The sequence below is a fragment of the Heterocephalus glaber genome, unplaced genomic scaffold (assembly GCF_053883595.1).
Source record: "Heterocephalus glaber isolate CG9 unplaced genomic scaffold, H.glaber_assembly_v1.0 deba00001461, whole genome shotgun sequence".
In the NCBI taxonomy this organism is placed as follows: Eukaryota; Metazoa; Chordata; class Mammalia; order Rodentia; family Bathyergidae; genus Heterocephalus; species Heterocephalus glaber.
In genome coordinates, this window is record NW_028258308.1 from 48,742,044 (window position 1) to 48,814,132 (window position 72,089).

The window sequence follows — 72,089 nt, forward strand, 5'->3', positions numbered from 1 at the left end:
TGTCCAAATGACTGAAATAGGGTAAATCAGTTTGATATTGAGGGGAAGGAATAAGTAGATTTTAAAAATGTCTTAAAAATGTGTAGTTATGGCACATTCAGAAAAATACAGTGAAGACAATGTTAGAAATTCAAACCAAGGGCTTTTACATGAGGGTGATGATAGCGATTTAAGAATACTATAGTAAGTAAAGCTTGGGGAAAGCATACATTCTCAGACATACAGTGGGTGGAAGAACTCTGTAAACCAAAGTTTTTATGGTCCTGCCTGAATAAACATCAGTGCTTGTGTGTTCCTATGTTGGAGGAGTATAGCTGATTGCTGCTCTGAAAGAGGGAGAGAAGAGGAGGAAAGCTACAGCAGTTTCGGGAGAAGCCTGGGGCTCCCCAGGCCAATTGTGAGATAGCAAAGGAAAGAAAGGAAAGCAGAGCAGTGCCTGGCTTCAGTACCCAGACTTGGAGCTTCTGAGGAGCCCACAGAGTGTTGTGCTTCAGTAGGATCAGTGCTGTGGCGGACAATACAGTTTCTGCAGAGCAAACTTCATGTCTTTGTTCCTCAGACAGTAGATAGCAGGGTTCAAGGTAGGGGTGAGGATGGAGTAAAAAATAGATGCCAGGCAGCCTTGGGTTGGGGAATACTGAGAGGCGGGTCTCAAGTACATGAAGCTTCCAGTTCTGTAAAACAAAATGACTGTGGTCAGGTGTGAGGAGCAGGTGGAGAAGGCTTTCCACCATCCTTCCCCAGTGGGGATCTGCATGATTGCGGAGGTGATGCCCACATAGGAGAGGACCGTGAGGGCAAAGGCGCTCATGATGATGCATCTGCTCACAGCAAAGCCCACCTCCTCATTGAGGCAGTAGTCAGTGCAGGTGAGGCGGATGATGGGGGATGTCACAGAAGTGTTCCACGACGTTGGGTCCGCAGAAGGACAAGGAGAAGGTGTTGAAGGTGTGGAAGTCAGCGTAGATGGCCTGCTCACCCAGGCCATGGCAACCAATTCAGAGGAAAGCCTGTCATTCACGTTGGTCCTGTAGAGCAGGGGCTTGAGGATGGCCAAGCACCGGTCATATGCCATGGCCATGAGCAGAAAGCACTCAGTGGAAGCCAGGGTGATGAACACGTACAGCTGGGCCACACACTCCAAATAGGAAATGAGCCCAGACCCTGTGAGGGAGGTGAACAGTGCCTTGGGGATGGTGACCGAGATGTAGCACATGTCCAGGAAAGAGAGATTCTTCAGGAAGAAGTACATGGGGGAGTGGAGATGGCTTTCTCTAAACACAGATGTGATGATGGAGATGTTTTCCAGGAACCCAAATAAGTAGGCAAACAAGAAAAAAAAGATGGCTACAAATCTCAGTTCCTGGACATCTGAAAAGCCCGAGAATGAACTGAGTCACTCCTGTTTGATTGGACATTGTTCCTTCACTCTGAAGGTCTGTTCTGATGCAGTAGCCGCGTATAGTATGCGTGAGAACAGAAATAGACCAACTTGAAGGGTGGCTGTGAATGTCCCCTTTGTCTACAGCTGCATGAGAATGCCTACCAATGGAAACATAAATCCCATGTAACTCCTTATTTAAATGATTATATTTCAGTGAATGGTGATTATTCTGATGAATCAAATTGCACCATATAATTCAAGTAAACTGGTCTAATGGTGCTAATCTGGATTACTGTGAGGGGGGGAGAGGGAGCCAGAGGGGGGGGGGAGAGGGAGGAGAGAGAGAGAGAGAGAGAGAGAGAGAGGGAGAGAGAGAGAGAGGAAGGGAGAAGTTCATGAGGGGAAGGAGGAGGAAGAGATTAGGGAAAAGAAGAGGAGGAGGAGAGACCTACCAGTTTTCTTACTCTCACATGTTGGATGACTTCAGGTGAGAAATGGCCTCATGTGCTTACTTTTCTACATATTGACACACTTCACCATTAATTCAATTGATTACGTTTCAGAGAATGGTGATGTGCTATTTTTGTTCTCACCCCCCGCCCCGCAATGCTCCAGCTTCCCATAGGCCTCATGGCTCTGCATGATTCTATTGATTACCTTCTCTCCCACTGTTCTGCACTGATGTCAGTTCCTCTGTCCTTTCCTCCAAATATTTTAAGTTCTCTTTATTTTTACTAACCTTAAAGTAACTCTACTAAGATCTATGGAAAATGCTTGTCTTAAACAAATATGCTTAACATTAAAAAAAATCCTATACCAAATCCCTGGACCTAGCGAATGTAATTTTGGTTGTTTTCCTATTTTTTTGCAGGTGTGTTCTTTATGAGCAGGAACAGGGCTTTTCTCTTTATCCCCAGAGATTATCAGGACCTAGTGACCACTGTGTACTCAATAGACAGTGAACAGATGGTTAAAACTGAAAGCAGCCTCTGTGAAGCTTCCCTTTAGACTTTAGTTCACAAAAGATCCTGAGAGAACTCCTGGAACTCCCAGCTGAGGAATGGCCAACCTCCTGCATGTGAGCAGACATGAATCCTCTAAATTCTTGTTTATATTATAGTCTGTAACATGTTGGTAATTTTGGTAAAATGTTATTGAATTTGTGGAAATTTACCTGCTGCTTTAGGCTCTTCCTTGTCCAATTTACCCACAGCATGAGAGAACTTTCCTAATGTATGACAGAACTGAGGAGCCAAGTCTCGTACTCTTACATTCAATTCTCAGATCCCCTAATTATATTAGTGATCAGTATAGAAACCAGAAGAAACATAGCTTAACCTCACACTTTCTCCATGACAACAGCAGGGAAGTGGCCGCGTGTGCTCAGGGGATTAGAAAGAGCATCACATGTAGGGCTGGGGATGAACCAGCAGGCACCCTGGGCAGCTGTCAGGGGCATTGCTAGAGCTTTTCCTACAATAGGCAAATCTGTGTAGGACTTGGAAAGTGGCTAGGTTCACAGAAAGTTTAGCCCCTGCTGTGCCTGTTGTGGGAGTAAAGCCACTGTGGGTCTTTTCTCACCTGCGGTTCCTGGTTTAGCTTGTCCCAAAGTCCCCAGGTCAATGCAGGGAGAAGTATGCAGAGCAGTGAGGAGGTGTGGACATAGAGGTCCTGGTGAAAACCCCGAGTTTCCTGCAGCTTCAGAATATCACAGAAGCACACCCAATGCAGTTGTAATGCCCTGGGGAAGTAAAGGGTGTGGAGTTGAGAAAGACCCTCCAGAGCCGGAAGGGATTAGCTGTCACCTGATCACCACTCATCATCACAGGCCCACCAGGCAGTCATCTCAGCCAATGCCAGAAGGCACAGGTCACCAGCGGCCTAGATGCCCTCTGAGTGACTGAGAACCCTAGCGGAAGATGATCCACAACATCTGTGGGCGGGATGTCTCCTCTCCCTGCCTCCTCCATGCCCCAGGGTTTCCTTGTGCCAGGAAGTCATGAATGTGAACGCTGAGTTTTGGAGAAGACAAATGTGAAATCTTGTATATTTGAAGAGATGGCAAACTTGTTCTTACCAGTTTGGAAGTAACAGAATACAGTTGGTCTCATCAGGTGGAATTGAATTTCAAGATGTTTGCTAACATCACTGGTAGAAATTAAAGAGCATTTATGAAATTTTACAGTTCTGACTTCTGAGAACTTACACCATCTAAACTTTGAAGTATTACTCCTTTAAGAATGTCTCTGTTAACACAAGTAAACATTAACTATCAAAGGAGTAAGTAAAATCAGGAAGAGATGTAGTAAGTTCATAAGCATTTAACTTTGCCTTGATCAGTGCATTTGAAATAAAAGATATGAATATTGACAAGCGAAAGAGAAAGTTCACTGTAGGCATCTCTAAGTCTTAAAATCTATATAGTATGTTATTTATATACTCTGTTTTGCTTAAGATATTTAATCATAAATTTCTTGTCTAAATATAATGTAGATGTTCAAATAGTTGACATTGAAATATATAAATAATAATATTAAAAGCAATAATAATTCATGTAGAACACTATAATGAGAAAAATCCATGGCATTCAAGCACCTATGTCCAACTATGCAGGCTATGTCTGGATTCCTCTTCCCAGTTCAGCCTTACAAGCACAGCCACCCTCCGTATGCTACCTCACTCTGCCTTTCTAAATATCCCCAGGAAGACTGTCCTGACCATGGACTTCACAGAACGGCAATGTCTGTGTGATCCACAGCCAGTTCTTTGTGACTCCAGCCCTCAGGGTGCTAATGTCCACCATGATCATAAATAAATTTCTGTTTAAACACAGGTCCATGCACCCTCACTGTGAGCCTTTGTTTTCTTTTTTCCCCATCCAGTTGGAGGGTAAGAAGACAAGTTCTCATCCACTGCTACAGTCAGCCCTGTCCACAGAGCATCAGTCCGAGATACTCACAGGAAAGTCGGTCCTCCTATTCCTGAGATGCATTTGGCAAAGGAAATATGCAAGCACTCACAGTCCTGCAAACTAGGAAAGCTAACATCTATCATTTGTAAATAAAGTTGGGAACAGAACAGTGAAACACTCCTGATTCTTCATTCTCATCCTTGTAAGGGAAAATAAAGAAAAATCCTCTCAGTTGAACATACCATTCCATTCTGTCAATATTCTGAAATACATTTTGAAGATATCTGGACAGCTGTAGATGTGGGAATTACCAATGATTCCCATTTATGCACATGAATGAGATTGGTAAACATGAAGCAGACACTGTCTTGTGCTTCACTGATGGCAAACAGAGAGATGTGGTGAACTTAAACATCAGGTAATTGTATGGCAAAAATGATCCATTTATCAAAAGCTTTTTCTGATTTTAGGTCTACAAATTTCCTAATGAAAGCTGTGAAATAATGCATCACTAGAAGTCAGACACAGTGAGTCAAGTGAGATCTCACCTAGTGGACCAAGGCTCCCTTTGGCCTCCAAATGTGTCCTGGTGGTCAGATGGGCAGCAAGACCTCCTCAGTGAGCAGGGTCAGGCTGGAGAGGGGCAGAGCTGCATGATTCCTAGCTAGTTCCTCGGCCATCTGTTAAATGCTGGGCACCCAGGAGCGCTCTGGTGCCCCTGGGAATGTGAGGTAATGAGCTTCCAGCTCTCTTCAGAGCTTGTCCTGGGAGTTCACTTGGCACCTAGCCCTGGAAGGTTCTACTTACAGGAAACTTTGATGAAGACTTTCCTGGGCCCCTTTGGATTATTTGAGAGAACTGAAAAAAAAATCCTGAGAGGACATGAAAACTCCAGTTGGGGAAAAAATGAAAATAATATCTGTACATGAGGCTGATAATTCAGGGGAGTTAGACATTTGCAAAAGGAGAGTACATGAGGGGAATGTGAAGCAGCAGTGTTTGGGAGACAGGCAGAATGTTTTGGTTTATACCTATATAAATATAAATATTTATACATATGCATATCCAACTGATTGATGTTTCCTCAGTTTCCCCTACACAATTTGCTTCTTGAGTTTTGCTGAGGAAAATTTTCTTATGACACTATAAATGTACAAGAGGAGCACACAAATCTCAAGTCGAAAGGTCTATGAAATTGTGTTACGTAAGGATGTTCATGTAACCAAAATTCTGAGCAAGAGACAACTATGAACACCAGCTCAGGTGTCTGTCCCACCTCCTTATAATCCATATGCCCACAAGAAAATCTATTTTCCTGATTAAAATATATTATTTATCAATATACTCTCATTTAAAATTTGTATCTGCTGCACTGACTTATATTTTGTGAATAAGGTTCATCCATTTCCATACTTCTAATGTGTTTTATGCATAGAAAACACATTCTTTTTTAATATTGAGGATGAGAATTAAGAATGACCCTTAATTTTTGCATTTACAATTTTTTAATTGACAGGTGAAATTTTATCGAGTGCATTGTGTATGACATTTTGTCTTGAATTCTGCATATGGATACACTGTGCAAAGACTAAATTAGTAATAAACATGTGCATTACATCACAATGTTTTCATGTTGTGGTGAGACCAATTTCTATGCACTCTCTTAGTATTTTAAAGAATACAATACTTTGCAAATTATAGTGATCATGTGGTATAACTGATCCTTTGAACATATTTCTTCTTCCTCTACAACTGTACTTTCACATATTTGACCAAGATCTCCTCAAACCCCTTAACAAACTCAGCCTATGACAAACACCACTCTACTCTACTTCCATAAGATCAACTTTCTGAATTCATCAAAGTTGCTGGAAAAGACAGGATTTCCTCTTTGTGTCTGGGTGTTATTCTGTTGTTGTACACAGAATAGAGTCTTTCCTTATCCATCCATCTCACCACAGATGCATCCTTGGAATGGTTTTCTCTCCTGGCTGTTATGAATAGGGCTGAAATAAACATGGGAGTGCAGACATCTCTTCAACATTGATTTTCCTTTCTTGGATATTGAGATGTGGGATTGGTGGATCATGTGGTAGCTTCATTTTTTTATATTCTGAGGAACCACTGTAGTATTTGCCATGATGACCCTACTAATTTTCATTCCCACAAATAATACACAAGCTTGCTTTCCCCTCCATGACTTCACCAGCATTTCTTATCTTTGTATTGTTCACAATAGCTCTTCTAACACAAGTAGGGTAATATATCACTGTGGTTTTTAATTTACATTGCCTTAATAATTTTGAACAATCTCATGTAGCTATTGGCCACATTTATGTCTTTTGATGAATGTCTACTGAAGTACTTTGCTAATTCTAATTGAGTTATTTATTTTCTTACCATAGTGTTCAGTTCTTCATACATTTTTATATTAACCCTTAATCAGATTGAACATTGAGCTCATTTTTCTTCTTTTTGTGCCTGGTCTCTACACTGGGATTATTGTCCCTTTTACTGTGCACAACATTTGCAGTTTGATATAATATTGTTTACAATTTTTCTTGGAAGTCTGTGCTTTGGGGTCAGATTCAAAAGCTCTTTGCTTCCACCAATGCCACGGAGTTTCCCCTCTATATTTTCTTCCAAGATTTTCATAATTTTGACTCTTTTATTTAAGCCTGCAATCCGTTGGCATTGCATCTTGGATATTCTGTGAGATACTTGTCTGTCCAGTTTCATTCTTCTAAATGTGGATATCCTGCTTTACCAGAAGTATTTATTAGACAGACAGATTCCTCCCCTATTATGTGTTCTTTGCACATCTATTAAAATCCGTTGGCTGTAATGCTTGGATTTATTTCTGGGAAAGTTACTCTGTTCCATGGTACATGTGCCCATTTTTATACCAGTGTCATATTGTTTTAGTTACTACAGCTTTAGATCATATTTGAAATCAAGTAATGTGACATCTCCAGTTTTTTTGTTTCTGATCAAGATTACTTTGTCTACTTAGGGTCTTCTGTGGCTCCACCCAACAGCATCTTTTTATTCCTTGAAAAACGGCATTGGTGTTTGATTGCATTGACTCTGTAGATCACTTTGACAAGTAAGGGCATTTTGGCACCATCGATTCTTCTGACAGAGGATGCCAGCAAGGTGCTGAGAGAGGCAGCCTCCAGCTGTATCATCTCCTACAGATAGGCCCACTGGTCACTGTCCTTGGATCAGAGAATCCTGTTGAAACATCACCTGGGAAACAACCTGGAGGTGTCCACAGGGCCTGCATAACTGAATCAGGATTCAGAATCAGAAAGGCAAGAAAAACAGCTGGATTCTGACTACCTTGGCTGCCTCCCTTCTCCCTCTAGTCAGCCCAACACCAGATAGAATTTCTCTGGACCCATGGTTTCTACAGGCATAGGAGTGAATGGAAGACAGTCACCCAGTGTCCCGAGCTCTCTGGGTCACTTCTCAGGAAGCCCATTTTGATCATATAGTGAAGCACGCTAGGGGGAAACACACACTGGACCACTTGAGAACAAAAGGAAATAATGAGATGAGGCAGAGGTCCTCATGGTCAGCGTGATGGTCTTGGTGCTGTGTCTGCCAGCCAGTGAAAGCTGTAAGCACCCCTCAACCTCACAGCCACATGCAGAGCTGAGCTTCCTTGCTTCACAGCCATGGTGAGTGCTCACTTCGCAGCACATACACTTCATAAGCATGGCGGGAAGTTTGGCTACACTTGAATCACTTAACTCGAGTCTCCCTGCTGATCCTCGAGCCCAGCTCAGGGCCCTGCAGAGGCATGGAGATGCTCATCTCCACACACAGGAGAGACGAGCCAGGCAAGAAGCAGTGGCACTCAGACTGGAAGCCAAGCAGTGATCCCCAGCAGAGACTGCAGAGTCGGCACCCTTCAACAAGTGTGGTGGTCACACTTGTGTAGTGGAGGAATTCAGGCACAGGACCACCAAGGTGGGGGGTGCGGAGGGAGAAGGAAGGAAAGAAACCAAAGGATCCTGCCTGGTCACCAGGTCACCGTGCAGATGAGGAGACTTCCACTTCTGTGCTTTTCAGTGAAGCATGAGGTTTGAAAAGGCTTGGCCCCCAAAAATGCAGCAGCAGCTACACACAGGCACGTGCGCACGCACATGCACAGTTACACACGCTCGCGCGCACACAGCTTAGGCAGGGCAACTCCCACAGCGTGCATTTCAAGAGAAGCACAGCGCTAGGCAGCTCTGCTTGGTGTAGGTCAGGTGTCCGCTCCGTGGATCAGCCTCCCAGGGAAGCCACCCTCAGTGCTGCACTTCTGAGGAACCTGGCCTCTAGTCCCAGCGATCCTAGGATCCGAGCAGCTTCTCCACCTAAAATCCAAGCCCCGCTCGCCCCGCACCCTCGCCCTCCGTGGCCACAGCCAGCGGCCCAGCACGTGGAGGCCGGGCAGCCACGCCCGGGTTAGACGCCGGCCTGGACGGCGGCGAGGCCACTGCTGCCAACGAGCACCTGCAAGAGCCAAGAGGAGGCCTTATCTTCACTAAAGACAGCAAACAGCACGAAAACATGAAGCCATGAGGACTCGGGGCATCTTGACAGCTCCTAAGGAAATGGATATAATACTGGCTCCCAAGGAGATGGAGCCGGAGCAAAGGCTGAGAGAGAATTCCAAATAACTCAAAGTGGTTCGGTGGCATAGAAGAGCAAACAGGTGACTTGAGATTTTCCAAGCTCCGTTGTAGAGGATATCAGTGAGGAGCATGTCACAGCAAAGCTCCCGGCTGCGCAGCCTAGGTCCCCAGCAAGGCGAGGCCTCCCGGCCGGCTCAGCGCACTGCCCCTGCCCTCAGCCCCCGCCCATGTGCGGGCCGTGTGCTCCCTCTCACCCACGGGTCCCAGACGCTGCTGCTCTGTGCGCATCTTGGACTCCCAGGCCTTCATCTGCTCCGCATGAGCGGGGCTCACAGCTGACTTGCTGTAGGAGGGGAAGTCTGGTCCAGAAGGGTCACTGGCGCCATGAACCAAAAGGGGTTATCGCAGCTTCTCCCTTCTTTGTGTGCTTCCGGGCTGGCACGCAGGAGCAGCTCCCCTCTGCCATCCATCCTTCCTTGGAGCCAGCCAAGCGTGGGCTGAACCACAGTGCACCTCTCCTCCTTTACTTGTGGGTGTGGGCACTTTGTCCCAGTGAAGATAAAGTGAGGATGCAGGTGCAGTTAGTTCACAACAGCTGGGCAGCGGAACCAGCTGAGGAATTCCTCTTCTGCTTTCAATTTCATGGAGTATCATTTTCTGTTTTCTATCATGTTTTATGTGTCCTTGTTGGCAAATCAATTCTGTCATATGCAGCACATGGGTCATTTTGTTTATAATCCCTTTGGCCTTTCTGTATCTTTAATTGAAGAATTTGTTTCTACTCTAGTCAAAGTAATTATTGATAGCTAAGAACTAACTGCTGCCATTCTGCTGCACCCATATGTTTGTTGCATTTTATTTCTTCCTTTCTTCTTCTATTACTGTGTCCTTCCTTTCTCTGATTACCTCTACCATTATGTTTAAAATCTTTGCTCTTTATTTTTGTGCATCAGCTTTGGTGTTTGCTTTTTGGCTACTATAAAACTTATGAAGAATATGCTGTTATTGTAACAGTTTATATTAATCAGATAAATATTTAATTTTGATTGTATGGAAATAAAACTGAGGAAGTAGGGCTGAAGAAGAAGCTCAGGGATGGAGTGTTGACCTGGCACGTGGAGGCTCCAAGCCACATCCTCAGTCCTGGAGATATGAATGAATAAATACTCATTAAAATAATTTACACTGACTCTATTCCATCCCAATATTTTGAATGTTACCTGCTACAATTTACATAATTACATCTTGCATATTGCTTAATGATTTATTTCAGGCATTTGTATTTTAATACTTTAGCCTTTTATCCTTTATGCTAATGATATAATTAGTATACACTCCACCATTTCATTATTAGATTGTTTTTATTTTGATTTAGTCTGACTTTTAACCATGGTTAACTACAGATGCATGTGTGTAACACCTTAGTGTCCTTTTCTTTCCTGGACCTCTTGACCTTCACACTTACCCTGTTAATTTCCAAATGGAAGGTGGATAAATGCAGTTTCACAGTTCTAGTGGGTTAGGTAATAGGCTTCCTTCTGATAGTTTATACCTCCATCAGGACATGTGTGCGTGGAACAAGAGCTGCCCCTTCAGCTGGCCCAGGGTGACTGTGGGACATGCGGCATTAGTCTGAGCTCACAGCATTGATGACTATGTAGTGTGGAAGAAAAACATATCTTGTTTATTTTTGCAAGTCATCATAAATAGTAAATATTGACTAGCATGGAAACATAATAAAAAAAGAACAGCATTAACCATGTGTGTTGTCACGTGAATGAGGAGGTATCCTTACTGTGTGGGAAACCACGGGACAATTTCCCAAATGAACAGTGAGTAGTGAACTCTCTTTCTTCCTTTCTTCCTCTTTCTTTCTTTCTTTCTTCCTTCTTTCCTTCCTTCCTTCCTTCATTTCTCTTTGATGGCAGGCTTAACTTTGTGAAGACAGAAGATTTTAGAGAATTATCTTGCTCTGTGTTCTGTTCATATGCCTTGGTGTGGTTGGGACAAAGCGAACACAGGGGATGGAGATTTTGCAGCACAAGAAACACAAACCAAACTTGAATGAAACTCAGAACACAGATGAGAAAGACACCCACAGCACAAGTCCCTGAGCCTTGGAGCTGTCAGCTGCTGCTATGGAGCTCAAGGTCAGCACCAGGGTGACTACAACACTAGTGACTCTGACCCCACTCCTCAGGATTGTTTCAGAAACACGCATCCAGCACCATGTCTTCCACTTTGACCAGATATTCAGTTTTTACTAATAATTTTCAATAATACTTTGACAGATTTCTGAGCATAATCTATAAACACTTGTAATATAGATATGGAATTGAGAATGTTGCTTCTATATATTGACAGGGAAAGGAGGCACCTGGAGAATAAAATTAAATTGGAACTACATAAGGCAGAGAAAGATGTGGAAATCTAATGAATAATATCCACTAAATCAAGTGATGTGCTAGACATGGAATATCAAATACTGATCTGTAACTTTCATGCTTGAATTGAGGGTTTTCTTTTTTTCAACAGGTAAGATTTTAACAAACTTAACACTTAATTCATTAAGTTGAAGCTGTGGGAGATGACAGGGATGAGATCACTGTATGCATCAAATTGAATATTCTTCTTCAAGTTAATTAAGAGTAAGTGTTACTGGAGTGAAACACTGATTTATTATTCAAGGCCCAGCCCTGTAGCACAAAGAGAGATTTCCTGTGAACAGTGGGCTTCGTGCTCTTCACAGACTTGTGGGACTCATTTCCGCTGATATTGCACTGAGTTCCAAATGTGCACCTACAGTGGCCTCTACCAAATATTCAGTCTTCAGATGAGGAAATGGGGCCTATGTATATGACACATATATTTTTAGAATGGGACTTTTCATATGATAATAAAAAATTTATAATTGTTTAAAATTACTACTCTACTCTCTTTAACTGTAATTAATTCTAGGATCTATATTTCCAAGTAATTCAGTGCTGAGATAATATTTCAATGCCAGAAGCCAGAAAATTATAAAGTTCAAAATTTCCTGAGTATCAATAAATGCAAATACATAATTTCATCGAAAGACATAAATATTACTATTCCAATGTAGTTATTCCAGATTCTGGTTTAGGTCTACATGGATGAAAATTACATATCAAGAAAATTTGGGTCATGTGTGTAGTTTTTATTCCCAAACATTTGCGAGCTTATTACTTGGACAGTTGAAGAGCAATATTTATTGTTAGGTTCCCTTTTGATCTTCTTATTTATGGAACAATTCCATTTCACTGAGAACACCAGGTCATGTCCTCTCCACACCATCATGCACTGAGATTTGTCCCAAGACTCTGTCTGCTCTCCAGGTTGGACTGAGGACACCTCAGCTGCTCCACACAGCCATCCTGGGACAGGGAGGGAAGCACAAGAGCCATGGAATGTGGATGTTTGCTACAGCAGTGACTGAGGATCTAGATTTTGCTGACCTGAGGAACTAGGTCCTGCTATATCAAGGGACAGATTCTCCTGGCCTCATTTTCCAGGCAGATTCTGTGGCATGCTGGGGACTGTGGGGTGTGGCTGGGCCATTTATGCCTCAGTGTCCCTGCTAATGACCCAGTGGTGTCACAAAGTCCCGAGAGCTCCTTGGTGGTGCTGGTTACCCTAGATCACCACCCCTTTCTCCAGCCTTTTCTCAGGAGAGTGTATCAGCTCGCAGCTGCTCCCAAGGCCTCGGCACAAATACTGAAGCCAGTCAGGGAGAAGACCCGGAAGCCCCAGAGAGGGCCTGGCTTCCTCCATATCTGGAACCACTTGGCTGCCCCAGCTGTGCAGAAAGAGGGGTGTGGACACTGCGAGACCCCACGGAGACCTTGCTAGCTCAGAACCTTCTGTGTTCTTGTTCACAGCCATAGCCGCCGTCATGCTGGCGAACTCGGTGAGTAGGACTCTGGGAATGGGCTTGTCTCAGAGATTTGCACCTCTCACTTGACTGATAAGTAATAAAAAAGCTGGGATGTGGGGACAGCTTGGAGTACTGTGTGGTCTGCATGGGGCCTGGGTTTGATCCCACAAAACAAAACAGAACCTGGAATTTGTCAGGCAGAAATGTAATCAAAGGGGTATTATGGGCATATTGTGGGGTGTTAGGCACCTCATTCACTTGTGGCCCTGGTGATCCAGGCCTTCACCCTGCTCTGAAAATATAGATTCATTTCCTATCATGCCATCATTGTATTCATGTCTTTTCTGAGTTTTAAATTCTTTCATCTCCATGACTGTAAACTAATTTGAAATAAAATTTTAATTTAAATTAATTGTTATTTTTATCTAAACAATTCTCAAAGTAAGTTAAAAACCTGAATCCTGTGAACATTCCTATCCACTAGTAACAGCAGAGAGTGTGTCCCTCTCTGGTGGCTGAGATAGAAGAGAGCACAAGGTGGGAGGGCAAAGTCTTCCCAGGTGTCTGCTCATCGGCTCCACAGGAGTCACACTGTTACCAGGATGCCCTGTCTGGAAACAGTCCCCAGCCCACAAGTGGAGCCCAGGCTTTATAAACAGCCCCCTTCCTTCAGGGAGCAGTCCACTCCGCTGTCTTCATGTCCCTGCAGTACCCTGTCTGCACAGCCCTGTATCTCAGGCCTCTCCTGACCTCTCCTCCAGGTGGGGAGCACACAGCCTGCACAGGAGCAGCTCTTCCTCCTCTGGGCCAGGCAGAGGGTAAATGGGTGTTTGCTTTCTGCAGCACAGCCTCTCTCCTCAGCAGGAGAGGAGCTTGTGACAGTGATGTGGACAGAGAGGACAGACAGGAGCCTTCCCATGTGCAAGACCAGATGCCTGCTCGGGGCAGTAGTCACAGTGTTTGCAGAGTGCACACTGTAGGGGCAGTGAGCGCTGTGAGCCTTGGCGGGCTGAGCTCACTGGTGGGCATGGCACTGGAGGTGCAGGGCCAAGAGAACTGCCGGTCTGTCAAAGACAGCATTAATTTCCACTAAAAAACCCACCTAGGGCAATTTCAGGGCTGGATAAATTATCCAGATACTGCTTAAGTGATATTGGCACAGAGAATATTAAAGTTATTATTTATGCTATATTAATTGATCTCTTACTTCTAGTTTCCTACCTTTCTGTATTCCTTAGTTTCTCTAATGAGTTAGCTCACATCTTTGAATAATTCTCCAAGAATATGTAATGAAAGTAAAATTAAAATTTCATGGAAATCGTGGAGGTCAAACCTGCAAGGGTATTTGTAGGTGATGTTAATATCACAACATACTCTATTTTGCTAAAAATACAGACAATATAATTGCTTGTGACAGAACTGTTTGCCAAGAAAGTGTGCTTCAGCTTGTGGCTACAGCAACAGTGAGCTTATTCTCAAGTCCACCTTTGTCTGTAGAACTGTTAACACTGCCTTGCTCTCTGTCACATAGCCTGAGCTTGGTTTATGACTCAGTTAAGCTAGACATTAATTTGCTAAACTCATACTGATGTTCTACACCATTACCTAACTGAGTAGGACTAACTTCTCATTATTATATATTTGGGGATTGAAAATCTCAATGTGCATAATACAGTGGTGAATATTATATTATGAAATGTATCATGCTCAGCACAGTGCTTTTACATTGATTCATGTAACTTCTCTTATTAAGAATTCCCTCTAAAGAAGAAAGGATTTTGGAAAATGGGTGAGGGGCTTAGGAGTCATTAGGGAAGGAGATTCAGGACCCCTGTTAGCCGCTTCGGAGCTCATCTTGGCACATGTCCCCCAGCTCTCAGGTGGAACTTCAGTGTTTATGGTGCATTTTATTTGGCACAGACTAAAGTTCAATTCTGCAGCATTATGAAGAGAGTTTTACAGCACTCAGAGTTGCTATGTTCCACAGGGATGGTGCTTTGGTGTCACAGGTGGGAGGAACCCAGCCTAGGTTTCTTCTCATCCTCCTGCTTCCAAAGTCAGGACTTCTTATTGTGATCAAATGAAGAGAAGGACAAATGCATCTTCCTCAGCTTCACAGCATTTTAAAGTATGCTAAATATATGCAAAAACTGGCGTGGAACTGAGTGTGACTAATATTTCTAATGGTCAATAATTCAGGACTGGGTGAAAACATTCTCACTGTCAGCAACTGACTTGTTCACAGACCCTGACACACCCAGAACATTAATGCACTAGGAAGAATCACAGTGAACTCAGTTTAGGGAGATAACAAAATCAGTGTACAATCTCGTGTGTTACCTGCCTGGGGGGACTGGTATGGAGGCCCTTGCCCATTCCAGAGATTAGTAAAAGCTCCAGTGTGCAAGATAACCCAGCAAGATGTTCAACCTTGCAGTGAAAATCACTAGTGTGTTTATTTTTTGGTTTTTAAAAAAATATTTCCCAACATATGACAATTGTCATTGAATTGTAATCAATTGGCATTATAATTGCTTATATTTTGTTTATGTGTTGCATATAAAATCTAGAAATGCCTAGTTTGTAGGGCTACTTTTTAATATGCAACATTACCTCCTCAGGTTAATTATTTCTAGGAGTATTTTCTCGTTTCTAACCACGTGGCCATTTGAGATTGCTCTTTGAGAGGATTTCATGTTAGATATGGCTGCACATAGGATGTATTTCATGTCTACAATTATTCTCAAGAAAAACTGTCAATGATAAAAATAAAATAAAAGGTAAAATAATAAGAACTCATGACAATGGGTAATTTTTAAAAATTTTAACTTATTGTTAGATGTATGCTACAGCTTGTATGACTATATTATTGATCAACTTTATTTCTGGACAGCAATAAGATTATTATTTAAGCAGCACTGATGTAAGTTGAGGTCCATTATAAGCACATTACAAGCTTTTTACATTTTATTTTATTTTATTTTATTTCATCTTGATTTTTCACCTATTCACAACATTACCCAGTTATTTAGTCAAGTGGTATATTTTTATTATTTGGTGAAGTGTTCCTATTTAATATGTTAAATAATTTTAAAATTGCTATTAGAATCTCATTTGGGCTTTTATTAAAGTTTATTTTTCAGAGTGAATTTTTGGGGGAGCAAGTACTAATTTGAAGAATAATTCTCTTATGAAGAAATGATTGTTGCAATAATAAAAAAGATTTTACAAGATTTTATTTTGATTTTTAAAGCAATTTGTTCTGAAGGGTGCTTGGTAATATATCTTACAAAACAAAGCATATACGTCTTCATGTTATGATTAATTCCATTACAACTTCTATTAAACTGTAACCATTTTCTCTCTGTTTTCCTGTCTCACCTACTTGTTCCCATGTTATTTATTCACCTCAAAATCTTGTACTTGTGTTTCCTTTCTGTTAATCTTTTTAAAAAGTATTTGCTTCTTTTAGCTCACTGCCTTTTCCCTAAATATTGATTAAAATAATTATATCATTGCAGGAAATACAATCCTGAAATTTAGATTAAATTTTAATTGATTGATTTACTAAGAAGTAACATCTGATATTTATTTTGCACAAGGACACAATATATTTGCTATTGCCTATATTTTTGAAGTATATCATTTTTTATTATCATATTAAATATTTCTTGCCATTGCATGTTTCTTGTTGGGAGTTTAAAATACTTCAGACTACTACAAAAAGAAAAAGTGTGATTTCTATATAAACATATATATTTAACCTTTTGAATATTTTAAGCAATATTGTCCCTCAGTTTTAAATATTTAAAGTGTAATTAAGGTTTTCAGTTTAAATAAAACAATCAGATTATCTTTTGAACTTTAGAAACTACCACTGTGCTATTCCAGCAATTGAGGCCCAGCAAATCCTTAGAGACCCCAAATTAACAAGACAATATTTACCCTGAAAAAAATTGTAGAAATCAGAATTTCTGTCAAAAACAAAGACAAAAGTTTCTATTCTTACCATATAAGTACCTATTCTTTTTTGTTTGTTTGTTTTTTTGTTTTGTTTTGTTTTGTTTTTGGTACTGGGGATCAAAGTTGGAAACTTGCACTTGTGAGGTAGGCACTGGAATCACTGAGCTAAATCCCTGGCCCCATAAATAACTATTCCCTACAGACTACTTCACTCAAAGAATAATAAATGTTAACTTAAATTTGAATAGTTCATTTAAAACCTTCCTCATTTTGGTGAACTTATTTTGCCAAATATTTGAAGTTTCATCTATGCTTACAAGAAGAAATTGACAGCACTCAATTCATAAATCACAAGGGCTATAACTTTCACATAAATATTACTGTAGCATTTATTTTTATTTAAAACAAATGTAAGTAAAATTGAAAATAAAATAAAGATTCACTAAAGATTATACTACACTTATCAACTCAGTCAACATAGAATCACTTTTATGAGATAACTGAGTAGGAGAATATTCTCATAATAAATGAATAAAGTCGTGTTCTACCACCCTAAAGATACGTACAATAGCAGAATGTAATTTTTGCAAACAAATTATCAAAATAGTTTAAAAATGATATTTATATTTCAATATATCTAAAATCAGTAAGCATCTTTAATTTCCCTTCACCATATGCAATTTATGAAGCTCTAGAAAAAAGGAGATGAATTTCCTAAGGTTAAAATTAATGGAGAGGAAAGTGCTAATTTTTCTATTTGACCTATGTACACTCTATGCATGTGGTGAAATATGAAATGTAGTGCATTAATATCTGCAACTACTGTATGTTAATCACAAGTGAAAAATAACTAAAAATAACTATGTACGAGGATTTAATGTATTTAAGAGGAGAAAGAGATGTATCCACCTAAGGTGATTCTGAAAATACCTGTCATATAGAGTTATTGTCATTTTGTCTCTTACAAAGGGGAGTTAACATTAGTCCATGGACTTTTCATATACTGCTTTGATATCTCAATTTAAGCCATGAAAACAAGAAACCAAAGTTCTGGGACAGATTTTATGCTTGTTGGTCTTTTCCAATATGGCGGAATGAATGCTTTCCTTTTTGGTGCCATTGCCATTCTCTTCATGGTGGCTGTGCTGGGGAACATCACCCTGGTCCACCTCATCCGACTGGACAGCAGACTCCACACACCCATGTACTTCCTGCTCAGCCAGCTCTCCCTCATCGACATGATGTACATCTCCACCACTGTGCCAAAGATGGCAACCAACTTCCTGACAAATACCAAGACCATTGCATTCCGAGGCTGTGAGATTCAGACATTTGTATTCCTGAGCCTTGGCGGATCAGAAGCCATTCTCTTGAGCTTCATGTCATATGATCGTTATATAGCCATCTGCCATCCTTTGCACTATCCTGTACTCATGAGCAAGAAGATCTGCTGCTCCCTGGTCATGTGCGCCTGGTCCAGCAGTGCTGTCAACTCTTTAATACACACACTGTATGTTTTCCAGCTTCCTTTCTGTGGGTCTCGGGTCGTTAACCACTTTTTCTGTGAAATTCCATCTCTACTGCCATTGGTATGTCAGGACACCTCCCAGTATGAGCATGCCATCCTCTTGAGTGTACTTATTATCCTGCTGCTGCCTTTCCTGGCCATCCTAGCTTCCTATGCTCGGGTGCTCACTGTTGTATTCCAGATGCGCTCAGGCACAGGACCGACCAAAGCTCTTTCCACGTGTTCCTCCCACCTGATTGTGGCCAGCCTCTTCTACACAACAGGTATCTCCACCTACACGCGTCCTCACTCATTGCATGACCCTGCCCAGGATAAGGCAGTGGCAGTGTTTTACACCATCATCACACCCCTCGTGAACCCATTCATCTACAGCCTGAGGAACAAGGAGGTCCTAGGGGCCCTGAGGCAGATGCTGAGATGAGGCACATTGGTAGAGAAAGTATGGCTTTAGAAAATCTGCCAGGAAAGATATAAAGATAGATATTCTGTGTAGACCCCAAGACACATTGTGCTCATCAGACTTTACTCACAAAACAAGACTACAAATTTTACTTAAGCATTGTACCCATGAAATAAATACTTTGAATTTGTTTGTTTTTTTCTTGAAAATAAATCCATAGGAAGTAAATTCTTCTCAAGCATTTAATATCTAGATAAATTATTTAATGACCAATGATAATAAAGAGAAAAATACATAATCAAGGAATGTTTTAGAGATTTTATTATGTTTGTGACTTTGTTGCAAGGACTGTTTAAGTGGAAGTGAAGAAAAAGAAAAAACTGAATTCACTGATTTGCAACTTTATTTCTATCTTTCACCTTAATGACCACTTAAGGTCTCTTGGCCACCTGACCTAACATTGTGAGCAGAGCCATGCTTATTACGTGGCTGTGTTTGGTAGGCTCCTTTGTTCCTTTCCTCTTCCATGGATGTGAAGTGCAGTTTATTAAGCAGAAGAGCTCTGCAGCCAGCTCCTCACTGCACCGTGCCTGAGTGACGATACCTGGGCACTTCTTAGTGTCAATTTCTCTGTCTAGACCAAGTGACACCCTTTTGGGTGGGTTTAATCTAACTTAATATACACTAATGATAATTTATTAGTGTCCCCACTATAAATTTCAATAAAATTTGAAATGATTTTATTTCAAAAATAACTTAAAATGCATTATAAACATACAGTCCAAGATTACAAAAACTTCATTGAGTTACAGGGTACTAATGTGAGAGGTAACAGGTGTAACAACTATTGTTCCTTAGTTATGTATTTAGAAATTTAGTGGCCTGGAAAACTTACTTTCCTAAGCATTTTTGTCAACGAAATCTTTTTTATCAACTGTTTAACCATATAAAGCATAGGAAAGGTATTTCCTAATTCAGACACACAAATTCACACATGCATAAAACTGAGTGATTTAAGCAATTTCCATTGTTAACCTCATGATATTAATTGATAGCAAGGCCCATGAGGTAAGAAACTCAGATTTTTTTTTTTTTTTTTTTTTTTTTTTGGTACCAGGGATTGAACTTGGGACCTTGCACTTTTGAGGCAGGCGCCAGAACCACTGAGCTAAATCCCCAGCCCAGAAACTCAGATTTTTAATATAGTCAGCATTCCTGTCTGAATCCTCCCAAGCTTGACCTTTACTATCCCAGTTCCTATTAGCATTTTGGTCTTCTGAGCTCTCATTAGCATCTCCCATCAATCTCTGCCTTCAGCATTCAAGATTTCTGTAGCAGCCATCGCCAAATTTTTTCAAACTCCTCTTGCAAACCAGTTCCAAATGATTCTGAACCCCACGATTAGGTATAGTCACAGCAATGACCCCACTTTTGGTACCATATTTTTCTGTATTGGTTTCCCATTCATGGGACAAAATATCTACCACAAGTACAGCAAAGGAAGAGGGGTTTTATGGGCTCATGATTTCGTAGGATTCAGTCCATAGTAGGCTAGTTCTGATTCAGAAATAACTTGGAAAAAGAGCGTGGGAGAGAAAAGATGACTGATCCACAGCTGGAGGAGGCAGAGAGACAAGGATGAAACAAGGGAGAATACAACTATCCAATCATAATCCCAGTGACCCATCCCTTCTGACCAGGCCCCAACTCCTAACAGCACATTCAGCAGTGAACACAGAATGGATTAACTCACCAACAAATATAATGCTCCCATAATCCAATCAACTTCCAAAAGCCCTATCTTTGAACACTTGAGATTTTGGTGGCCATTTTTTATTTAAACAATAACAAGTGTGCCTTCTTTCCAGCATCCATTCTTTCTCTGAATCCTTCCCATTCCTTTATGGCTTTACCTGGGTGAGTCACTAGAATAAAGTTCCTGTCCTCAGAATCTGCATGGGAAGGAACTCAACCTAAGGATTTAAGTGAGAGTCATCCTGGGGGGCTGTCCTTTAGGTTAAAGTTATGGAACTGTATGTTGGTAAAGAAAATGAAGAGCATGGTTAAGTGTTAGATCATACCAGTCAGAATCTCATGATGTCAAGAAATAGAAGGCTGCAGGGGCTGGTAAAGGGCAGTTTTCAGGAGCTTAAATACAGTGTTCTCAACCTACACTGGGAAGAGCACAGGACAACAGTCAGCCACCCAAGTCAACGCTGTGGAAAGAGAAATGGGGGTCTGACAGCTGGAGGCAAACTTCAGAATATCAGAGGTGAGAATGTGTTGTAAGAGGGCTGTTATTAAAACAAGACTGATTCACAGGTGGGGAAGTGCCCTGTGCTGCTAGGACAGTGATAGGCAAACAGTACACCACAGAATGTGGAATGAGAGAGAAGGGTAGCACAGACAGCATGATTCCACTTGATCCTTCTTCGTTGTGAGGAAAAACTCTCCCCCTTTGCTGGAGGGGACTACCCTCCCACATCTGGGTGCTGTGCTGAGGTCTCAATGAGATTTAATTCCTGGTCTCCTCAGTGTTTGCCTCTGCCCAATGCAAAAGAAGTGTTTTCCACCAACTCACTTTTTCATGATGTAGGATTTTGCCCTCAGATGAGGTCTCTCGGTGCTAATTCTAATGGAATGCTAGGATGTCCCTTTGATATATAAGATGTGAACCATATTTCTTAAGAGTATTCAGGTAAACACAGTCAATATTGCATATGTTGGGCTTTATGTTAAGGAATTGTCTCACAGGAGATTGTGAGCTGATTAAGTTTGCACAACAGCACGGGGTTGGAAAACCAAGCAGGATTTAATGTACATATGAGAGACAAAATTACTTCTGTCCTAGAAAACTTCAGTGTTTCTCTTTTATATTTTGAAAAATAAAGCAAAATTTAATCATAAAATAATAAGAGATTAATTGTAGTTTATACACTCTGAATCATTATCTTCAAAGAAGTTACTCAGAGACAAAGAAGATTCTCTCCTATAAAGAAGAAATAAGGTGATAATAGCACAAAACTTTCTTTTCAATGAACTAGAGAAGCTAGTAGTATAAATGAAACAAATTAACATACATTTTAAAATATTCTTGAAACAACAGAATAGGTATTTTGGGGAATTATTTGAACTTCTTCTACTTCCTATTTACGTGTCATCTATTTTGCACTTATTCCTATGTATATACATGCACGAGAACCACTCACCTATTACGAATTATCTGCTTTGCTTGAAGTCAACTAATTGATGATATTAATCATAGGTACAAAAATCTTAGATACAGAAAATCCTAATCTAGTATTTGATTATACAATAAATAAATAAATATTTGATTAAATACCAAATACTAAATAGTTGGGTAGTATAGATGAGCCAAGATGACACATAAACCTAGACATTATAGAAACCTATAGTGGATGAAACAGTAGTGAATACTCACCATTATGAACACTCCAATAACAAAGGAAAGACACTTGGGCAAGTTTGAACTAGTGTATTGTGCAAGCCAAGTGACCACGATCCTTAGGACAAGTGAATTTCAGTTTACATTAAGTGTCCCTGTTGTCCAAGATTGACAGTAAAAGAAGGTATTATGAAACCCAAGCTGCACAATAACTGGAATGAAACAATTATTTAATAGTAGGGGTCACATAGAGCCTCATTTACTTATTTACTTTAGAGTCACGGTGAACCTGCCTTACAAAGTGAGAAGTTGGCCCTTAATCAATGGGCATAAATCAGAAGATCGTGACTCTCTTAGCATATATATGTGTGCAGCTACCTGCTTGTTATGTTCTGCTTGTTTGTTTGTTGATAGTACTAGTGGCCTTCACACAAAGCTACATTCTCGGCCCATTTTTATTTTTTATTTTGAAATAGTCTAAGTTGCTAAGACCCTGAGGCTACACACAAACTTGCAATGCTCTTGCTTTAGCCTCCCAGAGTGCTTAGCTTGCTGGGATGTACCAACAATCCCGGATAGTGGTTTGAAAATGTGTTGCCCTGCAGAAGTCATGTTGAAATTTAATTGCACTTCTAACAGTGTCTGTAGCAGGGACCTGATGTATGACTAGGCTGAGTTCTCTGTGCTAATAGAGGAGGTTGTTGACATCATAAAAGTGCAAGTTGGTCCTCTCTTGTCCCCTGATTTCTGCCATGTGACAATGTAGCCACAGCGCTTTTCCAGATGCAGCAGCATGATCTTGAACATCACAGCCTCCAGAACTGTGAGAAAATACTGATCTGAGTTTGTATTTTACCCATTCTGTGGTATTCTCCTACAGCTCTACAAAGTAGACAAAGACATAGGGTAATTGCTTGACTGAGAAAACCAATAAAAATAGGGGAAGAGTAGAAGACTGTTGTCAGGCACCACCATGGAAAGACCGCTCAGTTCATTAGCTGGTTTTCTGCTTCGAGTCCACTCTCAATGTCATGCTCATCAGTGATAGGGGCCCTGTCTCCTGAAACAAGGGCTCCACAGTACCCAGGCCTATGCATTTGCTATTTCCCAGCCTTTCTATCAAAGGACCTACTTCCTTATCCTGTATCAGCCAGATACACACAAAGAACTCAGCTATATAGAGATGCTGGGCACAGCATTATCACTTCATTGTCCTCTAATCTCTTCTCCCACTGACCCAGCTGGAAAATGTGTGCTTTTCATCAATATATCTTTGACATCTTTCCTATACAAAAGCAAGAGCTGCTCCCAGCTCTCATGAGCTCCACAGGCCAGGATTTGGGCAAATCCACAGCCCCTGAGGTAGACCTAGACCTCCCAAGGGCTGTGTCTGCTGGAGGACCAGTCACATTTGTTAGATGCCTCCTGTGTGCCAAAGCATAGGAGACAACTGCTCTGCACTGAAGAACTGAAGCAAGGGAAAGGCTCAGATTCCCCTTCCTTCTGATTTGTCATTAATCCCAATTACTGCAGAACAATGAGCCTGACTCTGTGTTCTCCATGACTTCAGATCAGAAGAACTTGGGAAGGGTCACCACTCCCCACACCAGAAATCTTAGTATCTGACAGCTGTTATATGAGGACTCTCAAGGTGTTGTTCTTGGCTGAGGAAAAATGTCCATGTTAGTTCAGGTTCCCCTCTTAGGGGTGAGCCACATTGGGTCAATCACCTCATGGGACAGAAGGGCAAGGCCACCTTCTCTACCAAGCCACAAATCATAGTGACCACCAGGAGTTCCTCCCACATAGCTGGGGCCTTAGCTGTGTCTAGACAGCAGTCAGTTTCTCTCTGTGCCCTGTTGTGCTTCCCTTCACAGACTCTGACCTTGAACTTCTCCCCAGCACTTCCCCACTGCTTATCTCTGCACCTGTTTCCCACTCTTGAAAGTGAGCAGCAGCACACAAATATTTCATGGCCTGGCTCAGGCCTGCTGCCCTCTGGCAGTTGCAGCCCCTCAGCGAGAAACCTGGAAACTCCTCAAACCCAAGTGTGTGTGATAGAGAGTGGGACGCATTCCCTGCACCTACCACTTTCACAATCTTTCACTGATCTCAACTCAGGCACCGGTTTCAAGGCCTCTCTTCTTCCTGAGGCAAGACTGAATGTTAGGTCCTTCTGCTCACTAGACTCAGAATTTCCCCAGCCCTCGTCCTCACACCCTTTCCATTTCACAGTTCAATCTTCATCACCTTGGTGTCTTCTCCCCGAATGACAGTGAGGACCCTGTCACTACAGCATTGTCTTGATGAACTCTCGACAGGAGAAGGAAAATATCTTCATTATAAATAACTGTACCAAACTCTTTTTGAAAGTTTTGTTTGCAACTGGAAACAGTATCTATGACATGCTATGTGAAATTCTTAGTGAAGTCAGATTCATAGAGAAAGAAGGCAGAAGAGTGGTTGCCTTGGAGGGGGAGGGAGATGAAAGTCTCAGCGCTGGGCACTGGGGGCGGATGCACATCAGTGCACTTGGGCTTATGGGCTCTGCACTGAGCACATGCTTAATGATTCCAAGAGCCGCACAAGTGAAGTTCATAACCTTCCCCACGTGCACACATGTGTGGCTTCACAACAGACCTAAAATTCACCCAATTTTCAAATTTAGGAGGCTGGAGTCATGGAGAGGACCGGGTTAGGAGAGCTCTGAGGTCTTTCTGGAAAGCGAGTTGGGATTCTGTGCAGTTGGGTGGCATGGGGAGGCCACATAAGGCAGGGTGTGCAAAGCACACTGTATGGAAATGAAGAATACATTCCAGAAGGGAAGTGTGCTTCCATAATGCTGAACATGAAGCAAGTAACTGAAACCATAAGAACTGTGCTGCAGCTACAATTATGTCACTCAAGAGATATACCTAGGGATCATGTACTTCTATTGCAATACATTTTCCCTTCATAGTCTGGATTTAATTTTGGAAAAGATGTGTCAGTGCAGACAAAGGGAAAGCCCTTGCTGCCACCTGGGTTAAACTGGACCATGTCACAGTGCACGAATTCACTCCCATGTCTCTGCAGGTGTGGGCATATTATCCAGCAGCTAGCATAGATCTAGCATTAGCAGATCTGACATGATGATGCCCTTCACAGTATAGCTTCTTATGGGACTGGAAAATAAGGTAGCCAGTTGCATGGTATAACAAAGAAGTCAGATGTATTAAGTCCTTGCCTAGTTGAAGTTGTATATATGTGGAAACAGTTCTAGTTACAGCAAAGCATCACTAAGGTGAATGTGTGTATCTAGCATTATCACCTTTCATCCAGGGAGAGCTAAGAAAATCAGTATTATTTTCAGTGTGCGATTCTGTAAAGCCAAACTAAATTTATAAACATCTCTAGAGTTAGTCATATTTCCATGTGAAGACTCAGTGTCTCCTCCTACTAGACCTGATTAGTTGTTTGCATGGTATATAAGAAAGTCATCCTGCTTAATCAATGAATTCCAGGGAAAATGTTATGAATTTGATAGCTTTCAATTTGACCTTGTTATAGACACATAATTTCATAACCAAGAATCTAGCTTTTTTGTCACCATTGTTTTTAGTGAAAATATTATTTACAACTGTATAAAATGGAGCTGGGACAGCAAAATCTTAGCAGCAAAGTGGTTAACCAAATTGAAAATATCAATGCACAAACATTACAGTATTAAAGCATATATGTTGCACATAAAATACAGCACAGAACCAAGAGTTGCACTGTGCTCATTAATGCTTATCAGAAGAGGTGATTAAATTTGCTCTTCCCAGAAGCAGGGGCAGAGCTCATTCCCACAGCAATCCCTACATCGCTGTCGAGTTATCTTCTTCTGCTATTCACATCTCTGTCAGCACTTACAATGTGAACACTCATTCACAAGGAAACTAGTATTTTCTTTTCACCAGTGAAAGGTACATTTAGAAGTTAGTTTCTTTTAAGAAGCAATATTTAGTTGAAAGCCCAAAGGATGAAGATCATCAAGGTTAGGAGTGTTCAAATATTTAAACAGTAAAACCAGACTTAAAGCTGCTATAATAGTGACAGGCTTTGGATTTGGTTGATCCAGTTTACATTTAATACAAAACTACAAATATCCTCTTGTTTGTAACAACTGCAGTTGTCAATATATTTTTCTTTTCAATATAAAATTATACTTTAAGAAGATCTACACATACAAAGTTGTCTTTAAAAACTGTCATATGAATGTAAATGCTTTGTTTAAAACAATGTATACAATGAAGCACTACTCTGCCATAAGGAATGATAACCTTGAGTCATTTGTAGGGAAATGGATGCACATTTGGACCACAATGTTAATTGAAGTCCTCAGACATATGAGCTTCAAAATCATATGGTTTCTCTTATATGAAAAACTTAATATACATATAAAGTACTAAATAAAAAGATGTTTTGTAGACAGACTAATAAATGTTTGTCAGTTTGATTCAGAGCAAAAAAAGAAAGCTAACACAAGGTTAAATTTGATACATAAAATAAATGACATTTAAAAACTTGCAAAGATAAATTTCCATTGTCTGATGTCCTTTCTGGTTTCCTTTTTCAGAATGCTGTAGTTTGCAATCTAGAGGTCCTTTATTTTTTAATTAGGTTAATTCCTAACTAAGCATTTAATTTTTCTTGGTGCTATTTGAATGGTATATTTTTCCAAATTCATTTCTCTGTGTTCATTGTTAGTGTACAGGAATGCTGTTGATTTTTCTGTGTTGATTTTCTATCCTGCAACATTACTGAACTTTTACTCTGCCACAAAGAATGATAAACTTGAATCATTTGTATAAAAATGGATGTACTTTGAGATCATAATGTTAAGTAAAATATATCAGACACTCAAGCTTAAATATCACATGGCTTCTCTTATATGAGAAAGCCAAAGTAGAAACAAAGAGCAAAATAAAAAAGGGATAATAGAAGGTAAGTAGATAGACCTTTTTCAAAAGTAAAGGGGATCAAGAGATGGAGAGAGGGGAAGGAAGGGAAGGGAAAAGGATGAAAACAGGAATGAAGATGTGTTATATACATGTACCCATTCCCACAAGAAATATGTACATTATATGCCAGAAATGTTCTAAAGAAGTATAAACACTTTAAAAAACCAGCATAGAAAGGGAGCCTCATATTGTCTTGTCATTTAATTTTTATCACTACCAAACACACCTCAAAGAATCTTCTTAAATAATTTCCTACTTGGTTAAAATTTTAATGTGTTTACTACCCTGCCCCAAAGACATTTATGACTTCAAATTACTTTACACAGTTTGCTGAAGCATGAATTCTACTATTTTGTAGATTAAACATTCAGTAATACAATGCTTTACAAAAGAAATAAACTTGAATGTTCAAGATTTTTCACTCATAATGTTGGATTAGTTGCTTTTTATGATAGCTTAGCACACATTGTAGAATATGTTAATTTTGCTTTTGGTGAGTTAACTAAAAATAAGATGCAACTGAGAAAACTCACCATTGGCATGTGAATAAGCAATGTGGAATAAACTAAAAGAGTAGTAACACATCAGAATACATTCTGATTTAGTAGATTGATAAGCAGAGATTTTAAAATGAAACTTTTACAATAGCAGTGCAGATATTCATTTGCCTTATAAAATATTTGTAAGTGCAATATATACTTTAAAAAAGGAAATGAAAAGAAATCAACTTGCTGGTTGAACACTACAAAAAAACAATTTAAAAAACAAAACCTTATTTTCTGTTTGAGAAGCCCCATTTTATATATTTTTTTAAAAATAGATTTGATTCATGTTCTAAGGATAATGACTACTTATGATATGAGGACAGCACAAATGTAAAAAATGAAATAAGTAAATAATTTCTTTCTCTTTCAATTATATTCGTATCACAGAGGGCAGAAATGACACTTAAATGCAACCTGCATTTCATCAAGAATTTGTATTCATTATAGTAATTCACATTTTAGATGAGAAGTATATATCTTGAAAAGATTAGAAAATAAACAAAGTTAAAGCTAATATTAGAGATAAGATAAAACATTTTGCAAAAATCATAGGAAAGATTTGAAGTAGCTTTCAGCATGTTGACACAAATAATTTTTTTGAGGTTATGTATAATAAAGTCAATTTTCCACATGAAGCATTGCAATACTGAGGTATCTCTTATCTCTTTTCCACTGTTAGTGTCAATTCTCTCTGAAATCATGGAGCATGGGAACACCACCTCAGATTTCATTCTTATAGGCCTCTTCAACCACACCACAGCCCATCAGATTCTCTTTGGGGTTGTCCTAATAGTTATGATCTCCTCCCTCACAGGCAATGGGCTCATGGTACTCCTGATTCACCAGGACTCCCGGCTGCACACACCCATGTACTTCCTGCTGAGCCAGCTCTCCCTCATGGGCCTCATGCTGGTCTGCACTACTGTGCCCAAGATGGTGGCTGCCTACTTGACTGGAAACAAGTCCATCTCCCTGGTTGGATGTGGTCTTCAGATGTTCCTGATCCATATGCTGGGAGGTGGAGAGTGCCTTCCTCCTAGCAGCCATGTCCTATGACCACTATGTGGCTATGTGCCACTCACTGCAGTATGCCACTCTCACGAGCTGGTCGTTTTGTCTGAGAATAGTTTTAGGGTCCTGGCTCCTGAGGGCAGCTGATGGCCTCATGCAGGCTGCTGCTTCCCTGAGCTTCCTCTTCTGCAACAGACACGAGATCAATCATTTCTTCTGTGAGGCCACCACACTGGTGTGGTTGGCCTTCAGTGACAGCTCTGCTTTGGAGTATGCCATGTACATCTGCTGCGTGCTGATGCTCCTCATCCCCTTGTCCCTCATCCTGACATCCTACAGCCTGATCCTCACTGCTGTCCTGCACATGTGCTCTGCAGAAGCCCACAAGAAGGTCTTTGTCACCTGCTCCTCCCATTTGGCCATGGTGGGACTCTATTATTGTAATGCCATCTTTACCTACATGAGACCCATATCCTACAGGTTAGTGAACCATGATAAGGTCATGTCTGCATTCTATGCCATCTTCACTCCCATGTTGAACCCTGTGATCTATAGAATGAGGAACAGTGATGTGAAGGGAGCCCTGACCAAGTGCCTGACCCAGTGCTGCCTTCACTCAGCATTAAGGATGTGCTGATTGAGCTGGGTTTGTTGGTGCATGCCTTTGATCCCACCACTCTGGGAAGCTGGGGCTGTACCATCACAGTATGTAGTCCAGAATGGGCAAGTCATTTACTAAAAAATACATAAAAATAATATAGAGGTTTGAGTGTAGCATAGGGTGAAAACCTTGAGTTCAATCTACAGTACTGCCAAACACCTCCTCAAAACTCAATAATTTTTACGAAGTGATTTTTTTGGAAACCTCATAGCAGAAAAATGTACCACAGCCTACCTTCAACCATTAGATTTTTTTCCAAGGTGCTATTTCATGCCTGAAATTGCCATTAATACCAGACTCTATAATTTAATAACCTTTTTGTCTTCACTATGTATATGTAACTATTAAACACAGTGGCCATAATATTTTCAGCTTGAGGGGCCACCGAAAAAGCAACACAAATTTATTATCCTTCTGAATTTCACAGATGCATTTTGTCCTATTGTAGAACCTAGGAATCATGGTACACAATTTTTCCTCTTACATATTTGAAATCTTTCCTATTTTTCCATAAGGAAGGACTTTAGAGTTTCTTTCTGATGTACGTGGATTACCAGCATCAGTACCTTGGCACTGGAAGCCACTGTTAAGTAAAGTAAAGTTTACTTGAATATAAGCCCTGAGGCAGACAGACAATGGGGTAAAATGGAGCCAGTCAGTCACTGTGTGCCAGGTGGGGTTCATGCTTTATGTGGAGTTGCTGGTTAAGGAACGAGAATCCATGCTCTGGTCAACACAGACCCAAACCAATCAGATCTGATTATGCTACTTGTTTGGGGCTGTGGCTGACTGCAGACAATGGAAACTACAAGAAGGAAAACCACAAATGAGGGAAAGAATTTATTGCAGTGTCTATGTCCTCATTTGGGATTTACATTTCTTCAATCTTGTCTTTTGATTTTAGATGAACTTGCACATTTTGTGTTCATTATTAAGTTGTTATCACTGACATAAATCATGATTTCTTTTAAAAAATGCAAATTACAAATTCTTAGTAAAATGTTTCTATGTCCATATGCCACAATCCACTCTTACTCAGAGTGAATTAACTGCTCAATGAACCTGAGGAGTCACTGTTATATTTGCTTCCCACTGAGGTATAATTCTGAATCAGCAGAAAGTTCAGGTCCCAGGCTTTCTTCCTCCTAATTGCAACAAGAACCTCAGCTTGTCACTTACACCTGCTGTCAAGCATCTGTCCTCCCAGAGGACCCCTCTGTCCCTCCTAAGGAAGTGCTGCTGCTCTGGATTTTATTCCCAGTCTTTGCTTTGGCCTATTCCCACCTCTAGCATCAGTGGACATTTCTGACATCATCCTCCCTCTCTTCTCAGTGTGTTTGTCAAGATTCCACTACAAAAAAACCATCAGAGGTTTTTTCCTTTAAATTGCTACTAACAGTATATCACCTGAAATACCACCATGTGTGTACCCATTATTTTCTTGATGGGACTCTCAACTACTTTTAGTTTGAATGTGCTATATTTAAAGTTCTTTTCTGGGTTCTTTTCATATGTTTGCATCTCTTTGTGGATCATTTAGGAACTTTATACCAATTGGTTTTTTTAAGGTGGCTGTCTAATCTCACCTTTGTACCAGCAATGTGATGAAGCCCACTTGCTCCAAATATTATAAAGCTTTGTTATTTTGGTAATTCTAATGAGTGTAATAGTAACTCATTTTGCTGTAGTTTGTTTGCTTGATGGCTGAATATTTTTGTAGTAGTTTATTGACTGATTGTGAAGCTGTTTTGTTAAATATGTCTTTTTTTTGAAAAAAAAAACAAACATGTTGCTACTCCTACAGCAGAGACAAGTTGATTGTGCAGTCATAGAAAATATATGAAATTCATCTGGCTATTTTGAATTTCTGAAATAAAGTGTAACTGGATTACTTGTTATTATATTTTCCATATGTGCTTTCATTCAATAACTTAAAATTACCTTTTTTGATTAATTGTATATTTGCAACTGCACCTCTATCACTTCTTATATTTTACTTGAAACTCTAGCTTTGAATTAATTATGCATTGTAACAATATTCCCATATATCTTGACAAAATTATTCCATTAAAAATGTAGAACATTTTCTAGAAAGAACTTTTGTGCTGATACATAAATTTCAGGTGAGGAAGAATAAAGAATTGGTTTTGTAAATGGATATCCAGTTGTTCAAAATGTATCTCCCATCTTTTGCCTGTAAGTGAGTTTAAACTTACAATGATTTTCAGGGAAGAAATTTGACACATTTAAATAAGCCGTCTGGTGGGGCTGTGTCTCAGTGTTCAGTCTTTGCCTACCATGCCAGGGTGTGGGTTCAATTTTGATCACCAAGATAAACAAGCACAAAGGAAGTGAAAATAAAGTTGTCAATTTTACAAAGAAGTATGTATAAATATACATCTTACATTCCCACAGTGCTCTTATAATATGAATAATAATATTTGAATGATATTTAATGTTCAAAAATTATTAAATAATATTAATAAATCATAGTAAATTTAATATTTAATAATATTTGAATAATATCTAATCTTATATTATGAATAATACAAAAGCATTATGGGTATATAAAAGTACATATTTGTAAATATATGTCTATGTACTTGTGTTTGCATATATGTATATTACTTTTGTATTTGTATGTAAACGTGCTCTTCAAAATACAAAACTTCAATAAAAACTGAACTTTAAGGGAAATGTTAAAAATAGCATACTTTTAGAGAGAGATTAGTATTTCATTTCTTTTCTTTGTTAAACTTTCCTTTATCTGAATTCCTTCCTTGTGTTGTTTCCCCATCTTGCATGATGTAAGACGCCGGAGTCCAGAGCTGACACCATCAGGAAGCACGGACCAGAGTTAGGCCCGCGGTCCTGCAGTCACTCTGGAAATGACCTAGGACACCACGAGGAGGCGAATGGGGGAATCTGTCCCAGCTCCAGTGTCCTGCTCCAGAGTGGCTCGTGGGCCTCATCCTGTCACTCCATGTTAGGGCTGGCGCGTTCCCATGGAGACTGGTGTACCTTGAGGAAAGGGTGACTGCATTCCATATCCTGCTCTACATTCTCTCAGAAACCCAAGTGGATTAGCTTGTCCCTAATGTAGACAGAATAAACATCGTGTAGTACACTTAAAACAGCTTCAGTTTGGCATTTCTTTTGTGGCTGCATTTTGCTTCTTATTTCACCTCTCCCTTTTTAAATTTTTACCACATTCTTGTAAGGTGGGCTCAGTGTCAAATATCAGTTTTGATAAATGGAGTAACGATTATTGTAGAAAACATTCATTGTCTACCTTCCAGTAACACTAACCAGGCATCTGACTTTAAAAGGCTTTCATTTAGCAAAGGGAAAGTTGTGGTACTAAGAATGAATACCTGTGAGGAGGCACAGAAGAGGGAACTGACTGCTTTTCTCTCTCCAAATGGAAAGGATTTAGTCAAATGTTCCTGTGTCAAATACAGGAGATGGAGGTTTGTGGAAAAGCAGTGAATGCCACTGAAACATGAGCTCTGACTCAGGACTTTTTACAGTAGAGACCAGCCATGTGCCCTTGGTTTGTGGACTCACATCTGGGGGCCCCACAGTGTAGTTCTGTAACTCAATCAACTAATAACTGTAAGATGGCAATACATGTAAGATGTTGAAAATTGTGCCTGACTTTTAAAAATACTAAAAAAATATTTTAAATACTTTATCAATTATGAAGAAGACAAATTACCCAAATTATTTTCACTTATCCATTTAAGTATTCCTTTTATTTTGTGATTATTTAGTTGATTTATGAACTGATCAAAAATTCATTTGCACAAAATCATTTGTATATTCTTAATTCATCTCTTTATTTTTCCCATTGTAGTAGGATGTCTATGGGGAATATAGATTTATTTGTGACCCCCAAAATACCCAAAAGTCTCCCCAAGCTTGTTGCAAAGAAGGTCCACCAAGTCTCCTCTTAGAACACTTTTTAATTGTTTTTCTATTTTTTAAATGATCTTTTAATCCTAGTAGCATGGTTTTGTGATGCACAATGGATATACTCATACTGGGGAGCTGGAACATGCACACATTCCATTTCAATCCTTTTTACTTCTCCTTCCTTGTCCTTCTCTCCCCAATCCTTCTATCTGTAGATCCTCTTCTCATTTGCAAAAGGTCTAACTCCTGGTTTCCTATTATCTCCATTTGATTTTGCTCTTTAAGGTTTTGGTTTACTCATATAAGAGAAACCATGTGATATTTAAGCTTCAATGTCTGGATTATTTCACTAAGGTGTGTTTAAAATTCATCTTGAAATTCAGCCTTCCTGTGTGCAGCATTTTCCCAGCACCACTGCTGAGGAGTCTACCTTTGCTGCAGTGTGTGTTTCTGACCACTTTGTCAAAGATCAGATATTTCAATATCCCTGGGACTGTTTCTGCATCCTCTGCTCTATTGCACTGATCTGATTATTCACATTAATCTGTGCAAGTACTATACTGTTTTCATCAATGAAGGTTTATAATATAATTTGCAATCAGGGATTGTGATGCCTCTTGCTTTGATTTTATTGCTCAGGATTTTTTTCTTGTTCTGGGATTCTTTTGGTTCCTAATGAATTTCAGGATGGTTTTTTCTAGTTCTATGAGAAATGCTGTTGGCATTTTGACTGGCAGTACAATAAATCTATATATCCACTTTGGGAATATGATCATCTTGATATTTTTTTTCTGCCTCCTCTAAGAACAGGGAATATATTTCTATTTTCTGATGTGTTCTTCAATCTCATTTCTCATGGTATTGCAGTTTTTATGATAAAGTTCCTAGGGTCCTTTGTTGTTTCATGTCTAAGTATTTACTTTTTCTTAGTGCTATTGTGAATGGTATTGTTTTATTAATATCTATCTCAATGGACTCATTATTAGTTTACAGAAAGATTATTGATTTTTGAGTGTTGATTTTCAAGCCCGCTACCTTCCTGAAACTGTTTCTTAGTTGCAGAAGTCTTTTGGTGGAAAATTTTGAGTCTTTTATTTAAAGTATCACGGCATATGGGAATAGCATTAATTTTATATCTTTTTTTCTATTGTATATTTTTTATTTCTTATTCTTGATGGATTGCCCTGGCTAATATTTCCAGTACTATATTAAATAACAGTGAAGATAATGTACATCTTTTTTCTCTTTCCTGATTTTAGAGGAAAAGTTTTCTGTTTAATGCCATTTAATAATATGTTTGGAGTAGTTTTATCATATATGGCTTTTATCAGATAGAGATATAGTTCTTCTATGCCTATTTTCTTCTAAACTTTATCGTAAACAAATATTAGTTTATGTCAAAGGTTCTTTTTTTTTGCAATTATTCGGGTGATCATATGATTTTTGTCATTGCTTCTATTTATATGATATTGTACATTTATTTGTTTATGTTCAACTACCCTTGTATTGTGGGATGAAGCTTCCTAGGTCATGTGGTATAATCTTGTTAATGATCTATTGCATTCTTTTTGCTAGTATCTCTTTGAAGATCTTTGCATCTATGTTCATTAAAATGATTGGCCTTTTGGTTTATTTGTTTCTTTTTATACTCGAATTTATGTCTAGTTATGGAATCAAGATAATGCTAGTTTCCAGGAATTAGATTGGCAGCATTACTTCCATTTCTATTTTATTAAATAGTTTGAAGATTATTGGCATTAGATCATCCCTGATGTTCCTGCAGAATTCAGTGGTGAATCCAATGGGTCCTAGGTTTTTCTTACTTGGTAGGTTTTTATTACAGCCTCAATTTCAATTTCTGTCCCTGGATTATTTGGGAGTTTTATATCATCTTGGATTAGTTTTTGGTGATTCATTTGTATCTAGGAATCTATCTAGTCCTTGTATTTTTCAATTTATTGGAGGAGAGATTTTAAAATACTAATAATCTGAATTTCCATGATGTCTGTTGTTTCTCCTTTTTTTTCATTTCTAATTTCACTGATATATGTCTTTTCTTTCTTTCTTTTTTTTTTTTGGTGAGGTTGGCGAAGAGTTTGTCTATATATTAATCTTTTCAGGAATCAACTCTTTATTCTTTGTACTGTTCTTTTAATCTCAGTTTTATTAATTTCTGCTCTGATATTTGTAATTCCCTTCTTTTTACCATCTTTGTACTTGGATAGTTCTGGTTTTCTTGGGACCTCAAGATTCATTATTAGGTTATATTTTTTGTCTCAATTTTTCTGATGTGGGCATTCACAACTATTAACTGCCCTCTTAAAACTGCATTTATTGTGTCTCAAACATTTTGGAATATAGTATAGGGATTATTTTTTGAATATAGACTACATCCAATTTCTTCTGTGGCTCATTGATTATTCAATAGTGTATGATTTAATCTTCATGTATGTGTATAATTTCTATGGGGTTTTATTGATTCATAGTTTGTTGCACAACCAGATGCATGATGTAATTTTTATTACTTTGTATTTATTCATGTAAACTTTATGGCCTAGTATATAGTCTCTTTTGAATACATTTCCATGTGATGCTGAGAAGAATGTGTATTCTATTGTTTTGGGGTATAAACCTCTGTAGGTATATATTAAGTCTATGTGTTTGAAGATATTATTCAACTCTGATATTTCTTTTTGGTTTTGGGGGGTGGTTTGGTCTGGATTATCTATTTGTGATAGTAGGGTATTGAAGGCCCCCACTATAATTTTGTTGAAATGTATCTAACCTTTTACATCCAGTAGTTTTTATGAAGTTGAATGCACTGATGCTCTGTGCATAGATGTTCACAATTGTTATCGTATTCTCTTGAGTAGTTCCCTTAACCAAAGAGTACTGACCTTCCTTGACTTTTCTAATTAGTGTTGGCTTAAAGTCTGCTCAGTCTTAAAATGGGAGAGCTACTTCTACATGTATTCAGGGTCCATTTTCATGGAATATTGTTTTCCATGTTTTCATTTTTATTGTATATATATGTTTTGGTACTACAGATTGAACTTGGGACCTTGCGCTTGCAAGGCAGGAAGCGGAACCACTGAGCTAAATCTCCAGCCTTTTTTTTTTTGGTACCGGGGATCAAACTTGGGTCCTTGCACTTGCTCAGCAGGTGGCAAAACCACTGAGCTAAATCCCCAGGCCTGTATATATTGTTTTGGGTTAAATATATTTCTTATATATATCATACCACTGGGCTTTGTTTTTTAATTGAATCTAACGATCCTTGTGTTTGGGAAATTGTGCCCATTCACAATGAGAGTTATTATCAAATGTTATTGCCTTATTCTTGTCATCGCATTGTTTTGGGGTCACTGTTTTCTATAATTTTTTTCCCTCCATAATTGCTCCTCTTGCCTGATATTTTCATCCCATTAGACTTTTGGGCACTTTTGGTTACATTGTTTCCTTCCAATATATACATGAAAATTTTCTGCAGTGCTGTTTTTATGCCCATGAATTTCTTGAGGTGCTTTCCTCTACCAGTTTTGAAAGATTTACAAGATATATTAGTCTGGGTTAGTATTTATTTTCTTTTAGGACTTAGAAGACTTTGTTCCAAGTTCTCCTGGTCTTTTTGGTTTGTGATGAGAAGACTGCTGCAATTTTTATGGGTTTACCTCTATAAGTAATTTGTTGCTTTTATCTAACAGCTTTTAAGATTCACTCCTTGTTTGGGACTTTGGGGATTTTGACTATGATGTCAAAGTAGTAAGGTTTGGAGAAAAAAAAGATGAGAAATGAGAAGTGAGAGATAAAGAATTCTACTAGAGAGTAAGAGAAAATTAATAGAATTTTATAAATGTTACAGGAAAGAAGGAACAAGAATAAGAAAGGAGAAAAACAGAACAAAATAAATAGAGAAAGAAAAAAGGAAAAGAAAAATTTCTCCCAATCTCCCCCAAAAATAAATAAATGAATAAATAAATACATAAATGTATAAATTCAGTAAGAGAGAAATGGGTCTTAACATTTTCTCTTTTTTTTTAATTAGTGATTTCTCTCTCAGATCTGCAATATTGAAACCCACCAAGTGTGGGAGAGGGACAGTGAGTCCCTACTCAGATGTATTCTGTTTTGGTGTGTGAAGGCTGAATCCTATCCCCACCTTTCCTGCTTGGTGTGGTTGGTCAATGACAGATGCCCTAAGATTATATTCACTCTAGCTACTCCTAGTCTCTTGTCCCTCTATGAATCTCATGGCGTTCTCCATCTAGCTTTTCTCCCTGTAAACCATGCATGCCAAGGTAAAGTCCTATTTACATTGGTAGATGAGGAAATAAAAGCAACCACTGAGTTCTGGGCTGGATGGAGATAGTGCAGGGTGAGGGTGTCAAGCAGACTGCTGAACTTCCAGACCCAGGCCTTTCTGAAAGTCACACACTACTGGTTTGGCTTCTCCACTCATGGTGTGACTACTGAGTCATTCCCTGCCTCTGTTTAAATTTCACAGTGAGTCTGTGCCTAGCCTATCCACTACTCCTGACTGCCTCTGTGACTGTCTCCCACCCAGTCTCTGTGTTAGGGTGATCCCAGGCAACCTGAAGTGAAGTTGTTCTTTAGTTATTTTGTAGCTTGATCTTAAGCAATTAAACTCCTTCCTACAATGGGTCCTGATTAAACACATTCAGGTATTGTGGGTACTGCACACTGGATTTCTTCTCCAGTTCAAGCTCTCTGGGTGGAGGGAGTCACTTTCAGAGGAAAGCCTCCCACTGTTTTTGCAGTTTCCAGTACCTGTGAAATTTTCTTTGCCCCTGTTTACTCCTTGAGCACTGTGACCCCCTCCACGCTTTCTTTGTGTCAGAGGACACAGCCCCTTCCCTGGGATTGGAGGCCACTTTCCCAACTACTTTGTTCTTTTCTCTGTGTTGTGCTCCATTTCTCCAGCTCCTCTGTAGTTGCTGGTTTTCTTGTCAGTTCCCTCCCAATTCTGGTAGATCTACTTCTTTTTCTCCTCACCAAGTTTTTTGTTTTGTTTTGTTTTGTTAACTGCCTGGTCTTCATTCCCAGAGTGGATCTATTTTGCCTCAGGTCTTCACTCTGTTGCTATAATCTCCCCCTTTTCAAAATTCACTTTTTTTAGCATATCATGGAGGTCCTCCCTAGCTTTTTCTCTCTTCTTGCACACTTTGAGAATTAATTCTTGGAATAGCTTCCACTGCAAGTAATTTTTTAAATTAACTGCATGCTTCCTATATATATAAGATTATTAATATTTAACTGGGAATTTTCATAATAATTCAATGTAACTTTTAAAATGGAAACAATGTTAAACCAAAAATGATAGGAAAATTTTGTCTCCCTTATGCTTTTGGGCTGTTTGTTACTCTGTAGTAAACAAAACAATGTTCCTTGATTTACAATGTGAGGTAAAGTTTTTTGGAATGAATAAAATACTAATTTTTGTGAATAATTTTTGAGGTAGAAATTAAAATACACGTGTCATTTTCTTATGAAATCTGTATGTTTTCTTACTTAAATCATGTGTCACTTGAACCAGACTTTTTCTTCTTGTGCTAATATTCAAAGCCTGGACTTGAACCTGGTGCCCAAGAGCTCTACTGTGGGGCCATGCCATCAGTCCCAAAAGGAAGCACCTCATTCTTGAGCAGTTTGTCTTTTTCTTTGCTAAATTTAATTTTGTATCATTTAATATTTCCTATTTCAGTAAGGAAATTTTAGCTTGCAAGTTCCCTTGTTTTAGTTGCTATGATTTAGCAATGACCATCAATATTCTCATTCATATGTGGAATCTAAATCAGGGCCATGCTCAAAACAGGACAGGGTAAATCTCTGTTTTATATAATTGTGAAATTATTCTAGAAAGTTTCATCTGAAACTCTATGTACTAGCTATCTAAGACATACTGTTTCAACTTGTTGAGAGCCTTGAGCTTTTCAAAGAAAGCAAAACAACTTGACTTTAAATGTAGACTGCATATATTATCCATCAGCTTGAAGTCTGGATAGGACTTGCCACTTTGATAAATTCAACATTAGAACAGAAATGTAAGTAAAACCTATGATGCGCTTTCCTTGCAGACAAAAATAAATGGCAATTACAGCTCAACAAATCAAGCAATTAAGACATCTCACATTTTTCACTGGTGTGGTTAGAATTTCCCATTCTCTGTTCTATGAAGAGAGTTATCTTCACAGTACTCTTTTACACTTGTGGAACCTGGCGTTATTTTTTTTCTTTTTTTGTACCAGGGACAGAACTCGGGTCCTTGTGCTTGCACAGCAGGCAACAAAACCACTGAGCTAAATCCCTGGCCCAAACCTGGCATTTCTATATGCTAGGAGATGAGCGCACTTCATCGAAGTTGTAACACGTATCCCAGTTCCTAAAAATGCTTGGAAACAGAAAACATTGTGAACACAGAAAACGTTAAGAACATCATGGAATGTAGCCCTAGACAGAACCAATCTGGGAGGTGTCTGGCAATAGGAATACAGTCTGCTTTTCCTGTTTCTGATTTATCATTGAGTTGGCACAGGCATGTGGGAGTATACAATGTAAGGATAAGAAGAAAATATTTTACGTAGGTGAAAAACCCCTCAAACATATAGGGCAGTTTTTGGTTTGTTTGGATTTTTATTTGGTATTGGGGATAGAACTCAAGTCCTTGCAGAACCACTGACCTAAATCCTTGGCCCAAGGCAGTTTTGATAGTCTCAAATTTAGTCTAGGAAAGAAAAACAAAGTTTAATTCTACTACATAATTAATTTTACTTTATTTCCAGTTTTTACAAAAGCTGAAATCAACAGCATGTTCTTTAACCTTGGCTTCTTTCGAAGGTTAGAAAAGTAATGCCAGAATCATTTTTTGGCTCATTAATGCATCTTTAAAATCATAATCTTTCTGTGAGGACATTATTTTCACTTTATTTTGCTTCTAAATGATGTATTATTTTACTGTATCATGGGTTTCTGAAGCATGTATGAAATACAACAATATCCTGTGAATCATAAAAATTTTTCAATGATCAAACATCTCTGGAGCCTGAAGTGCTGCACCTCTGAAGATCTGAGCTGTTAGTGAGAGGATGAGGTTGCCAAGGCTGGCAGGGGGCCAGAGCCCAAGCAGTCACTCAAGGAATCAATAAAATGGGGTGGCCTCAGCGAGCAGAAAGCATCCTGCACAGTCACGGTCCAGAGGGACCACACTTCTGTGGGTTCACCTGCTGGGGTCACCATCCTGAGCATAGATAAGTAGGTCACACTGGCCTCTTAACACTTAGCTACTTGCTTCTGGGCCTTGAACTCCAGAGAGCCACAGTTACACCACTTGCTGCACACATTTGACAGGGAACATACTCTCTGGCTCCCATCTCACCCTCTGAAGAGTAGCATGTGAGCTGGCTGAGCCTCCCACCAGGCTGGTTCCTAGAACCTCCTGTCAATATTGTCAAATAAATGACCTGCATATTACTATGTTATTTTTATAGAGCATACTGACTATTCATCTCAGTATCAGGGGTGAGAACTTCACAGTTCTGATGTACAGCTTTGGCAATGAGTTTGGAAGAACACTGAAAGCTAAACTACTGAAACTGTTCTATACTCAGAGGTCACTGAAAAGGTTTTTATGGGAAGAAAGGAAGGGACCTATCTGTGCCTCTTCACACACTGCAAAGACATGACTGTGATTTAGAGGAAACTTGATAACATTTTTGCACCATTCTAAGAACATATTTGGAAGCAGAAGAAAAGGTATGCAGAAACCTCCTACATTGTGAAGACATTGAGAAGAATAAGAAAATCAATATTTTTAAGACAAGAATTTCTTGTAAAAATGCAGATTACTTTTAAGTTTGAATCGCTTCTTTTAATAACATTTAGTACTTTATATACACGATGAATTAATTCCCATTGATAATTCTGATTGCATTTTGAATTCAGGGTAAATTTTTAAAGGAATTGTGTGAAACAATCATATTTATGTAGGTTTACAAAGTTTTCACAGTGTCTATTTCACTTTAAGAGTAAAAAAGCAATAATTTGAATTTTAATTTCAAAACATTATTTGTTCATTACATTGATCTATAAAAATACTTTTCTAATACCCATTTCATTTATTGATGAAATTTATTTTCATTTATTTTATTTATTTTCATTTATTTGACTTTTCCATTAAGTAATCGAAATGCTATATTATTACGAATCAAAAACTCAATTCATAATGTGCAATCCCATTTATACATTTATTTTACCTTAAAAAGCATACAGTTATCACTCATCTCAATTGAGAAATTGAGACTAACCATTTCACATGTGAAAATCACTGAAAACCCAGTAGAAGCCACATCATAAGAATGTACCTTTCTTACCTGATAATCCCGGAGGTTGTTCCGGTTTTTTCTCTGAAAACACAGGGACCTCCCTTGCATGACTCAGCAGAGGATGCCCTGGGGGAGCTTTTCCTGTGCTGTCTCAGGGCCTCACCCAGAGGGAGCTCAGCTTCTGTCCCACCTCTCAGTCCTGCCTGTGTGCCACTCAGTGGAGCAGCAGGAACCTCACAACCAGGCAAAGGAACAAACCAGGTGTGAGCCAGAAGGGGAGCGGGTGACCCCAGAGGAAGGACACACTGACACTGAGAGGGCACTGATGACCCGAGGACATCATGATCAGTGCTTGGAGAAGAAACTCACACTCCCGCACTCGCACAGATACAAACACGTTCCACATGTGAGTGACCTGGTGTAACTCAGTGTGTGCTGAAGAACAATGGTGGTTTCTGGCAGCAGAGGGGGATTTTCAGCTCAGTTTCTATAGAGCTTCAGTTTGGAGAAATGCAGGGACTTTCAGGCCTGGACACCAGTGACAGTCGCTCTGAAATGTGAATGTACTTATTAGGACTACATCAAGATGCACTCCATTTGAATAGCATGAAAAGGAATTTAAGAAGTGTTCTAAGCAGCCCACAGTCACTGAATTACTGATGACTCCTGGGCAGGTCAGATTGAAAGTCCTGCAGCAATGGGGGAGGCTGGAAGAGGAAGATGAGACAGCAGGCTGAGCTCCTGCCCAGTGTGGAGCTGCTGGGCAGAGCAGAGCTCCAGGAGCCAACCCCATGTGAGGGACACTGGTGTGCAGGTCGCAGGTTTAGCAGAGGGAGTGTGAGGTTGAGGAGGGTGACGTGTCACTGTTGCAATAGGCTGAGGCACTCAGTATAAACACTAGGCTCAGCAGTGCTCTGGGCCAGGGTAACACAGTTTCTGTCAGTATTGGTCCTCGGTGTTAGAAGGATGTGTAATGTGTGGGTGCAGGAAAGGCCCCAGATGCCATGAACTCCTTCTGCCATGGAAGATGAGAATCAGACAGTAACCTTGGGAGGGAATTACTGTCTACATCTCTGCAGCCTTTGACAGTTTTATTGAACAGGTTAGAGCAGGTGTGGCAGAAATGGATCAAAGATAGAAATGGGATTAGAAATTTAGATCCTCTTGAGAATGATCGAGGTATTGATGGAGCTTCACTGGTGTATAAAGTACTATGATCTCCCAAGTTCCTAGTAAGTTGGGCATTTGTATGACAGAAGAGCAACAGATCATTACAGCAAAATGCAACTTTTCTCAGCCCCACAATTCCCGCGTGATGTTGCAGCCCTGGAGCCCACAGTCCATGATCCAAACCTCTGCAGTGTGAGGCAACTGAACCATTTCCTCCTGCAGGTTGTGGCTGTCAGGTGTTTAGGCTCAGCATCACACATCACCTAATGCACTGTCCTTCTAAGTTCTATGTCAGAGAGTGTTCAGTCATCTTCTTTGAAAGAAAAAAGGCTTGCAGGGTTAAGCAATGTCAGGGAAGATAACTTGACATTTGTAGATTAAACCTTTGAATGTGTTCTAGATGTGTAAGTTTCATTGTGATGTACATAGCATCCCCATAACTAAAATATTGAGTTGATTCTGCTACTAAAATTATTAACAATGAATAATATAATCCAAGCCAAAATGTGAATGACAAAGCATGTGAATACTTTCCTTCTCATGCATTTTTGTGTCAAGTAATGTTGATAGCAAATTATCAAACTATGAATTTGTTATATTAATCAACACTCAACCTACTAGGTACTCATTACCTAAAATTTGGAAATATAAGAACAGTTTTCAGGTAATTTTATATACAGCTTAAAGCATTTTCCTAGTGTCAGATGAAAGACTTAAGATAGATTTCATTTGTTAAAATCACATTTTTCTAGGAACCTGTGCTTCACATGTGGTGTTGAAATGTGGGAGCCTCCCTCATCTCTTTCCGCTGAGAGCAGCTCCTCTGTTTGAAGTCATGGACCGTGGGAACATGACCACAGATTTCATCCTCCTGGGCCTCTTCAATCACACAACAGCCCACCAGATTCTCTTTGGGGTAATTGTAGCACTTATGGTCACCTCCCTCCTTGGTAATGGCCTCATGGTTCTCCTGATTCACCAAGACCCCCAGCTGCACACGCCCATGTACTTCCTGCTGAGCCAGTTTTCCTTCATGGACATGGTGCTCATCTCCACCATCGTGGCCAAGATGGCAGCTGCCTACTTGACTGGAAACAAGTTCATCTCCCCAGTGGATTGTGGGCTGCAGATCTTCTTCTTCCAGACAACTGGTGGTGTAGAGTGCTTTCTCTTAGGAGCCATGTCCTATGACCGCTATGTGGCTTTGTGCCACCCACTGTAGTATGCCACCCTCATGAGCTGGCCATTGTGTCTGAGAATGGCTTTGGGGTCCTGGCTCCTGGGGGCAGCTGATGGCCTCACGCAGGCTGCTGCTTCCTTGAGCTTCCCCTTCTGCAACAGGCATGAGATCAATCATTTCTTCTGTGAGGCCCCCACACTGGTGCACTTGGCTTGCAGTGACACCTCTGCCTTGAAGTATGCCATGTACTTCTGCTGTGTGCTGATGCTCCTCATCCCCTTGTCCCTCATCCTGATGTCCTACAGCCTCATCCTCACTGCTGTCCTGACTTGCATTCCACAGAAGCCCACAAGAAGGTCTTTGCCACCTGCTCCTTCCATTTGGCTGTGGTAGGACTCTATTATGGTGGTGCAATTTTGATCTACATGAGACCCAAATCCTACAGGTTACTTAAACACGATAAGGTCATGTCTGCATTCTATACCATCTTCACCCCTATACTGAACCCCACGATCTATAGTCTGAGGAAGATCAAGGGAGCCCTGAGGAAGTGTCTCAGCCACTTAAGAAGTGACTTCAGAAGTAACTGATGGTGTTTTTATTTGTTAAAACATCAAACTCTGCATAAAGCATGTGTTTGGGGTTTTATTTTTTTTTAACAGAGAAAGCACTTAAAGCATATATATATATATATATATTTTATATACACACACACAAATATACACAAGTATATGTATATATCTGTTGTTTGATGTTTGCTTTGCAGTTTGGAAGAATCTGTTGATGTTTGCTTTGCAGTTTGGAAGAATCTGTTTGGATTTATTTACTATGGTTTCACTACAATGTCAACTCATGGTTTGGTAAAACTATACATCATAAATCTGACATAAATTTTTATCTAACTCCCCATGATATTTTTTTTTTAAAATTAACTAAATATTAGAGGAATTAACTAAATATTTGAGGATTAATTATTGTCACTTTATAAATGAAGGTATAATTTGCACACAGTTGAATGGCCATATGTGTTTTTCCTCCTACCAGTTTCAATGCACTTGGAACACACACACACACACACACACACACACACACACCACACAGCATCAGAGACATAACTTCCACCTCAGAGTGGTCTTCACAATATTTTCCCAATGAAAACTCACACCCAACACACAGCCACTGTCTGACTTCCATCCACATTCTTCAGTTTGACTCTTCTAAAATTTCATTGTAATGCAATCCAACAGTAGATCTTCCTTGTGTTAAATTTTTTCCAGGATTATAAGTTTACAATATAGCCCACATTTACCTGCCTGTCAGCAGTTTGCACTTTTTTGTTCTTTGCAGTATTTCCTGTGTTAGTGTGCCATATTATTGTTTGTGAGCCCATTATATTGCTGAAGGACATCTGTACTGCCTTTGGTTTGGAACTGTTATGACTAATGCTCCTACAAAACTCTTATGTGATACATTTATTGCTTTTGGTGCCTATATGATGAACTTTTTGTAAAACATTTTGCAATTGTTTGTCTATTTTTAGACTCTGGCCAGGAGTGAACACAAATTCCAATTGTTCCAAATATTAGTAAACTCTTCATTTAAGACAATTTTAATGAGTTTCTAGTAACTTATGTTACTTTCAATTTGAATTTTCCCTACAAGTAAATTATTAAAGACTTAAAAATTAGCTTATAGAATATTTGTATGTATTCTTCTGTGAAGTATTTTGATGTTTGAAAATGGAATCTATAGATGTTTCAAAAGCAAATGCAACAATTGACTCAATAATAGAAAATATATGACTTTAATAAGACTATTAATATTTTTTCAAATACAGGTATATTTTTGGTTACTTCTCATGATTATGTATGTCCTGACATATCTGTTGTCATTCACTGTGTTAAATTTATTTATTTTAACTAACGTGATGATGTATGAAATGTCTCTCCCAACTTCTCCATTCAGTTGGAGAGTATCAGTGTGTACATCTTAGCTATGTTTTATAAAACATAATGGTATTGCACCGGGAAATGATGCCCCTGAATATGTGAAAGCTTTTCAAATAAGAAGTATTTTTGGCTGAAATATAAAATGATTTAAAATAAGAAAAATAGGGGTAAAATAACCTTCTGTTAGCAAATTATTGAACAAGTATAATTTTTAAGCAATAAACTTGACACTGTTAAGAGACTGTTGATTTTACAAAGGAAACAATGATGACTATATGCTCCTCTTATATCTTTCATAAATATGTATTTATTAACATTCTAAGGACAAAGCAAATGAATTAAAAATAACATATTTGAAGATGAATCATTTCATTCATTTACTTCAACTATATTTGAAATGTCTCTGAGCCCCTGTTTCCCAAGGTTTCCCTTTCTTCACAGAGTTTTGAGGGAACTGTTCCCTCTCTCCTGTGATAGAAAAAGTAGAAGGGTCTGGAGGAGACACAGTCAGGAAGCACAGACAGGAGACAGTGCTACAGTCCTCAGTTACTTTGGAAATGCAGCTGAGTCTCACTTCCATGTGACTCTGGCCGAGGCTCATCCTGACTCTTCCAAACTGTCCATTCCTATGTACAGGATATTGTAACGTCAGGTGCCTCGTCCATGTTGGGGGGAGGTGGACAATGAATGGTTTCTAGACACCCTTTTAATTATTATGAAAATAGGATACCACCCTGACCCAGGAGGTTTGTACCAATTTCTAGTTGGTATGATGACAGCATGCTGGAGCCAAGTGCTAAGAAGTCTTGGTTCGTGGTGTGGAAGGTCATTCATAAAGATGGCAATGCCAATGGAACCATGCTGCTTGAAGCTTAGGACTGCATCCTGCCACAGTTGCCCAACTGACAGGCCTATGCTGCTGCCCCTCCAGGAGGTCCACAACATAGGTGGTATCGGTACCATCCCTGTGGGCTGAGTGAAGACTGGTGTTCTCAAACCTGGCATTGTGGTCACCTCTGCTCCAGTCAGTGTCACCGCTGTCATAAACTCTGTTGAAATGCACCATGAAGCTTTGGGTGAAGCTCTTCAGTGAGGGCTCCAACATCAAGAATGTGTCTGTGAAGATGTTTGTGGCGGCAGCAGCATTGCTTTTGACAGCAAAAACGACCCAGCCATGGAAGCAGCTGGTTTCCCTGCTGAGGGATTTTCCTGAGCCATCCAGGCCAGGTCAGTGCTGGTTGTGCCCATGCTGGATTGCCACAGCTCACATTGCTTGCAAGTTTGCTGAACTGAGAGAAAAGATTGAACACAAGTCTGGTAAGAAGATGGAAGAAGGGCTCAAATTCTTATAATCTGGTGATGCTACTGTCATTGACAGGGTTCCAGGCCAGCCTCTGTGTGTCCAGAGCTTCTCTGACTCTCCTCCTCTGGGTCATTTCACTGTTCATGATATGAGACAGAGAGTTGCTGTGGTGTCATCACAGCAGTGGACAAGAAGGCTGGGGGAGCTGGCCAGGTCACCAGGTCTGCTCAGAGAGCTCAGAAGGCTCAAGGAATATTATCCCTGTCCTGCCACCCCAGGCTTCATCAGGCTAAACAGCGGCCTCAGAGCTGTGTCTCCAATGGGCCATTTAACTTTAATAATGAAAGACTGGTTAATGATGACACTGCATCCTAAAACCTTCATAAAGAAAGGAGAATGCTTTGTGGACTGTTTGGGTTTGTTTGTGTGTGGCAGTTTTAAATTATTAGCTTTTAAAATCAACACTTTTTAACAGAAACAACTTGACCAAAAATCTATCACAGAATTTTGAGACCCATAAAAACAAAGTTCAATAAAAATAAAAGGAGGAGGAGGAGGACACAAGGCAGAAGTGTGCGGGGAAGTGGTCTTTCTTATTTATGTATGTATGTATGTATGTATGTTGGGATAACAGATGCTTCTTCCTGAGCTTAATCTCTCAGCCAAGGCTGAGCCAGTCTCAGTCTCCTCACCTGAAACAACCAGACTCCTGTGTGGCCCCAGGGCATCATGGAGAAGTGACTCCTTCTGGCCTCTTCTCAGAACACCCTGGTTCCCTCTGTTCCTGGTGCCCTAGGTAAAGGTGGCAGTGCTGTCACTAGAAGCTCCAGCCTAGGGGATTTCAGCAGGTGGCACCTCCTTCCTCCTTCTCCTGCTGCTCCCTAACCCCTCACCCCCTGTTCCCAGCCTTGATCTCAGCACTGGTCCCCTGAGTCTCCTCACCCTGGGGACTCTCAGGGCAGCAGCAGTGAAGGGGCTCAGGGTGCAGACATCTTAAGCTCTGGGACCTGGTAGGAGAATGTGGGTGCAGCCAGAGTCTGTCCAGAGTGGAGCCCGCTGGAGAGGTCTCAGTGGCTGGAGAGGCCAGGGCAGCTGTGTGAGGCTGGGTGCTGCTATTCCAGGAGCAGGGGCAGGGGCAGCAGAAAGTTCAAGGGAGTCCTGAGGCTCCCTCATGCTGAAATCCTGCAGAAGGTATTTCCAGTCCACCCCCTGAGTTACACTTTGCATTACTTGGGTTTATTCAGTCCTACCCTGAGTCTCCTTTCTCAGTCAGTCTTCCTCTATTCTTCCCTCCTTTGTCCTCCCCCTTCTCTCCTCTCTGGTACACAAAGGCTTAATTCTGTTTTCTGAGAAATCACAGATATGAAGCCAAGCAGGGCAGCTGAGGAAAGGCTAACAACACCAGCAGGCACTGTGGAGCTCTGTTCCCAGGGCTCACTGTGTGTGGGTCTGGGATTTCCATGAAACATGGTGCTGCATCTGTCTCATTGGAGAGCAGTGCTCAGGAAGTCTGCAGTCACCTTGGCCCACTAGAAGACTGTGTGTCATTGCTTAGTAGAAATTATTTTGAGGTATAATTAGTAACTGATCTGTATTTTGTGTACAGAGGAGACAGAGAATGTATTTTCTGTATATTGTGTTGTACAACAAGAGCTTATTTATCTTTTATCAAAGGACTAAGAAATAGATAATTTTTAAACATAAATTTTGAGGGAATAATTCACCAATTCCTAGGCTAGACACTAATCATATCTATTATACAATATTCCATATCAATTACTTAAAAATGACCTTATTCCATGCATATAATGTCCATTCCATGTATGATTTCTGCTTCTCTCGTTATACGAGAGAGAAGAACGTCCATTCTGCAGTGCTGCTGAATGGATTACTAGTAAAAATAACTTTTTTTGGTCATTTTCTGACTAACCCAGTAAGTTTAATACTTGAAATTTTATGATAGAACTTATAATGGTTATACCATGAAATTCATTGGTATTGGAGGTTTATTGAAAATTCAGAAACTAAAAGCACATTTTCATAAAATTTAAAATATTCACGTAAATGTACTATTCTCCAGTAGTCTCATATTCACCATTTTTGAAACAAATCATTTACAAAAGTCAATTTTATACTGTTTTATCTTTTGCTTGTCTTACATTTAAAAGTTTTTAAAGAAATTTTACTATGATCATAGAAGAGCAAATAAATAATTAGAAGAGCAAATAAATACTTTTAATGTGCATTTGAAATGATATTAGTGAAGAAGGGACCCTTACTAAAAGCCTATTTTGTATGATTTATTCATAGGAGGAGATGTTTCCAGTAAAATGGTGTAGTTATGACTAAGTTAATAAATACATAGTATGTTTTAAGCACTCATTTAACTACCAAATGATTGGCAGAATTAGGATGTGTGCAGGCCATAGTTAAGGGGTGCACTAGGAGGTGAGGGTGTGGCTGTGTCTACAGCTAGGACTTGATTCAAAGAAGGGCTGATGGCTAATGCAGCATTTGCACCATCCTAGCCCGGGACAGTTTGATTCCCTAAGTGGAACAGATACATTATGTCCTGTGTCATTTCATCCAAGGGGATCAAACAGTGAGAAATGATGTGGCTGCCTGAACAAACCAGTGGGACTGATTGCTAAGTAATGAGGAGAGCCTAAGGCAAAACCTCCCTCCCTCTTTCCTCCCTCTGTCTCTCTCTGTCTCTCTGTTTCTCCCTGTCTCTGTCTCTCTCTCACACACACACACAAGCACAAATCCACACACAAACACATACACATGTTGAAAACCTCCCTCCCTCTTACCTTCTTCTGTCTCTGTCTGTCTTTCTCTCTCTCTCTCTCATACACATACAGTAATATTTAATCACATGCAGTCATTTGAAAGACATAGTATACACATAGACAAAATGATTGCATTCAACTCAGTTTCATCGTATTAAACTTTCTTAGTATGAAATGAACTACACTTGTCAATGTAATGTTGCTTTACAATATTGTAAGATCTTTCATAAAAATCTCAAGTATCATACTTACTGCCTTGTGACCAACTGATTTGAAAAGCTTGGTGATGGTACTGTAATTCTTTCAGGTACATTACAATGTAACACAAGAAACAGTTCAAACACTGAGCTGCCATAATAGTGTGGAATAAAGTCATGACTTTGTTTAAAGTAATCCACATGGAATGTGATACAATATATGTAATAATAGGAGTCTACCCTAGGAATTGGTGTGCTATTGGCTCAGAATTTGCATTTGAAAGTAGTGCATTGTTGTTCCCTGACGTATAATTCTTACTCCACCATCAGAGGCTTATTTCCCTAAAATAAAATGGGTGTATTAAGTTCAAATAAATAGTTTAGATGGATAATAAAGTATGCTGGAATCATTTTAGACTAAATCAAGTGTTTCTTCCAAATTTTGAAACTTTACTTACATGTAAAGACATGGAGAGACTCTTTGAAACTATAAGAACTTCTGAAAAACCATGCATTCAAAGGATTCTTTAGAAAGTTAAAGCAAAATTATGGGAAAGCATGTTCTCTAATTAGCCTCAAATGAAAGAATTGATGAATACTTGAATTGCTGGTATACCTGTGCCCATAAGAATAAATGAAGTATTCTTATAATAAGCATTTAATGAAACTTACTATGGGCCAGAGATTCTGTAAAAATTGGGAATTCATTACTAAAGGGACCCGCAATGACTGCAATAAAGTAAATAATTTATTGAAAAAGAAAAAACAGAATGATAACATAGTTCCAATGCACAAGGGAAAGTTAACAACTTTGAGTAAAATATGGTTGAATTAGAGTTGACAGTCATTTGCATTAATTTTGAAAATTCACTTATATTCACCAAGTTACACGAGGCATCATACCCCTAACTCTCCATCTGTGACTATGATCACACAGCCCAGAGCTGTGGGCCAGATGCAGTGCACTTGCATGAGTCTATGCCTCACTCAGGTGCTGCTCTCCAGACTCTGAAGCCCAGAGTAAACCACAGCTAACATGCAGGACAAAATAGGATTGAGATTCACAGTGAAGTATCACGTTTTCACACCCAAAATACAATGAACTACAAGGTACTTATATATTTCAGTAACATCATCTGCATGTTAATTTCCCAAAAAGTGAAATAAATTAGTTATAGTCAAATTTGTGAATCACTGACTTTTTAGCACTTTTTAGTCCAATATTTTTTGTTAATTTTGATGATCAGAGCAGATATTGAAGGACAGAACTCTAGTATATTTTACATGTAATCATTTATCTGTGAATACATGCATGCATGAAAAAAATACATATATGTATAAAGGCAGACATCATAGACACAGAGGGTGTGTAAACATTTAAGGCACCACTATATGAGTATTAGTAACATGAAGACTTAAGAATCCCCATAAAAAAGATTAATGCACTATAGTTCAATTTCTATAAGATAGAAATTAAAATATTTTCTTAAAGATGTAGTGTTATTTTGATTAAATATGCATGATTTCTCATCTATAAACATGTTTCTTTAATCTCTCAGCATTTTTATGACATTTTATCACATCTTTTTCAATTTCTTAGAATTCCTACATTTCAATTTCTCAAAGTTTAGATTTGAAAAATTTATTTAGAAAATTAAACTCCTTTTCAATATATATTTACTTACTATTTAAAAATGTATTTTATGAAGAAAATAAAACAAAACAAAATTTCATAGCAAAATAAGAAGATAACAATAGATAATACACTGTATCATAATCTTCAAAGTAGTTCTTTAGAATATAAGACATAGACAAATGAGATTCTGTCTCACAAAAAAATAACAGACAAAATAAAAAACTTTCTTTGTGGTAAATTAAAAGAAATTGATAAAAAAGGAAATAAATTAGCATATAAAATATTTTTTATAAAATGGAATAGATAATTTGGAGAATCATTTGAACTCCTTTCTACTTCCTATTTATCTCTCTTCTATTTTGCTCTCTTTCTCTCTTTCCATATATTTTTTTTCTCATATAAGAAAAACCACAGATATTTAAGCTTATGTGTCTGACTTATTTCGTTTAATATTGTGTCCTTAATTTGTGTCCACTTACATTTGAATACTTCCAGGTAATTTTTATTTGAAAGAAACTCTCCTACTTGTTGGTGGGAAAGTAAAATAGTACAACCACTATGAAGAGCAATGTAGTGATTCTGCAAAATATTAAAATTAGAAGTTCCATTTGGCGCAGTTATTTCCCCTTCTAGGTTGCTTTTCAAAAGAGTTAAACTCATCATACTGGCATACACACATATCCAGGTTTATAGCAGACAATTTATAATACCTAGATCTTGTGTGCAGTGTATATATGTGCTACAATGGATGAATGAATAAGGAAAAGATTTATTGACTTTTTATAGTAGGACCAGAGCATGCAGAGAGTAGTACTACCCTCTGGTCCACAGGCTCAAGAGAAAATCTTCCTTAGTATGATCAATTCATTCTGTTCATTAATTCCACAGGTAATACTGAACAACTCTTATGAACCAGCAATGCTCTAGGCATTTGGGTTCCACCAGTAAATAGGGCAAAGATATTCTACAAATGCAGGTGGAGTGAATGACAGTAGGAATAGACCTAACTCCTATTTATTATTTAATATGATGGAAGGTGGGATGAGACAGGCAAAATATGAAATGGAGCAGGTTAAGAGGACCAGGAAAGTCAGGGTTCAAGACCATCAAAGGTGTGCAGAGTGGGCCCACTACATGCCACACTTGAGAAATAACTGCAGCAGAGCTCACAGAATTCACTATGACCTTGAGGCTCAATGTAGAGCCAAGGGCAGATACAACATGCTAGCTCTCCCCAGGTGATGGACACAGACAACTGCCCATCCTCTAAAGATGGGCATGCATAAGACTATCTGATAGACCTTTGATGTTGATGTAAAATACTTCAGAAATTCTCATTTTGTTACATGTTACATGTTTCAATTTCATTCCATGGGAACGAGTGTGGGATTTATCTATTTTTTCACCTTTACATTTTCTCCTTAGCTAAAACAAGGAAATGCAAAATTATTCCTGAGAATCAGACATCCAGCACTGATTTCATTTTTCTAGGACTGTTCTCTTCCTCCCACACCAGCCTAGTCTTCTTCTCCTCTCCGTTCATCATTTTCATCCTGACTGTCACAGAAAACACCCTCCTGATCCTCCTCATCTGCAGGCACTCCCACTTCCACTCCCCAATGTACTTCCTGCTCACCCACCTCTCCTTCATGGACATCTTGCACATCAACATTGTCCCCAAAGTGATCACTAACTTCCTGTCTGGCACCAGAACTATCTCCTTGGCAGGCTGTGGATTCCAGATCTTTCTGTCCCTCATCCTGCTAGGTGGGGAGTGCCTTCTCCTGGCTGCCATGTTCTATGATCACTATGTGGCCATCTGCCACCCCATGAGCTATGCCATGCTTATGAGTGACAGTGTCAATGTGCTCTTAGCCATGGGGGCCTGGCTGGTTGGGACCCTCAACTCTATAATCCACACAGCCTTTGTGCTCCACTTTCCCTTCTGTCACTCTAGGACAATTGATCACTTCTTCTGTGAAGTTCCTGCCATGCTGAAGTTGTCATGTGTGGACACATCACAGTATGAACAAGGAATTTATATAAGCAGTATTATTTTCCTGTTGATCCCTTTCTCTGTGATCTCCGTATCCTATGTCAAAATTCTACATACTATCTTGCAAACAAAATCCTCAGAGGTCAGGAAAAAGTCCTTTTCCACCTGTTTGTTCCACATGGTTGTGGTTGTCATGTACTATGGGCCCTTTATTTTCATATACATGAGACCCAAATCCTACCACACTCCAGGCCAGGATAAGTTCCTGGCCATATTCTACACCATCCTCACATGCACCCTCAACCCTGTCATCTACAGCTTCAGGAATGAAGATGTTCTGAAGGGCATGAAAAATATGCTCAATTGTATTCCCCTGGCTAAAAAATGAATAGGAATAGTCCTCTACTTTGGGTTTTCTCTTCTCTCATATCTTGTAACTCCAGAATATTTACTATGTTTGGAGGGAAAGACAATCAAAGCTTCTTTCTTACTTTCAAAATAAGTGTGTTGTTGAGAACTGTACTGACAATAAGTAATAAATATGTTGTTTTTGTAAATGCAAACCTCTAAAAATGCACTCTTCCTTTGCTGGCACTAATTATGATATACTTATGGTAATGGCTGATCCAAAGTTTCTAACTAAATTCCACTAAATTTATAAGAACTTCAAGGCATTATGTTTTAAGAATCACTCACACAGAATTTCTATGTGAAATATGAATTCTTATCCTGTCTGTATTTTCGATTTATATCTAATATGCACTCAGATCTCAGCATTTTTTCATAGATAACTTGCAGTAAGTCATGCTATACTTACCACTTATAATATGCAGTGTCCTAGCATGACAATAATGAAAATTTACATTTTCTATACAAGGAAGAGTACAGTTAGATACAATTTTATCCCTAGTGACTCTTCTTTTAAGTTTGGTTCATATTTCTGTAAACATATGCAATATTATATATACAGATTTGTCTATTGATAGACAGTTTGCTTTGCAGTTAGATGTCCTGAGTATCTTCTGCTCTTATGAACCCAGGAGTGTATTTGACCATGTATTTGCAAACAGCATGCTAGTCTTCTGTGACAGGTTCCAGTGTCCTAAATATCTTCCCAGTGCTAGTGACTCACTGCCCCTTCCCCATATGGCTATTTCCATAGATCTTTCCTTCCCCACCCAGACAACTCAGTTAATCTCAGGTTGTGTCTGGGAAGAGGAGTTCATGGGATCTTTCCATCTTCTAGACTGCACGTGCATTGCATAAACTCCACACACAGAAGCCTAGAGTCTGAGTGTGTTGAGTTATAATGCATGGTGGGCAGCAGGTGTTGCACATGTCAGCAGACATATCTTTTTTCTGTAATGCTGTATGTCCTCGTGTCTGCTAACTCTAGATTGAGTTCATCTTATTCTTGCTGGCCTTCACTGAAAACAGCAAATTAATCAGCACTATTTTTATGCTTATCTCGTTTACTATCTCATTGTTGCACCTTTGTCTTCTAGGCAAAAGCAAAGAAAGAAAAGTTGAATATCTTGCTAATCACCATATTGCACATCCCCCAGCCTTCTCCAAAGTGCTGGATCTTTGCTATCTTCTTCTTCCTTCAAAGGACAGACTTTTAAAATTCCCAGTGAATAATCAGAGAGTATGTGGTTCTGTCTTCAGTATGATACAACTATTAGGTAGGAAATTTTACAACACAGAGATATACATGTTTAGAGAATTAAGGTACAAACTAGGCCTACAGTTAATAAAACTATACTGTATGAAACATCTTTGTTTAATAATTATACTTGCATTTTTTTATTCACAAAACATGTCTATGTGTGTGCTAGCCACTTTCCCATCAACTTATATACTAGTGAATCATATTATAAATGCCAAACAGGAATTGTAAAATTTATTTCAATCAGTAAAATGAGAAGTCATTTTTAAGCCCTGCATTGGAGACAAGGCTGATGAGGCAGCCCCAGAGGGCTCTGGAGCCCCATGGTCAGCAAGGAATGGCCTGGTGGCTCAGCCATCTGAATGGAGTCTCTGGGGGCTGCTCCCTGTGGGAAAGCACAGAACCATTCATTGCAGGACCCTGCATTGTCTTTGCCCTGCACTGAATAGGAATGTTGAGGCAGGATGAAGGTCTGTGACTGCGGTTCCCACGACACCACATTCAGTTGTCCAGAGTTCAAAGGTGTCTCTGTTCTGCATCTGCAGAGTGTTGAGAATGGTAAAGTTTGATGCTGGAGGGGTAAAGCCACTTGGGCACTGTGTAACTGACAGGGAAGGGGAAGGTATGTTTCCAGCCATCAAGACTACATGGACTGGCCAGGGAGTGGAAACTTGGGAGAGGCACTTATGGAGAAGGAATATGGAGTTTACCTTACATGCAAGTTAGGGGCACAGAGGATAAAATCACAGGATGTGATTTTATTTCAGGTCTGAGCTTCTGCTCATGGTAGTGACACTCACCACTGACTAGGCAGATGCAGCTCACTGGGATGTAGTGACCTCACCCAGAGACACCGGTCACACTGCAGATGGGGGCAGCATGTGTCAGGCCCACAGTCCTGCTGTCCTGGGCAGGTTACAGGGAGATAGGAGGAAACTTCCCAGTATCCCATGAGGGAGACATTCTATTGAAGGGCTAGCAGGAAAGAATGGGGTGCAGTGGTGGCAGGGTGGACAGAACAGGAACCCCCAGGCACACAGCATGCCCACTGGAGCTGGCTGGACTAATAATCTCCAGAGGCAGGGGCTGTACAGGGAAACTGTTGGATAATTCAGGAAGTTCCATGGAGCCCAGCTGGATAGCTGTGCCCTGTCCCATAGCTGGACCCACAGGGAGGCTCCTGCAGATTAAAGTAACCATCACTGTCGTTACTGGTTTGTGTGTCCTCTTGCATGCCCAGCAGTGCAAGGGACAGGAAGAGCCTTCCCACAGATGGGGCGAGCCTGTTAGTCCCCTGCCTGGGGCAAGTCAGGAAACACTGGTGCAGATGCCCCATTCCAGCTCCAGTCCCTTAGAGTGTTCCTTCAACTTGGCAAGCAACTTCGGAAGATGTAAGGGAGCTTCAGGGACATCGGGTTAAATCCCTACTTTTTCTCTGGGACGATACACTATACTATGATTTTATAGATGATACAGAGTGCTCCAAAGAGTCACAGGGGCAAAATACTTAATTACAACTGTCAGTGGCTGGTAAGCATGAAAGTGTGAGCAGAAGGGGTGACCACCTCCAGCAGGAGGAGCAGGGCTCTGCCCTCTCACACACAGCTGTGTGGATGTGAGAGAGAAACCTAACTCTGCCTTCTCCCAGGATACATTGTGTCCTCCTCCCCTCAGAGAGCTCCACATACAAGGATCTTTGCAGGGTGTGAGTCCATTACATAATTCTGACCTGCAGAAGTGTATTCCATTCCATTTTATTCACTTATATTCTATCATATCTCCTCAACCTCTCTCTCCTAGTTAGCAATAATAGCTCAAATGTTTATCTAAAGAATATAAAAAGAATACCTATCATAATCACACTGTAATAATATACATGGTAATATAGTAATAATTGAAAAAAATTTAGTCATTGTCTCAGAGTACTTGCCAGTACCAGGTTCTGGTGTGTGTGTGTGTGTGTGTGTGTGTGTGTGTGTGTGTTTGTTATGTTATTAACTCTCTCTCTGTTTTTTGTGTGTTTGTAGTTCTGGGCATTGAACTTGGGACCTGGTGCTTGGAAAGCAGGCAGTGGAACTGCTGAGCTAAATCCACAGCCCAACTCTCTGTCTTTTAATTTCCAAAACATTATGAAGTATTTGATATAATATAAATTGATTTCAGATCAATTCACTCCAGAATGCTGCAGTTTACTAAATTTGGGACTTACTCCTCTTTCTAAATATTACGAAATAAATTGCTTATTTTGCTATTTTCTTAATATAATTATGTGAGAAAATAGCAAACTGAATCCTAGGGGAGGCAGAGTATTATATATTTACTGTACCCCCTCCATAGCATGACATAAAGTCCACGATTGTGTGAAATCTACATTTAGGGCAATTCAGTCTTCAATACCTGCCTCTCCCAAGTAGTTCTGATGTAGGTCAGAGTACTATGAGCAGCAGCCAGCTAATTTTAATCTGTTGGTCACCATCTCAGGAAATATCCCCATTTGAAATTTTCTCATAGAACTTAGCAGCACTGATGCCAAGTAGGTCATTAATATTAATAGCTTGTAGTTTTATTTTGGTACCAGGGATCAACTTGGGACCTAGAGCTTTCATGGCAGGCATGGGAACCTCTGAGGTAAACGGCTGGCAATAGCTTATATTTTTAAAATTTTTTAAATATAAATTTTCACCTCCCCATAGTACAAAATATAACTGAAATTATCAGAATTAATATTTTCCAGGTTACCAATATAAAATACTTGTTGCAATAATTTTTTCAGAGAGTAATTGACTGTTATTTTTTTCTTTTCACATGTTACAGTCAAAATTATAAAGTCAGAAAATAATATAGGACCAAATAAGAAATGTTGACCACATGAATGTGCAGTTATATGAATCTTCCATCAAAATGTAAAAGATAGATTGTTTTATTCATTTGTGTAATGAGTACTTCGGAAGAGAAAGGAAAATATTTTAAGTCTCAGCAAGTTAAAATTAGTGGATACATAGGGCACTTCATAAATCTTGACTAAGAACAAAACAAATGATTAAAAATTGAGTGTAGGATCAGTGGAGAGTAAAAGGCACCATAGCTTTTATTTCTCTTTGGAGGAGATATTGTGATATGACCATGTTTATAAGAAGAGAATTATTTCAAGTCAGGAGTGAATTTGGTGGAACATTTGCACAGAAACCAGGCCAGAGCACATTGGTTACCAGTTGAACTTGTACGTCAAAAGGATTTCAATCAATAAGAGCAAGCATTTTGTCTTGAGGTATAAAACAGCTGCATCCTTTGAATTAATTGATTATGAGCCAAATAGTTCATTTGTAATTTGTCATTGCAGTTTTCACACTGTGTTGCCATATATAAAAATTTTTTAAATGATCCAATTTTTTAAAATCATAAAACAGGCAAAACTAAAATATATTTCTAAAGATGGATTATTGGTTTTCCCTGACACAAACCTTTGATTTTCTCTGATAAAGTTTGACTAATGTTTCAAATTTCATACACAGGCTAAGCTAAATTGTGTTATTTTACTACTTATTCATATCAGGAGTCTTAGAAATAATGTACTTTACTTTCTAAAACTATTGTATGAGTGAAAACACAATAAGATAAGCATGTTCCCCAGCTCATACATTGCACTCCTGAGAGAGACAGAAATGGCTGGGCTGGCTGTGCCCCAGGCAGTGTCTCCCACAGCATTTCACCCACAGCAGAGGCACATGAGGGCAATACCCACAACACATACTTTACTGTGTGCTACTCCAGGTGTGACAGAGTCGGGCATGAAAATATGGAGAATGATCAGCATAAGGTGGACCAGGAGAGCCAGGGATTGAGGGGGAGCAATGAGACTTCACAAGGGAGAGTGGGCCAGGCCCCCTGACAGGGTGCACCAGGGTGAAGCACATGGAATTAGCTACACCTCAGACTCAGCATGGAACTAGGAGCACAGCCAACATATCAGTAGCACCACAGGATTCAGAAAAGGAATTGTCCACCTTTTAGAGCATCTGCACTGACAACACTGGCTGAGAGGCCCTTGGTGTTGATAAGAAAAGATGCAAAACCAACTTTCAATTTATTATGTAGACAAATGTACAGGTGATTGCCACTTAATTACTTTTATCATTTCAATTTAATTAAGCAGCAAGGCACTTGTTTACCTAACTAATTTGTTATGATTATTCTTTTTTAAGGTAAACACTGAGGATTCAAGATGAGCCCTGAGAATCAGACATCCAGCACTTACTTCATTCTTCTGGGACTGTTCTCTTCCTCCCACACCAGCCTGGTCTTCTCCTCTCTGCTCATCCTTTTCATCCTGACTGTCACAGAAAATGCCCTTCTGATCCTCCTTATCCATAGGGACTCCCACCTCCACTCCCCAATGTACTTCCTGCTCAGCCACCTCTTCTTCATGAACATCTTGCACATCTCCAACATTGTGCCCAAAGTGATCACCAACTTCCTGTCTGGCACCAGAACTATCTCCTCTGCAGGCTGTGGATTCCAGAACTTCCTGTCTGTAATCCTGCTAGGTGGGGAGTGCCTGCTCCTGGCTGCCATCTCCTATGATTACTATGTGGTCATCTGCCACCCCCTGCACTCTGCCATGCTCATGAGTGACAGTGTCAGTGTGCTTATGATGGTCAGGGCCTGGCGGGCAGGGACCCTCAACTCCAGAGTCCACATAGCCTATGTGCTCCATTTTCCCTTCTGTGAGCCTAGGGTCATCAATCACTATTTCTGTGAGATCCCTGCCTTGCTGAGGATGTCCTGTGTGGACATGTCACACTATGCATGAGGGGTTGATGTTAGTGCTGTTATTTTCCTGTTCACCCCTTTTTCCATGATCTCTGTATCTTATGTCAAAATTCTACATACAGTCTTGCAAACCAAATCCTCAGAGGCCAGGAAAAATCCTTTTTCACTTGTTCCTTCCACATGGTTGTGGTTGTCATGTACTATGGGCTGCTTATTTTCACATATATGAGAAGTAAATCCTACCACACTCTAGGCAAGGATAAGTTCCACTCCATATTCTACACCATTGTCACACCCACCCTCAACCCTGTCATCTACAGCTTCTGGAATAAAGATGTTCTGAAGGCCTTGAAAAACATGCTCAAGAGTAATTTTCATCATAAAAATTTGGTAGGGGGCTGAGGTAATAGCTTAGTTTCAGAGCACTTGCTTAGCATACACAAGGTCCTGGGTTCAATCCCCTGTACCACAAATAAAAATGAGGTATGAAAGATGCTTGAACTGTTTGTGTTCATATTTCATGCCCAGAGTGTAGTTATTACTTGTTTTGGAAAAAAACGTAAATCCTGTATGTCTACATTTTGGGGAAGAAACATGTATTCTAAGACACTAATTGATGAAAAAAGTAATTTGGAAGATGTTTTGAATTTTGAATGCATACTTTTAACATATATCATGATGTGATATGAAATATACTCATCTTGTATTCATAGGCACAGAAGAAAATAAAACAATGCTTTGAACTTCTAATAAAATTATAAGAATTTAAGAGAAATACCTTAAAACACTATTCATCTATATATTACCTGAGAAAAATATCTGTATTTCTGGTAGATTTTTGAAAGTGAGTAATTATTTTTCCAAATTTTACAATCTGCTATTTAAATCCACAAATTGAAATCCCTTCTACATTGCTTGCTATATATTAATGTTTTTATTTATTAAAGTGATGAATACAAATATACACATATAAATCTTATTTTTCAGGAGAAATATGAGATACATGAATTAGGCATTAAGCTAGAAAAATAGAAGCCCTATACCAATACAGAGAAAATTCAAATTTATGTTTTCCTCATGAGGGGACCTGAGTTAATCTGATGAAACTGATTTATTAAGAATGCTATGACAGGATAAACTATTAGGTTTGTTAAGGTGAACAATGAGAAGTGGATGGAGCATCATGTTATGAAATATGAATGGATGTTTCAGAACACGCACTGCAGGCTAATCTACCTCTTCTCCTTACTCAGAGCTCTGCTCCAAAGCTCCGTCAGAGCCTGCTCCCTCATGGACACTGTCACCCTTATAAGTTAACTTCTTATAAGTCATGGACACATCACTACCCTTCTGCCATTCCCCACTCCTGCCCACTTGGTGTGAGGGTTTGGCTTAGGCCAAACGAGCGGATCAATAGCTTGAGTTTGGTGTGGCCAGTGAGCATGACAGGCTGATCTCCTGTCCAGGCGGGACCTTAAGTCACTTGAGTTGTGCTGTTTAACTATTACACTTGGACTTAAATTATTTTGTAAATGATATAATAATAAGTTAAAATATAATAAGGCAAATTTTGTTACTTATATACTACACACATTCCATATCTTGTACATGGCCCCACACAACTGCTCTTTACTGTGACTCAAGTCAGTCAAAACATTGGAAGCAACTGGAAACACAGCTGATGTGGATGATATCATCAAAGTGAAACATATGGGAATGGAGTAGCACCTTTAGGAATTAATCATCTGCCTGGTGTTCAACCATGTCCTATTCACACCGTGTAGAAATGGTTTGTCCTTATTTCACATATCCTCCACAGTGTTTTTCAAACAAGGTGTCAGTGTTTTGCCCAGGGCAACTTTTATCCCCTGGGCTTAAGCAATCCTTCTGCTTCAGCCTCCTTGAGTGTCTAACCTGTAGGCATGTGCCACTGTAGTACAGAAAACTTTGTCACTGGAGTCTTCATCTTTGGGACACAGAATGGGCTTCCTTTTAAAAATAAGTGAATACCACTGATCATCTAAAGAGCTGTGTGCTGTAGTGAATAATTCCTGTGGGCGAAAGTGGGACATTCAGAGATGAGTAAGAGCAACAGCTGCATTTTACTCAAGGTTTGACTCCTGATTTCTTTCCATTTGAGCTCAATCCTCTGGCCATCCTTGCTCACTGTGGGGTCACAGTGCAGAAGGTAAAGGCTGGGTCCTGCCCCCTTCACAGAACCCTCAAGAAGACAGTGCCCTGGTTCTCCCAGGACAGGTAGGGCTCAGGGGGCGCTCTGGACCTCCTATGTCCTGGCTCCCTCACCCTGTGTCACCCACACAAAGCCTTGGGCTCCCTGGAGATGCTGCTGCCCTGGTTAGACCAAGGCCTGGGTCCCACATGCTCAGCTCCATCTGTGTCTCCTCCTCAAGTCCTCGGACCTGGCCCAGGAAGCCTGAGAAGCCACAGAGAAAGCCCTGGGCCATGAAAGCCTCCTCAGGTCCTGTGTCCATATCCAACAAGGTCTCTCAGCTCCTCCTCCTCCTCCTCACAGTTCAATGTCCAGGGGCCTGGAGGGCCAGAAGGGCCGTGCTGTAATATCCAGGGCAATTTTCTGAGGGTCACAGAGAGGAGCTTCAGCTTACATAGACCATGGCAGTCAGTCTGTGAATTTTCACTTAAGGAATCATTTTGGCCTGGAATATTAACAATTCACATATTGTTCAATCCTTACACAAAAATTTGGTGCAATGTTATTCATTTCTGAAGAAAATGCATGAATAATTTCTTAGAAATGAGAAATTTGTGAACATGATAAGGCTTCTATTTGTCACAAAAATTAATTACTGAATATTTTGTGAATAATTCCCTATATTCTCCAAAATATTATCATTCTAATAATGACAAAATTGTTTCATAATTCAATAGACTTTTCCAAAGGAAATAATTGGAACCTTTAGAGTAACATTTATGTGATACTCTAAGATTATCTACTTACTTACTCTTATTAAATGCATTTCACTTCATGCAATTTCTTCCAGTACAAAGTGGGAAATAATCAATACATGCAGGTATATCAAACCCATGCATGCCCTGAGCTACAGCATTAACACAGAAGGTGCCATGTCAAACCAGAGCAGGACAGCCCTGGATGGTCCCCATGAACCTGCCTGGTCCTCCCCAAGGCAACCTGGAGAGATCTCAGGGCCCTACTGGGCTCTGTCCTCACCTTGGCCTCAGGCCAGGCTGTATCCTCCATAACTGGCCTCCTCCTGTCTGTCTCAGTGGACATTCCCCAGGGACACAGCAGTCCTGAGACTCACTTGGCAGCTACAGAAGGATGGAATCCTGGTGGCTGCTCAGTCTCCTGGAGGTTTCTGAAATGCCAGGTGGGGAGTGAGAGGTTTATAGGCACATTTGTCAGGACAGAACCCAAAAGGTTGACTGAGAAACATGACTGTATTCTCTTGTGACTGTGGGCTCATTGTCCACTGAGTGAGTCAGGAGATCTGGGAGAGGTGGTCCAGGCATGGGGTGAGAGAGTGCAGTTTGGACTGGCCCACTGATGTACACTTGAGTGCTGGCAGAGGGAGGGCTCAGTGGAGGTGGCACTGATGGAGCTTAAGTCTCTTGCTGATTCTCCTTCCAACCCACTCAGCTTCCTGGCCACCTTGACCTGAGCAGATCTGTTTCTCATGCCCCCTCTGCTATGAGTATCCTGACTTGAAGCCAGCCACCCATCAAATGCAGTCCTGAGCCAAACTAAACATCTCTTATCTATGATGTGTGTGTTGGGTGTGTCCTCCAACAACTCGAAAGGTGATCAGTGCAACAGCTAAACAAGGAAGTGAGTGGTTCAAAGTGGGGAGGAATTTTGGTATGAATCATAATTTTACTTTCATTTATTTATGGAAGGAGAAATTCTGTTGTGTGCTTGAGAGAACTTAGCTTCAGAATCAGATTGGTATTTGAGTTTGAGGACCAGCCCTTATGCAATAGAAATCCTGGGTTATGAGATGCAGATGCCAGAAGCTAAATCAGCTCATCGTGAGCCTGTTCTCTGGATGCAGCAGCAGTTATTTCATTATTCTCTCCTGCTTTCTGTTTTACATTCCATGAATCCATTATATTGTGGTCAAATACCTGGAAATTATAAACCTTATTTCAATATGAAAATATGTAATGGACCTTATGGTAAAAGGAAAATAGTACTGGTTAAATTACCAAAGTGTGAAGTAATAACTTAGTTTTCAAAATTTAAAAACTTCTTTTGGAAGTGATACTGGCAACACGTGCATGGTAGCTGTGTTATACTTATCCAGTTTGTATTGAAATTCAATTTGTACCAAATTGTAGTGCTTATACTTTTAATTTACTTCTCTTATGTATCATTTTCTTCATGTACAGAACACACAGTTTCAGAAAAATAATATTAATGATATCTGTCTTAGGGACCAGAAAAATCTTTGTGGAGAACCAAATGGGCATGGTTCACAGAGACAATCTGAACTCCATGTCACTGTGAAGTCATAGTTGAAAACAACCATGTTATATGAGTGCTGATAATTTGGTGATGGTGATGGCAGCATTAGTGTTGGAGACTCTAAACCCACACCACTGTCCAGTGCTGTCCTTGGCCAAGTCATGCCCTGAGGGTGCATGGTGTGGATTTTCATGGGCAGCCTGTAGGTGTCCACATTTGTGTCTCTGCACACTCACAGAGACCTGAGCAGCCTGAGTTTACCTTTCTAAAGGTCAAGGCCTGGATTAGATGCAGATTTAGAGCTCATCTTTCTGCCATGAACATGCACAATAAAGCAGAAGTCATTCTTAGTCCAGAACAAAAGTCAAAGGATATATTAATGCAATCGACTTCTGTGTATCAAAAAATCTTTCTTCCTATTTCCATATTTGTTCTTTAAATTCATCCTTGTGGAACTTCCTGGAAGTATATAATTTAGAAACATCCAAGTACACACAAAACATATTTACTGGGTATTGTAATGTTCTTAATATGATAGAAATTAGTCAGTAAAATGACCTAGAACACTGTGTACTTGCCATGCCTTCTCCAGTGGAATTTATCAGGAAACTGCAGAGAAGGGGAATCACACTGGGTTTGTGCACACACTGTGAAAACACTCCTCCCTGACTTCTGAGATTCTACAACAGATATTTTCCAGTGTGGTGAATTCTAGTTCACCGGGATGTGTGTAGAATATGTCTCAGTATAGGCAGGGAGAGTCAGGCAGGACCAGCATTGTGCATGGAGCTGTGCCTGGCTTTCCTGAGTCAGAAACTTCAAGGCCCTTCCCACACCCCTGCCCCCATTCTCAGGTTGACCTGTAAGCCAGGAGGGTCTGGAATCCTGAGAATAGAAAAGTGACTCAGATTTCTCCAAAACAGAGTAGATGGTGTCGTGTATGTGAGAAATATTAATGTATTTATTTATTTATTTGATTAGTATTTAAATCTTTGCCAGATTGTTTCATTTAGAGGCTTTAAATTTCAATCTGGTCTTTCTTAGAAAACTCTCAGCAATGTGGAATTAAGGAAACATATGTTTTGACAAGTTCAGAGTCTTGCTCCACCTCTATATAAATGATCAGAACTAATGCAAAGAAAGCAGCATTGCTGTGTAAAGTTCTGTCTCTGAGAATCCTCTGGTCAACAGGGAGCAGAGTGGGGGAGCCTGTGCTGCAGTGGAAACTCCAAGGTGATGACTCTGGGGGTCGCTGCTGGTTGGTTCCCAGCAGTATCACTTGGTCTCTCTGTAGGCACTAGTGACTCAAATGTCTGTGCTTCTCTTATTCCTATGACAAGGATGTTATGTTTCAAAAATGCTACATATTTTATTAGTACAGGAATCTCAAAAGGGGCATTTTTCAGCATCTTATTTTCAACTCTAAATGGAAGCATAATGAAGCGATGCAATGCAATGATGTATGTGGACTGTAGGGAACAGGGAAAGGGGATGCTACTAGAACCTCTGCAGTAACTCCTAGTCTCCTTTGAGCCATGGCAGCACAAGGTGAATTAACATATCGGAAGGGTAGGAAAAATGAGATTTTGAGAATAAACTGAGCTTTGGGCCTGATCAGTGCTGCTCTAGGCAGCAGAGAAGAAAGCCCCTGAGGTTTGCACACCTTCTATTCAGTACATAGGGAGAAACAAATGTAACAAATGACTCGACAGAGAGCGCAGTACATCAGGATAAACAAATGTAACAGATGACTGTGTGAATTCCTAGATCAATGAGAAATTATGTAGATGAAGATTTTGTTCCTCCCAGAATGTCTTCAGCTGGTGTGATCTTGTGCTGGAGCATCACAGCACCACCAGACCATTGAGCTCTTAATTGTGACTAGAGGCCAACATGGAAATATGTCTCCAAATGCCATAGCTGGCCTGTAGGCAGGAGAACTAGGCCTAATCAGATGATTTTTCCCCAAAATTATGTAGAATTGCTCCCAACAGTGGACTACAGGACAGAATTCATTGCAACATGTGGGCAGCACTTGGAGAATTTCACTGATGATGTTGAATATGCACCTGCTTTACACTGGAGATCAGAAGGATGTTTCTCTGCTGTCAAATTTTCCTAGTAGGAACCTTGTGTCATAGGGAATTGTTACACCCAGTGAGAGAGAACCAACCAGAGACTGATATTAAATCCACACAGGAGCTTATTACCAGCCAGGACCCGAGCCTAGTATTGGACTTGAGCCTCCACTGGGGGGAGATTAGCACATTTTATACACCTTTGAGGCCAGCAGTTTCTAGGCCCCCCTATGGGATAGAACTAGTAAAGCAAGCAAAAGGTACAGAAGTAGAACGTCCTGCTGTTAGAACATTTGTAAAACAATAGTTGATTAATTGTTGTTTCTAAGAGACTTTAAGGGGAGGAGGTTTCTAAGCTTCCTCCTTTTGAGTTCATCTAAAGGGCAGGCAGGTGGGTCATTCAGCAGCAATATGGAGTCTGTCTTGCTAACTAGGGTCCTTCAGGAATAAGATATAAATTGGAATTTAGTCTTTTTAAAAATATTTTTCTATGAGAGTATTTATATTTGTTGCTGGGTCAAGTGGAAAAATAGTAAACCCTGTTGATAAAGGAAACAGAAGATGCCCACATGATTAACTTTAACAGTAAAAGAATGTTTGTGTTTAAAGAAATTTTAACAATCTTTTAAATAATTTATCACTAATACAAAATTTATATTTTAATATTTTTTCTTCTTTTTGTTTACATTTTTGTTTTTCAGGATTAAAATGTAAACATCCCTTATTTTAGAATCATTAACCAAATATAATTGAAAAATAATTTGACCAGGCAGTTTTGAAAGGTTTAAATACATTTGCATTTATTTCTATAAATACTGTACAACTGCTGTGTCCATTAACATATATACAATTTCATGTGCCCTAAATTATACATTATGGAAACTTTATATATTTCTATACATGTAAGTGGACATTTTCCTAGCTGGCATTCTATGATAGTTCACTTAAAAACTCTGAATCTGAGCTTTCTCACGCACAAAGTGTCATGGTCAATAGCTACCTGAAGAGACTACCATTAGGATTAAATTCACCTGTTTCCTGGACAAACATGGACAGTTTCCTGGTGGCAATGTGTGAGGACAATCAGTGATTTTCATGCCTCCTTCTCTCCTCTCAGGTAGGACAGTCCTGCCCCAAGGCCTCTGCTTCTTGAGGCCAGGACTCCATTGTCAGAGTTTCTCTGCCCACTTTTTCCTCCATGTTGGCTCCTCTGACATCTACATTCCACATTTTCATGAGAATATAAGAAAATCAAAGTAAGTAGAAATATTTAAAATACACTTTGGATAGTTTACTTACAGTTATTTCACTAAAGAATAAAAGAGTAAAAAGAATAAAAATAGAAGAAGTTATTTTTACACAAGAAAAATGTTCATTTTTATTAGTGAAACTAATAACTTCATGACTGAGGTTGGCTCTCTGTCAAGGATAGTGCTGGAATATTATGCACCCAACAGGACATGGGGCTGTATTTTAATGTTAGCACAGGGGAACTCAGATAAGAAAATAGATGGGGAAATGGCACTCATGAGATACACTATCCATATCAGATTTGATCTCACATCTGTGCATATTGTTTACTTTTAAATAATAAAACTACTTATAGATGTTAAATAGGACAACTTTATTCTAATCTATTGCTGTCATATTGATTCTAAAGATCTTCTGAAAACAATTTCTTCTATTAAATTTTTCTTTGTAAATTAGCACAGATCAAACAATGGTAGAGTACAAGTTTCTCCAATATTTCTCAGGATACTTCTTTAAACTGCCTTAAAACATACTTAGAATAACTTTAAGTAAGTGTGGGTTTTATGGCATTTCTGTGACAATAAAGATATGTGAGGTAAAGTTTGGGACTTTACCATGGCTAAAGCACAGTGTGGAGGCTCTGAGTCATCCTCCTGTGGCAGTTATCACCTCTCCATCTCCAGATCATCCCATCACACTGATTGAAATCTCTGTAAGCATTCCATTAAGTCTGTCTCAGCTTCTCTCTGTTTACTGAGCCAATAGCACCCGGCATTCCACCATCTCCACTTCCTAAAGTGCATCCACACAGTGTTTGTTCTCCTGTGGTGGGCTTCTTTCACTTAGTGTGACATCATCAGTGCTCTTCCATGTTGTAATGTGTCAGCATGCATTCCCCTTAAGAGACAGAATAATATTCCCTGTGTATGCATGCCACATTTTTTTGTGGATTTATTGTGGATGTGTTTCCTCTGTGGCTATTGTGAATTATGCAGCTATGAAAATGGGCATAAAAACAGCTATTTGAGTGTCTGCATTACCTCCTAGGCATACACAGCAAAAGTGGAATTACTATTTCATATTCAAATGTTGTTTCATTTTTGATGCATCCCGATATTATTGTTCACATTGGCAACATCATTTGAAATGACTACAAAAAGCACAAAGATTTAGAAGTATTCCATATTCTTGTCACAAAATATTTTGTTTTATTTGTTTTGTTAATGAATTTTTCCCTACTGAATGTGCAAAGTTACCTCATTGTGATTTAACTTTACATTTGCCAAGTGATGAATGACTCTGGCATCTTTTACCCTCTGTTATCCACCTTGATGTCTCCTCTCAAATCATACAGAGCACTATTCATGTTCTGCTACCTAGGGAGTTGTGGAAAGAAAATGGTTGATGGTTAAGAGTAGGAATTAGTATGACTTTGTCAAAGAGGTGTGTGACAGTAAGACTACATTCCAGATTTCTAAGCAAAAAATCCAGATCTAAGCAACAATAATGACAACCAATGTGAGGAAGTTTCACATGGGGATTATTGGACAAGGATCTCGAAAAAGAAAATATGCTTTTTTTAAAGAGTAACAGTTTGCTGAAGAAGTAAATACCAATGCAAAAGTTGCACCATGAGAGAATTAAAATTTTATTCATGATATGGACCTATTATGTACATTTACTTTGATTTTCTATAAAAGTGTTTTGAATAATGTAACACCAGAATTTGATGATTTCTAAGTTAACATGGGGAAATAAACTATTCACATCTTGAAATTTTAATAGAAATATTATTTTTCTGCAAGTTTTTATATTTCTTAAAATGTTTTCAGGAGTAGATGCCTCATAAAATATAAAATTCTTAGGGGGAAAATAATATTTATTTTTTAAATAGGTAAGATTGAGTATTGATTTTTAAGTCTTACAATTTTATGAATGATTCACAATCTTATTATCTTAAGGAATTTTTCAAAATTGGCTAATGATGAGCTCTACCTATCACTGTTGTGTCTGTCTTCAGAAAAATGATAGGAGCACACCATGGAAAATTACAATGAAATCTCTACTGACTTCATCCTCTTGGGCCTGTTATAAGGCTTGGCCTTTTCCCATCAAGTCTTGGCCTTTTCCTCTTCACACTCACCATGCCTATCTTCATGATGGCCCTGACAGGCAACCTGTGCTTGGTCCTGCTCATCCTCCTGTATACCCAGCTCCACACACACACTTGTTTCTTTTGAAACAAGTCCATCTCCTTCATTGGGTGTAGGCTTCAGAATTTCTTCTTTGGAACTTTAGCAGTTCAGAAGGACTGATCCTCATGTCTATGTCCTATGACTGTTATGTGGCTATTTGCTTCCCTCTGCACTAGCCCATTCACATGTACAGAAGAGTGTGTGTGCTGATGACCCTGGGATCTTGGGCAATGGGTGTTGTCAACTCTTGTGCTCTTACAGTCTACATCCTCCATATCACTTATTGCAAGTCTGGGGCCATAAATCATTTCTTCTGCCATGTCTCGTCCATGCTCACTCTGGCCTGCATGGACACCAGGGTCTATGAATACACTGTGTTCATTAGCACCATCCTCTTTCTTGTGTTTCCTTTCCTGAATATTCTGTGTTCCTATGGTTGGGTCCTTCTCACTGTCTACTGCATGCACGCATGGGAAGGCAGGAAGAAGAAGAAAAGAAGAAAATGTCCACTTCAGGGTGTGTCTCTGCTGTTACTAGTATGTGGAGTGGGCAGACAGAGCCCAGATCTGTGTTTATTACTCCCTGCAAGCCGGATGTAGTTTTACTGCAGGGTAGTGGATAATTCCAGCAAGCTTGGACCTTTAGTTTCATAGAAGCTCAGGTTGGTTTCTAACTGTGAGGCTGGAACCCAATTTTGTCAGCCTGCAACACTCTGTGTGCCTCCTGCTGACTTGAACTTGCCTACCTATGAGCTTGAACTTGGCTCCTTGACATCCTGCTGATTTGAACGCAGTTCTCCCTTATCCTGACACTGAGACCCACTAGATGGAGCCAGCTCACAGCTACTCTCAGTTCTGAGCTTGGTTGGCCCCTGTCCAAGATGGCTACCAGCCAATCACCCTCTTCTGGGGGACATGTGGATCTCTAACTCACCAGCCACTGCAGTTCATTGTTCCGCTGGTGTGTTCTCTGTGGAGGGCTCTGGGCTTGATAGTAGTCACCATGCACCTGGAGGTTCAAACTGCCCCGCCCCACCCAGTGAGTCAAGTTTCAGGGAGAAAGCACCACTTTCCACCTCCTTCTTCTGCACTGAGATCTCTCTCTTTTTGTCCCCCCTAGGCTTTGATTCTTGTTTCAGATCCTTTCTGGGTCCTGGGGTCCCACTTCCCTCCTCTTCTCTTTCTCACATTGCTATATTCCAGTGTCTGGACACCAAATCTCAGAAAGTCTGTTTCTGAACTGTTCACCACTTCACTATCTGAAGCATCTCAGAGTCTGTAGAGGTTTCAGTCCATAATTGTCTGGCTCAAAGTCAGGGTGGCATGGCAGACAGGTATTGCTGAGGAGCAGAAGGTAGAAAAGAAAGAAAGGGCCATTGAGTTCTAACAGCAAGTCTCTACATGTTTATTTAACAACTACCATTTGCATGTGTAGCAGAATTAAAATAGGATTCTTATGCTTCTGTTTGAACTGAGTCACCACACTTAGTGAAAGCTAGTTCTCTAGACACAGAATTTAGGAAGGAATAGCTGAGTCTGGTGGCACACACCTATAAATTCCATCACTCAAGAGGCTAAGGCAGGTGGATCACCAGCCTGGGCTACATAGTGTGTTCAAGGCCAGCCTGGAGTACTGGACTACATAGCAAGACTCAATCTCAAAGAAAAAAAAGCAAAGCAAAATAAGTTTAGGAGGGAATGGCTCCTGGCTCTTCTCTTACCAAATATATAAAGGAGGGGGTGGAGGTGGGGAGCTAGGAGTGCTCAAATTGTCTTTGTCAAGCATTGTTATTCTGTGGGTGTTTCACCATGACACCTTCAAGTGGAAACAAATAGGACAGCTACCTTCATTAGTCCCAGGATGTAAATGA

At 39.7% G+C, this 72,089-nt stretch overlaps 2 protein-coding genes and 4 pseudogenes across 2 annotated transcripts; 5 read left to right on the top strand and 1 right to left on the bottom strand.

The window, feature by feature from the left end:
* Positions 1-494: 494 nt before the first annotated feature.
* On the bottom strand, positions 495-1,418 carry LOC101708314 (olfactory receptor 5A2-like; annotated as a pseudogene).
* A 16,376-nt stretch (positions 1,419-17,794) lies between these two features.
* On the top strand, positions 17,795-18,730 carry LOC101705544 (olfactory receptor 2AK2-like). Its single transcript, XM_004870944.4, has one exon. The coding sequence runs from the start codon at positions 17,810-17,812 to the stop codon at positions 18,728-18,730; it is 921 nt and encodes a 306-aa protein (XP_004871001.2). The 5' UTR covers positions 17,795-17,809.
* A 9,567-nt stretch (positions 18,731-28,297) lies between these two features.
* LOC106008344 (olfactory receptor 2T8-like) lies at positions 28,298-29,293 on the top strand (annotated as a pseudogene).
* Positions 29,294-43,573: 14,280 nt separating this feature from the next.
* Positions 43,574-44,511, top strand: LOC106008345 (olfactory receptor 2T8-like; annotated as a pseudogene).
* A 2,423-nt stretch (positions 44,512-46,934) lies between these two features.
* LOC101709026 (olfactory receptor 2AJ1-like) lies at positions 46,935-54,182 on the top strand. The gene is made up of 2 exons (XM_004870973.3): positions 46,935-47,097; positions 53,224-54,182. Exons 1-2 carry the CDS (start codon positions 46,935-46,937, stop codon positions 54,180-54,182), a joined length of 1,122 nt encoding a protein of 373 aa, XP_004871030.3.
* Positions 54,183-59,685: 5,503 nt separating this feature from the next.
* Positions 59,686-60,635, top strand: LOC147826850 (olfactory receptor 2AJ1-like; annotated as a pseudogene).
* Positions 60,636-72,089: the final 11,454 nt, after the last annotated feature.

Excerpts from the sequence above, each read along its gene's own strand:
- LOC101709026 (XM_004870973.3), top strand. The coding sequence starts at position 46,935 with ATGAAGCTTTGGGTGAAGCTCTTCAGTGAGGGCTCCAACATCAAGAAT. Across the intron at positions 47,098-53,223 it reads TCCTGAGCCATCCAGGCCAG|CTAAAACAAGGAAATGCAAA; the intron begins GTCAGTGCTGGT and ends TTTTCTCCTTAG.
- LOC101705544 (XM_004870944.4), top strand. The coding sequence starts at position 17,810 with ATGAAAACAAGAAACCAAAGTTCTGGGACAGATTTTATGCTTGTTGGT.